Source organism: Acartia tonsa, chromosome 8 (genome assembly GCF_053477335.1).
Source record: "Acartia tonsa isolate MP-2025a chromosome 8, ASM5347733v1, whole genome shotgun sequence".
In the NCBI taxonomy this organism is placed as follows: domain Eukaryota; kingdom Metazoa; phylum Arthropoda; class Copepoda; order Calanoida; family Acartiidae; genus Acartia; species Acartia tonsa.
The window spans coordinates 24,956,349-25,028,437 of NC_137267.1; the positions used below are offsets into that span (position 1 = coordinate 24,956,349).

Below are 72,089 nucleotides of genomic sequence, written 5' to 3' on the forward strand. Positions count from 1 at the left end.
CCTAAAAATGTAAGTATGTCCATAAACATTATCCTGTATCAAGCAGTTTTTCAACAAATTTACATACAATTTTGCGTCGACTCTTATACTTTTATATTCTGATTATTCAGTTCAGACACTATACAGGTGTTAATGTCCGTTTGTCCTACCGTTTCAGTGCTTCGCTTTTATGGTTGTTGTCATCCTTGTTTAGAATTTTAATATCTTATTCTAGATTTGAGTAGGTATAACACATACCTACTCAAATCTTCGTACTTAAAAGATAAAAATTTAAATTTATCATCATAATTAATAAGTTAATTTTAGCTAGGAATTGATTAAATGTAAATATGATTTCCATGAAAGTAATCAATATTTTATTTCTGATTAAAGCTAAATTTGGAAAGCTTTAAACGAAGTGATATTAGACTGGTTCCTAAGAAATGGAATTAACATTCATAAAGAAACAAACAAAAATAGCAAAGAATCATCAGAGGATTAGAATTAATGTTCCCTAAATAGTTAAGCCCGATTAAAGGTTTAATAATGATGCTTTCCCTAATAGTGTATATCGAGCACTGAAACTACCTTATCCCTGCGGGGTCTATACCTGAGATGCCCTAACTCCGCGTGACCACCACAGCACGAAATACTGCCCCCCCACAACTATTTTCAATTTATTCCAAAATAAGGAAGGTTGAGACATTTGGGCACTTTAAAGAAAATCGCCAGAATATTATTCAATTTTTTTGGGGGGTTGATGTCATTTTTTTTTATCAACCAGTGAGCATTTACTTTTTCTTTTTGATTGAAGGTGCCCAAGAAGGAGAAGAAGCCCCATATCAAGGGAATCACATACAGGGAGTTTGATGTAAGTTTTATAGTAGCAGCGCTACTTTATAAGTCATGATTTGTTGGTCTTCCTGTCAATTGCCCATGGATTTTTAACTCATTGCCTCCAGCTGGGTGACTGCGGCTAAAAAAAATTAAATCATACAGCTGCTTCTGCAACTTAGTATATATATGCTGGCGGCAGTTTATTTGAAGCTTTACCTGCTGAAGATAGCTTCTGCAAATAACTGCTTGGATAGGAACAGTTGCAGCTTTGTTAAAGCTTCAATGACAAGGAGCGGGATATAGTGGGGCTGAGGAGAGACTTAAGCTGTAGGCTAAATGCGGCTTTAGCTGTTTATCATAACATATAAGTACAACATAGCATTTCAAGACTTAAATTGGTTACTAAGGTATTTCATAATGAATAGACCTTCGTTAAAAGGAATAAGATTATATTAGAAAAGGAAGGATTAAGATTTCAAGTTTTTGTGAAAAGTTTAATTAATTTGAAGTGTAGAAGCGTGGTAGAGAATTAAGCTTAATCGTAATCAAGAACGAAAACTTTCATAACATTAAAAATACTAAAATATCTTCATTTGTGATAAATATCATTTCTTTATGTTACATGTTACTTTGAAAAATTTTCTCATTCAAAATACTACTTTCAAATAACCAAAAGGAAGCTTCTAAAACGTGTTAACTTTTTTTACAAAATACATGTAGAATAATGATGAAATTTGTGTTTTAGCATGTAAAAGATTTTGAGGACCTTGTGCGAACAGTTGTCACTCTTTGCAATGCCGACGAACAAGAACGATTAAGGTGAGCTCTCTACATAGTTGCGCAACTGCAAAGAAAATGTTAAAATATGTAGAAAACAATTATTGTGCGAATTATTTTAGAAACTTTTTAAAAAATTTTAAAAAAATTGATGTTAAAAAAGCTAAAAATCAACATGTTTAAAATGGACGTACGGACATTCTGGTAAAGATTATAGAGTTGTTACGCTTTCTAAATCGTACCTAACTACTACACGAATCACCATTCAAAGATTGAAATCGATGGGACAGTTAAAACATGCCTAAATTAACGAAAAAAGCTATCCGTTCCAGACGGATGGACGGAAGGCCAGACGGACGGAAGGAAGGACGGATGGACAGACCGACACTAATTATAGAAAAGCTTCGGCTTTAAAAATGAAAATAAAGGGAGTGGATGGTTTCAGTGCTCGCTAGGTACTTTTAGAGGAAGTCTCTTTTATCTTTTCTTAGTTAAGGTAAAATCATTTGATATAAGTGAAAGGTTTTGCCTTTGAATTCTTGATTTATGTTCGTATTGTTTAGTTCCAAGGACATTTTTAACAAAGTTTTACAAAAGAAAATTTGCCTGAATTGCTTAACCACCATTTTATATGCTATAATAAAAAGATGTCAAACTGTGTGTCTATTTGAGTCTCCATTAAGATTTCGTAGACGGCAATACCGACGCGACCGTTTAAGAATTTACAGAGGGGTTAAGTATTGGCCCAAAGCAGGTTTTTAACTTTTTATCATTTAAACCAACCACCATGTTTGGTATGCATTGAGAAAATGATTAAGATAAGCCCCTTGATGCTAGGGATACAGCGTTTGGTGGAATGAAAAATATTGTTAACCATTGTCTTTAGAAACTGCCTTTGATTGATTAGCCATAGTTTCTTAGGGTTTGGGCCTAAGTAGTCATAGAGTAGGATGAGACACTTTTGTCTGGCCACTAGGGCTATCGAGCTCCACGTTCAAGCACATTTTGACTTGACCCGCTGTCTCATGAGAGCTACTAATTATTACCTCACCCTCGCCGAGTATGGCAGGTGTCCTAAATTAAGTCACCGTAATGAATGACGCTCTCCGCAGAGGAGATTGAGATAAGGGTAGTACTGATATTATGTACTTGACTATTGGGTATCCAAACTTACTCAATAATCCCCTTATAACACAACCAGGGGAAGTTGCGTGATTATTATTGCGAATGAGAAATTCGAGTCAACACACGGAGAATTGAACTCGAACTCTCACCACCGTAGCTCAGTGTGTTACCACTGAGCCCCGGCGCCCCTTAGAAACTGCCTTATATGTATATTGTATATGCATGTGTGTTTCAAATGCACTGAAACTGCATTTACTAAAGTTCTATAATTCCGACATAGATATTTATTTTTACTGAAAATTATTCTCTGTTGATAGTATTCTAATATTTTAATTTTGATGATAAATAAAACAATAATTAATTTGCCTAATTTTATTTACATGTAAAGCTGTAGTTTTAATCTTTAAGTTATTTGGCTTTTTTCTTACTGAAAAGTTTTTTTTTAGTTTCGGTTGGAAAAGGGCTTGATTAAGCCTTTATTGGCACTTCGATTTCTCTTGGATGGATGGTTATACCTTCCCAAAAATAGATATAACCCTTCAGTGTACCTAACATAAGCTTCATCGTAGAGAAGAACCATATCGGTTCAGCAATTAGAAAGATCCTTCGCTACACAAAGAGACAAAAAGACATCCTGTTACTTTTATATAGGAATTAAAGTGTGTTACCTTTTTATATGTTTCATTATTATTTGTCCACAACTTGGTCAAAAATGCTTACAAATCCGACCTTTTGACCGAAGATACTCAAATGGTTCCTTTACAAGCCCAAATCAATCAGTTTTAAGATATCTTTATATTTCAAAGAAAATTGATGAAAATACCAAAAAAAAGGCTAATTTGGGTGTTACCTTTTATATGCATAGATACCATAAAATCAACAGAAAAAATACTTATTTTGACTTTTCTCTCATTTTTAAAGTTTGATTCTGTTAAATTGGCTATTTTTGAAGGGATTTATGCATTGATTATACTGAAACATAATATTGGGTAGAAATTAATGTATTTCAATAAAGGTACTAAGAAAGAGAGGGAATGTCTGATTGAGCCAATAGGAGAATCGCATCGGAATTTACATTGGATCTCATTGGTTGAAATTATGTACACATTTTCCTACGAAGGCATGTTTTTTTTCATTTCATACATACATAAAAGTCAGCTGTTAACAGTATATTTTCTTAGTAGAAAGCTTTGCGGAATCAGAATTAATTGCCCAAAAATTTCGTTTACAATTTGAAAGCTTGAAACAAAGTTGGATTCTTAAAAAAAAAGTTAGGCTGGCAACTCGCTGGTGAGGCAAAATTATTTTTGTGAAAAATCCTCCAAAATCGAATAAAAAAATTTACAAAAATGAAATAAAATCTTAAGAGGGTTATTAACATATGATTTTGTTTAATTTTTGTAGATTTTTAATGTGCTTTTGGATGATTTTTCACAAAAATAATTTTGCCTCACTATCGAATAGCGAGTCTATCATTTTTTAAGAATCCACATCAGCTTGAGTCGAAAGTAAACAATACTTTTGTCTGCTAGGAATGTTCTCTCTTAGATTTGACGAAAAAAGGGTTCAGAATATTCTTCTACTCTTCTATTTCTATTTGTATTTCAATGAAAGAAAATTTTGAAAATAAGAAACTCAACCTCTATCACTTCAGAGGACAGCTGCCAACCTCTAGTTGACAGGGTGTAGTTAAATACTTAATAATAATTAGACCAAGAAGTAAAACAAAAAGTTTTTTTAATATGGTAAAAAAATTATAATCTAAATCTTAATTTTGGGAATGATGATCTTAAAGACGCCTTTATTGATGGTAATGATGACCCAGATGGTATCCAAATACATGAGCATTATGACAACTTGTCTAATAAACTATGGTCCGATTTTCATATTTGTAGCATTCTCCAATCAAGAGAAATCCCAAAACATACAATCATGGTTTTTAAACTCTCCAATTCATAAGGTAAATACAGAAGTTTTTAAAAGATGGTTATATTTCTTGTTACAACGATTTATTGGAGGCTGCTACAAAGACAAAAATTGGACCATAGTTCAATAGATGAGTTGTCATAACGCTCATGTACTTTGATACCATCTGGGTCATCATCACTATCTGTAAGAGCGTGCTTAAGATCATCATCCCCAAAATTAAGATTTAGATTTTAATTTTTTACCACATTAAAAAACTTTTTGTTTTACTTTTTGGGCTAATTATTATCGCTAACATGTATTAAACTACATCCTGTCAACTGGAGGTTGGCAGCTGTCCTCTGAAGTGATAGAGGACGAAATTCTTATTTTCCAAATTTTCTTTCTTTGAAGAACATTAATTTCTACCCAATATTATGCTTTAGTATAATCAATGCATAGATCCCTTCAAGAATAACTAATTTAACAGAATCAAAATTTAAAAATGAGAGAAAAGTCAAAATAAGTATTTTTTCTATTGATTTTATAGTATCTTTGCATATAAAAGGTAACACCCAAATTTGCCTTTTTTTTGGTATTTTCATCAATTTTCCTTGAAATATAAAGATATCTTAAAACTGATTGATTTGGGCTTGTAAAGGAACCATTTGAGTATCTTTGGTCAGAAAAGGTCTGATTTGTGAGCATTTTTGACCAAGTTGTGGCCAAATAATAATGAAACATATAAAAAGGTAACACACTTTATAATCAAAATTAGATATATTTGAATTATTTGTTTTCTGCTTAGGAAACGTTTAATACCTACTTTCCTACTTCTAACAGATTAAACTTTCTTGCAATGTTACTAAAAAAACTTGGCAATTATAACATTAGATAAATCCTTTTTCTCACTGTTTGTCCGGTGTCGGTAACGCGTGTTTAAAATCTTTGTTGCTAATTAGGTTAGGGTAATATTGATTCTCAGTGAAAAAAATTTATTTGGTGAGTCTCAACTTCTCCAGGATATAAAATTAATTTTTATACGTGTAAAAAATTAAAATGGTTTACAATACAAAATAAGATATTGTATTGTCTATTTGTTTTCAATATTAATTACTATTTCTTCTATTCGTGTTATGACCGTATTCAGTTTTGTTATCATTAAAATGCTTCACAATGAAAAATTGACTGTTTTTTAAAAACAATTTAGATTATAGCTGGCAATACAATTTAAAAGATTGGCTATGGATTTACTTTTTACAACAAGTTTCACATAAAATTCTACATATTTACAAATTAAAAAGAACATAAATCAAGCCAAATAATTTTAAAGAGTTCATTTGTGGTTTAGATGTAATATGAAGTAAACTGCGGCCTGTTAGAAAATTAATCTTTACAAATTTCCAATTTGTTTAACTGAGAAAGTTTTTAGTAAAAGTTTGGTTGAAGAAATTTAATACTAGCGGAAAACATTGCTGGGAATAGAGAAGGCTTTTCGATGAAATAAAAACAAAAATAAATTTTGAACAAGGATTTCAACATTCATGATTAGTTTAGCATATCATAGAGCAAGAACAAATTATGCAAATTTATGACCAGACATAGTGAGGCAATTAGTATCAGAATGTTAAACAGATATTTTAGAAACCTATTTCAAATAGCTGTAAAAAAAGAAAGTTTCCTTTTAAAAGTATTATCCGTGCAAGCCGAACGGACAGAAAATATGACATATGAAGAAAATGCTCATTGATCATGAAATCTTTATAAGGAAATTTATTCAGCTAAATAAATCACGTTTACCTTGTGTCCAAATTAGTTTATCTTAATTTTCATATCTCTGTCCTTCTGTTCTTAAAATCAGAAAAGAAAATACGAACCATTTACTTTCCTTTTTTTTATTTAGCATTTTACAACACAAAGATGACAATATTCTTAAAGGCGATGATCTTTAAATCAAACTTCTCAGGACAGATGATAATTAGAATTGTATAGTGGGAATGCTTTCATATGGAATACCCAGAAAATTCGATTTTAATCTACTGTAAAAATGTTGAAAATTAACAACGAATAATATATTGGAGTCAGCGGCCGCTGCTATATATGAGGTTGCGGTTGGTTGTTACTGCTGAGGGTAACTTTTACCGGATGTGTTACTTGCTGAAGTATTACTTAGTGTTGGCTGCGGCTGACTTAGGCTGACAGAGGTATAGGATGGCTGCTGCTGAGAACTGCTAAATTATAATTTTATGGCTGCGGCTTGGGGTGACTGTGGCTAAAAGTAGATGCAGCTACGGATGGCTTTTGCATAGTCCGGCTGATTGTTCCTCTAAGCTGCTTAGTGTCGTTGAATCCTAATAGCAGCAGAAACTTCAGCTGTTTATTTCAGTGGCTTCAGCCAATAAAAAGCTGCTTTGCTAAGGATGCTTGCTTATGATATTTATATATTTTAGAGAGATGGAAGATTGGCTAGTAAAGAAGGAAGGAACATGGGTTCTAGCAGAATCTTTCAATAACTTTCTTGGTAGAGTTCTAAATGACGAGGTATGAAAAATGTATATTTCTTTCTTTCTATTTACTCTATTTACTATCTTTCTTACCTTCTATATATTTATATTTGAACCATTAAAAATGTCTATTTACCTTTTTATTCAATTAACTAATAATCACTCAGTAAATCTTTCTATCTTAATAGAAAAAAAAGAAGCAAAAAATGATCACGCAAAAAAAAATTTATGAAACTTACTTTAAATCATCTTTCTTTTAATATCTACTTTCCATCTTCATAGATATCTTTCTATTTTATAGACCATCAAATTCAATTATTTTAATTAACTATATTATTTTGTCTATCTAATTAACTTTAACATCCCTCAATTAATACTATTAATCTAATTTCTTTTCTATCTAACAAGTTTAGACAAAAATAAAGCATTTGATACTATTCCAACAGAAATACTTAACATTTATATTTAACATCAATTTTGAATTTATTTAAAAAGAATTTACAGGCTTTTTATTGTCTAGTCCTGGCCAAGTGAGAGTAGAATAGCCATGTTGCGCCTGCTGGCCTACGGAGCTGGAGAAGACGATATTGTTCTGATCCTTCACATGGATAGGAAAGATCACCTGGTGATGAATTATGCCCAGAAGTTTGATCGTCTTCCCATCAAGGAACAAGAATCCCTGGCCCTTATGGTAACTATTTTATTTACTTTTCAAATTGCTAAAAAGCTCGATTGAATCATTTAACAAAAAAATGATTGATTTACAATTAGTTTTGCTTTTAACATTTTCAAATGTAAAAGGTAGATCTTAAAAATGGTGCATTATTTTCTACTTATTTACAACTGGAAATGCTAAAAAGTAGTGTGATTGATCTACATTTAGTTTTGTAAAACAGACCTTTAGTGGACAGAAGTTGATCAAATTTTCTTTAATTTTTTAACCTATTTGGAACTTATTTTCTGATGTATGGTCTGTGAGAAGCAATAAATTTGAAAATATACACCTAGAGGACAAAATTAAAACCATTTTCTTTTTTTTCTTCAGCTTTTCAACTTGATTGGGGGTGAAGTTAGTGACTGTTTACTATGAGATGCACAGTAAAACAAAGACATCTAGTGGACAAAATCTTAAATAAACTTTGTTTAGTTTTGTAACCTGTTTGAGACTGGAAGTGCTAGTGAGTGGTTGTTGTATATATCTGAATGGAATGGACCAGGAGGTGGCCTCCCTCTATCAAATATTAGAGTCACTACCAAGGTAACTTGAATTGTATTCCAAATAAACATGTACTATTTAATAGAATAACAGGATTTGTGTTATTCTGTAAGATCTTGCAAATGGCTATATAGTTTGGTCAATAATTCTTATAACAACTTATTATTATTGTAGGATATATCCTATTTGTCGTGGCTTACATTTAGCAAAGCAAACATAGTTTCATCGTTGCCTTTTATAATGAGGACAGATATGAGAAGAGGGATCGCCATATTTGGGTCAGATTTAGACTTACAGCTGATTTTAAAAATTGTAATAGGTTGATTTCCCTAAGGCATACAGGCGGCTGCCGCGCGGCTGCCTAGCCTTATCTTTACCGCGCTGGTTCTAACAATAAAGTTAATATTTCAGGAATTATATTTATTCCCATCCTTTTATCTAATATTAAACTTTGTTTAATCTTTTGGGAAATATATATAACCTTTTAAACTTTCTATTTGGTTATCTTAACCCAGGGAAGGAAAGGACATAAAATAGGAATTCTTTACTTTTAAATGAGAATATGATTTTTTTTCTTGAAATAATGTGCAAGTTTTCAAATTATTAACAATTTTATATATTTCAGACGGAAAATCAAAAATTGAATCTGTACAAGTATTCAAATTGTCTTGCGTTATACAAGATTTTATGTGTATGGTTGAATTTCATAAAATATTCAGCAATCAGTTTTTATCTAAATGAAATATCTCCTTAATAATAGCTCATAATTTGATCATGTGTCACATGATCAAATCATCAAAACTGCAAATAACTGTTCATTCCATTTTGCTTTACTTTCATCTTTGAACACATAAAAATATTGCTATAGAATCTTTTTAAGAATGTGAAATACTGGTTGATTTGTGATGATATGCGGAAGTGAATGCACACCTTCCATTTCAGGTTGCTGTGAACTCTCTGTTGGGCGACACCCCCACCCTGGTGGACTATGGCACCGCCCTCATGTCAAATCTCGCAACGAAGGAGGTAAAGGCCGTGGTACGTTATCATTTTATCTATCTATTAAGCTTAATTAACCCGTACCATTTTTTTTTATTTTTAAAAATCTAATATAGTGTACCATAATATATATATATATGAAAATGCACGCAATTTTCGCTTTAAAAAAAACTTGTTTGCTTTCTCTATATAAATACAGTGATAGGAAAATGGCAGCTAAATCAAACTTTTTCCAATTCTTATGCTTACAGTCAAAGCAATTATTGTTTTTTTTTATAAAAAATAATTTTGCTGCCACTTCTTTTCGTTCCTTGCTTTAATTTTAAATTTAAGCTTCTACTAAAGACAAGAGATGCTTTGTTTTAAAAAAATTTTATTTTGATGTTTCTAAACCGCCCTTCAAAAAAAAGATGTTATTTTTCTACTTCCAAATTAACTGAAGATTTTTAATTTTTGTGTGGTTTTGAACATTTTTGAATGATGTCTTCCTGTCTATCTGTCTCTGCAAAGATAATATTTGGCGCATCTTTTTATCTTATTTTAAAACCTTTTATGGGTAGAAGTATTAAAATTAAATCATTGGGGGTGCACAGAGATTCAACCAGGGTGTGAAACCATTAACCATATTTTGGACTTGAACATCTTTGAGAAATTGTCATATCCATTTAAACTTTGGATGATGATTCCTGTAACAGTTAGGTACGAGTTTGAAAGCAAAGCATCAAAAAGTCCGTGTGTCCTTTTAAAACACGTTGATTCGTATTTTTTACAAACCCCTTTTTTATATGATTATCATAATAATTTAAAACAATTATTCCTAAGTTGACAATATACACTATTTTAAGCGCAGCATCTTCATAATAATTTATAAAAATGAAAATATGTAATGCAATAAGTGTATATACTACATTTTACATTTGAATTAATATTCTGCTTATCATGTTTTTACTTCGCTTTTATTGGATGTTGTAATTCTTGTAATATAAACTAGGATGACAACATCCATAAAAGCGAAGCTCTGAAACGGTACGACAGACGAACATTAACTCTTGTAGAGTGTCAGAACTGAATATACAAAATATGAATATATAAGTTTTGACAACATTATACGTAACTTTGTAACAAAACTTCTTAAATATAGAATTCTGTTTAAGGACATACTAACATTTATAGGACTTGATTATAGAGATGCTTCGATCAAAATATTGTACCTTATTGTAATAGGAATCAGTAATAAAAAAATCAGACCAATAGAAATAAAATGGACGTACGGACATTCTGGTAACGATTATAGAGTTGCTACGCTTTCTAAATCGTACCGAACTACTACAGTAATCAACATGCAAAGTTTGAAATCGATAGGACAATCCTAACATGCCAAAATTAACGAAAAAAGCTATCCTATAATTAAGAATTAAGACTGGCTGACCTTAATTATAGAAAAGCTTCGCTTTTAAAATTAAAGTAATAAAACAATATTTAGAAATAATAAAACAATCCAAAAAATTTAAATTTTATAAACTTTTCTCTTTTAAAGTATGAATATCATATTTTTAAACATTTTTGAAATAAAATGAAAAATGAATGTATTTGAAAAAGTTTCATTTTAGAATTCTAGTTCTTTAAACTTTTAAAACCCATTATATTTATAATAACAAATAATGTTTTGTTATATATTTTTATCAATGAAATTTACTTTTGTTGTTGTCAGTCCGTATTACCCGTACGTTAAAGTATTTTTGTTCTATTTACAAACGCATATATACGCATTACGCATAAAAATTATGCATTAAAAGTAATTTTGCTTTTAACATTTTCACCAGTGAATTTCTTTCTAATTAATTGTTTATTAGTTTTTTTTACGTTACTGATGGATTCTAATGTACTTGTTTTTATAGGTTTTTGATGATGTCTGTTCTGAGTTGGCTATGGCTATCCTACAATTTTTCCAGGTATATTTCACTATCAATTGGTGTAATTGTAGAATATATGTGGATATTATTATGAAAAATTATCGTCAATTTCTATGGCTATTTCCCCTGTAATTTATTGGTCAATTCGTACATCCAACATAAGCTAATAACAAAGCTGGAATATGGCTTTTTTTCATTTTACTATTGGTGGAAAGCTGTCTATAATGCGATAAATAACTATTCTAATATCAGGAAAGACTGACTAACTGCAATTTTAGAAAAGTAAAGAAAAAATTCCAACATCGCATCAATACATTACCAGATAGGAGGGGAAATGCACTTGCAGAGAGACTATACATCTTAAAATTCATTTATTTTTTACCCAAAGTAAAAGAATGCAAAAAATGTAATATAAACATAAAATATTACTTGAAAAATTTTCCATTGTAAAAATAATTGACAATTTAAAGTTGAAAGGAGAATGGTTGGTTCACAAATTTATGTGAAACACTTACCAATTTTCATTATAATTTTAGTAACTTTTGGAGTTATAATAATCTACTCTAAATTGTTTGCCACTGTCCTTCTGTATGTCTCTACTAGTGTGATTTTAGGGGTTTGTCGATTTTTATGTCTAATAATGCTGATTTACAAGCATTCATAAAAATAGATATTTAAAAGTGCAGACAATTTATTTTTCTAACATTTCTTTAGGACTTTTTCGTACTTGCTTTGTTATAATGAAGTCATATATTTTCTCTAAAAAAATAACATTTATTTACAGAAAAAACAATACATTTTGTTTAAACAATGATTTACATGATAAAACTATAATTTAGAATAAGCCCTCAGAGGAACAGGTTTACAGATGTATGAAGGCACTCAGAAAATTCTGTACAATAGGTAAAATTTTGTAAATCAGTTCTTGTCTCAGTCTCTTGTAAATCAGTAAACAGTTAGGGAGTTGAATCCATTTTTATAGAAACAGAAATATAATCTATGATTACGTTTTTGACCCTCTAAAAACGAAATCTTCCATTCCATTTTCCCCTCTCTTGGTAACGATATCATCAACGCCGAAATGATTTTTGTAATCTACCATTCCAATTTTGCCTCTCTTGGTAATGATATCATCAATGGCGATACGATTTTTGAAATGTACCATTCCACTTTCAAGAGAGGCGAAACTGGAATGGTGTTTTACACTTTTAACATTAACATAATTGAAATCAAACTTACTATTTTTAAATTATGTTAATCGTAGGAATGTTTAAAATACTATTAATAATTAAAATTTTTATGTAAAATAAAAATAATAACTAGAATATACCATTACTATTATGTTGATTTAAATAAGGAAATCAATGTTTATGAATATGCTGATATGTAAACATAAATGTACTATTCCAGTTTCGCCTCTATTGAAAGTGGAATGGTACATTTGAAAAATAGTATCGGCCTTGATGATATCATCACCAAGAGAGGGGAAAGTGGAATGGTAGATTACGTTTTTAGAGGGTCAAAACCGTAATCATAGATTATATTTCTGCTTCTATAAAAATGGATTCAACTCCCAAACTGGTAAATGCAGTTACTTTCACACAAAGTACCTATAATAAATAGAGGGTTGGTTGTCTTTTTTTATTACCCAATTTAACCTAACCTGGCCTGACCTAAATTAGGAAACAAACAAACGATAACCCGCCCTTTTATCTTACTTACAATTTATTTTTAAAAGGGTAGGGGTTATTGTTGATCAATTTTGTATTAATTAGAGCTTTGAGTTAAATCCAATGCCACTGTAAACATTGGCAAGTATGTCTATTGGGAGCATAGCATTTTAAGGTTACAATATACATATAAGTGTTCAAGTGCAGGAACCTGATTTGACTTGATCTGATAATTATTTCAGGAGGACGTGATGTGCCGCAGCTGGTAAAAATGATCGGTCCTGACCCAGCTAAATTCTCCGGAATGTCTCAAAGGTACTTTAATTAACTAGCTTTACTTTTAAACCGTAAGTTTAAAAACTAGCTGTACTAGACTGTGTAGGGAATTGAAAAATAATTAGGGGTTGGAAAAGAGTTGAAATTGTTAATGTACATACCTAATAATGATAAATAAAACTACCCCTTCTGTAAGTCAAAATTATTGGTTTAAAAGTTAAGACATAATATGACCTACCATAATTGTAATGTCGAGATCCCATTTTCAAAAAATAAATCACTAAAACTTTTAAAAAATATTTTTTTTCAGAATTGACGAAGAGCTAGAACCCTTGTCCGCTAAATTAGCTTCAGTTTCAATGTTCTAAAATAAATAATAACAACTTATTTAAGTATTTTATGATTCCACAAACAAAAAATACTAAAATAGGGCTACCAACGTCTAAAGTTATCATCCTGTAAAATGCTATATAAAGGTTGTACTAAAGAATTTTTTGTGTGAAATTATAAAATAAAATTATTTAACATTTACTGTATTAAAATAAAGTAATATTAATATACAAAAAACATTATAATTATGAACTATAAAATTGATTTTTTATGTGATTATTATTATCTTTTATTTATTTAATTTCTCTAAAATTTAAAAAGCAGATTTAGATATTTTCTTAGAAAGGGAGGGGTTGATTATTATTGTATAGATCTCGTAATCAAGGTGTTTAGAACATATTTAAAACATCCTATAGATAGCCTATGTAGCCCTTTAGAAAGAGGTGTTTTTTTTAAATACAGAAAATATCAGGTTTTTGAAAGTGTCAAATGTAAAGTTTCTCCAATATACCTTGAATTTTGAGATATTATCAATTATCACTTCTCCTTTTTTAAAAAATTTATAGCATAAATGATTTTTACCATTAATTTTTTTATATAGGTACATAACTTTTTTTCTAGTCATTTTGTTTGATTAAAAACTGGATGTAAAAAATATTTTTGTAAAATGATGTTGCTGACCTATTCTATAAATATTTATGTAAATATATTATATCATCCATGACCTAACTTATTTTGATAAAAATTATTAATAAACTTTACTGTGTCAAAATAGTTTTGTTATTTTTATGCTACTATTACCTTATCCTACATTTTAGATGGTTGAATAACAGAATGTTATGTAGTTGTGTACATTTTAACGGATTTTTAAATTAAAATTCGTGGATTTTTGCTACCATAATTAAGTTTTCAAACAATATATTTCTCTGGAAACAACCTGTAATATTATCACACTGAACAGAAGCGATTTCATTCGAAGAAATTCAGAGATTTAAAGGGATAAGACAATAGCCGATTAATTAGTGTACATCCCCAATGAAAATACACAAAATTACCCCTTCTGTAGAATACAGTTGGTGGTTGAAACGTTTGGTCTCTCAACTTATTTCATAACCTTCCAATTAAAATTCAATAAAAGTCCCCAATAAGAAAATGTTATCATAAAATTTTGGGGACTATTGTAATAAACAGCCCAATGTCCCCTTCCTCCCTGGAAGATATTGGATTAGGGGTATAAAGGAGGAAATATTCTCCTTAAGAAATATCCCAATTGTACTATAGAATTCACTAACTATAGACAGAAATCTATGTCTGCAAAAAATTCCTTTTAGATTATAGTGTCTGATTTTCCATCTAGGATAATAAATCTATTATTTTTATGATGGCGATGGGAGTGTTTAATTGTTTTATTGCGCTTTAAAGTCATCAAAATTGGACCTTCTTTATCATTCAGACTTGATCCAAAAAAAGACCATATGAATACAGGGATATAAAGGGATAACAAAATTTTGGGTAAATTTACGAACAGCCCAATGATTATAAACAAGATTAATCCTTCTAATAGATTTAAATCTATTAGTTCTAAATTAACCGATCAAATTTAAGTAGAAGTACCCAAAGTTTTCGAGTCAACTAATAGGTAAATGTGGTTATAAAAAGGGTGTAATTGACATCCCATTATCCCCTCCCTCCCTATCCATATAGAAATAACTAAATTGTGCATGCCTACGTAGTTATGGTCATCAGAATCATATATATTATTCATGGTCATATTTATTAATAATTAATGATGTGTTCTTTAAATTTACATTTTGCTTTCCTTGGAGACGATTCTAACACAATTTTAATTGATACAGGGATGTATAATTGCAAGGTTTTACGGTGGGGGGGGGGGGGGGGGGGGAATTGGTATTTACCCCTACCCCCAAATTTTTTGGGTAAACACATTAAGTTAACATCCCCCCCCCCCTCCACAAAAAATGAATCTGGTGGAGGGGGGAAATATCTTTTAAAAATCTTAAGGCATATAATTTACTTGGTCCGTTTGTCTATAAGTCATTCTACAAGACAAAAAAATAGCTTAAAACCAACTCAGGACTAGAAGGTATATTCCCTGAAGAGCAGAACCCAATCGGTTTATTGGTTACCGAGATCTTAAGTTTCCGACGGACAGACATCGTTTTACTTTGTATTATAGATATATTTACCCTTATTTTTTTTACAGAAAACTTGTTCATTATTTTGATATTAATAGTGCAGTGGAAAGCAGACTGCCCGTGGTTTGAGAACATTAATAAATAACCATAAATATGATACAAAAAATATTGTGAATATAAAAATGATGTTAAAATTAAGTTTTGTATCTTTTATAGCCTTATTATGCCTCAAATATACAAATGGGTAAGTTCATTTTTTTGTAGCGCACAAATCTATCAAATCGTAAAATACAATCTTAATAATTTTACATTTCCGTAAAATATCATTAAACTACACCAAGACATTTATAAAGCTTCCCTGAAAAGTACCACCCAATCGGACCTACAATTTCACAGATTTATAGCTTCTGACAAAAAGTTCTACTACTTTGTCCTAACGGATATACCTGACTATCTATCTATCCTTATATAAAACTAACTTAATTTGTTTCCGTGTGTCTGTCCCGAAGGATCTTGCTAACCGCTGAACCGATATGGTTCTTCTTTAAGTGTAACTTTTCTTACGTCCTTGGAAGGTTTATAAGGAGGAGGGAACCACCACCCTCCCAAGAGAAATCGTCTTCAAAAAAAGATGAAACCCTAAATTTTTTTATTAACTTTTAACTTTTTAAAAATAAAATTGAAAACCTCTAGTGTCCCTAGAGGCCTCTAAAGGCGTAGCCACTAGTTTTTCTATGTAGGATCAAGTGCTATACCTGTGGCCTGGAGGAATACGATCCAAACCTGGACAAGGTAGGTAAAATTAACTTACCTTGCGTGGTAAGGAAACTGCAAAGTTAACATGCCTGGACTAGATTACCTTCTTGACCAGCTCTGACACTATCTAAAACAAGTCAACATTTCTCAGTAAACGCTTCTGGTATTAGTTGTTTAACAACAAACTCTTTATTTGCACTTCCTTTGTCTTAAAATGGTATTGTCTTTGCATGGTAATGGTTTGCATCTGTTATTGAGCCAAGGCATTCCTTCTAGTTATAGTAATGATATCATGTGCTTAAGATAGCAACAGTAGATTTTTAAAGTCTCTGTCATGAATTGTTGTGGTCTTTAGTAAGAGAAGGGGTGGTAATGACATTAAATTTCCTGTCGAGCTATGGCACTTTTGTGTCTAAAGATGAAACGACATGTAGCTTTATTTTTTCCCCTTACAAATTATAATTCAAGATAATTCTCTTGACTTTCTTTGTTGATATCCTTCATTACTCTACTTCGCTACTGGTCATTCTTGTTGTATTTTTCACGCATTTTTTGCTCATTATTCAATTTCTTCATCTTTTTTCTTTAAAAAGATAAATTTGTAAATTCTCTTGTTGCAAAATGAACTTTCCTTTTTTCTTCACATAATTCTTAGAGATGAAAAACTTAGAGCAGGAAGGATGATTAAATAAAAAGTTTTTTTAATCCTAGGTTTCAAAATTACAAATTGCATAAAATTTAGAAACCAATTTATTCTTGTTTGGTTATGTGTTTATTTTGAGCTTTTGTGCTTAGAACGAGGTCAAGTAGGAAAAAAATAGGCTAGTCTCCCTCCCCCAAAGCAATGAATAAGAAAACATTAGATCAATTGTTCTTTTCAAATATCTCTCTGACAAAAAATAGCTATGGGATAAGCAAATTAGAATTGTCCAATCGATATTAATCTTTGCAAGATGAATTCTGAAACAGTTTAGTACAATTTAAAAGCAAAGTACTCCATATCCTTTACCAGAGAGTCTGTCATAAAAATTATATTTTAAAATTTTTTTCTTTAAACTAATCTTTTTTGCATAATTTAGTTATCCTATTAGCTTACTTTTTTATGGTGATTCTTAGTACGAATAAGCACAATGTCATGTACTAAGAATGCCTTATATTAAGTGTTTAAACGTAAGAATGGTCACATTAGGTACCCTGGAATTAAGCAATTTTAAGATATTTTCTGGATTTTTAGACTTCTTCATGCTTGAGATTAAAGCCTATTTTACTAGGTGTCGCATTTGTGCATATTGTCATCCACGTTATTTTAGTTGCAAAACCTTACTATATATTTTCTCCCATTTTAAGTTGTTCATCTAGAATTAATGTTACTTGTTTTACTTTTCGAGTACATTCTACATTTAAAAACCTATCTGCAAACCTGGCAGAGTATTCCAGATAAAGCGAATTTTTTTTGAACTAAACAAAGCATTTTATATCACCTAAATACTAAAATATCCTATTGTAGTACATCCTATAATGAAATATAAGCATTCCAGGTATTCACTTATTAACTTTAATTTCAAAACTAATATTTATGGTGAATGTGATCGCTTACATTTTAAAAACCCAATTTCAGCGTGGTACGTACAACACAACAGTTGTACCTGGTGTGAAGACTGGCTACAAAATGTACAACCATACTTGTTTTGAGATGGATACACAGACGGGACAAAATGTTCCCTTTATGTTCACCAGGTAGGTAACCGTAATATCATGAAAAGTATAATGCAAAACTTTTCTTTACTATTTTTAGCTCTAGCCCTCTTTCGCATTACCGACAGTCGCTTTAGAGGAATAGCCTTAAACCATATACTTCTTAATTTAAACATAAAATAGCTTAAAACTACCAGTGATCTGCAGCTGCGCATCAGCCGCCTGTAAGACTCAGAAAAATCAACATATTACAATTTTTAAAAAATAAGCTGGAAGTCTAAACCTGACCCAAATATGGCAATCCCCATTTAAAAAAAACAAACAATTCAAATCATCAAAACGGATTCGAATTTGATTTTTCTTCGCGGCCGCCGAGTCCTGGTAGTTATTGAGATCTAAACTTTAAACAAAAAACTTCACTACTTTATATTATGGGATAATTATCAATAATTTTGACATTTTTGGATATTTCAGGGATCTTTTACTGGATTCTATGCCGACAGTAGAAGAGGCAGACGAAGTTGTCACCTTTGTAAAAACTCTCAATCCGAAATGGAATTTAGAACAGGTAGACAGGCATAAAGACAGACAGATACCCTGACAGACATAAATACAAATAGATATTCTGACAAACAGATTCCCTTACAGACATAAAGACAAACATATACCCTTACACACATAAAGACAGACAGATACCCTGACAGACATAAAAACAAATAGATACCCTGACAGACATAAAGACAGACAGATATCCTGACATACATAAAGACAAACAGATACCCTGACAGACATAAAGACAAACAGATACCCTGACAGACATAAAGACAGACAGATATCCTGATATACATGAAGACAAACAGATACCCTGACAGACATAAAGACAAACAGATACCCTGACAGACATAAAGGCAGACAGATACCCTCACATACAAAAAGACAGACAGATACCCTGACAGACATAAAGACATACAGATTCCCTTACAGACATAAAGACAAACAGATACCATCACAGACAAAAAGATTCCCTTACAGACATAAAGATACTCTGACAGACAGATAACCTCACATACACAAAGACAGACAGATACCCTCACCGACATAAAGATACTCTGACAGACAGATACCTTCACATACACAAAGACAGACAGGTATCCTGACAGTCAAAAAGACAGCCAGATACCCTTACGGCCAGAAGGTTCATGAGCCAGTCCTATATTCTACATAGTCCACCTTTGATTATTACCACTTTTAGGGATTTCTGATCTATGAGTCGGACTATGAAAGTATACAAGGAAAGGTTGCCAATCTTTTGGATTTATAGTTTTTAAGTTCATATATTCATTATTTCATCAAAATGTGTCGATTTTTTATACCATATCATCCGTCTAATACTTATATAAAATATATCAAAATATATACATGTGTGTCGAATGATCTTGCTAACTGCTTAACCGATATAGTTCTCATTTACCTGGTAGCCTTTCATAGGTCCTGGAAAGATTTGATAACTATTTTGGGGGAGAGTACCAACCCTCCCAAGAGAAATCACCCATATAATAAAAAGTTGTTTTAAAACTTTTTCTGTTGAACGCATTATTTGTTTTGGTTAAAAAGGGGAATAATAAAATTCAAAAGTTGGCAACTTTGATCTTTTGAAACAGGTGCTCTGACCAATGCAAGGAAACCAGCAATCCCTGACTGGAAAAATTGGGAGGTAAGCTTCGTTTATTACATTTGTAATAAAAGTTGGTTAAAGTCCGTCGGAAGCTTAATGAGACTTTAAGAGTTGTTCTATTATGTTTTTATTTGTTATACCAAGCTGTTCATTTATTATATATATATATTTTTTTGGAGGGGGGTGGGTTTCTGAGGTTTTGGGGGGTACACCCAGTTAATCAATCCCCATAGAAGTTCATGTTTATTTGATATTATTCTATTTGTATGAATCTACACTTAGAATCGAGCAGTTGAATATTTTGACATTGAAATGTGGATCAGAGATTGTGGACCAAATGTTAAACATTGCTATCAAGCTGAGGTAAGCCAGTCACCCAGGTTGTTCAAAAAAAGACAAAAAATAATATATTTTCTAGTATAGCCTCTAAACTAATTAATATCTTCTGGATTATAAGGGGTTCTAAGCCAAACTGAAAAATCATGCATTGCATTACAGGCAATTTTCTACAATAAAATGAAAATAAAAATACCAGATTTGTTAGAGCAGGCCATTGGGCTAACAAAACTGTTTTTAATCTTTTAATTTTTCATTTTCATATTCGCGGAAAGCTGTCTATAATACGATACTATAAAATGTATTATGCTCTAGGGAGATTATGACTCACAGTTGCCAACATTCCGAGGATGTGCTGGAACTGATTATGATTATGACAACCAGTGCTTTCATGAAAGCCAGGTAACAAAAATGGGCACGGTAAAATGTTCCTGGGAACGATTACCTCCAAAAAGCTACTAGCTGCCAAACAGCTGAACTAACATGTTATTTCTGAACATTGTTATGAGCTGCATAAGAAGGCCTAAAGTAATCTAGATAGCAAAGATCCAATAATGCACAAGGAAAGCTTGAATTCGACTATCTACAGCTGACCCATAAAGCAAATAAAGGATGTAATAATTACACTTTCCCACCAAATCTATAACTTTTTAATAATAACATGGCCGGATTGTTCTTATACTATTTTCCTTGGTTGATTAGAGATCTATATCTTCTATATTTATTCCTATAGTTTCCATATAGAAAGATAGTTTTATAAAAAGCTTTTTTGTCATTTCAAATAAACCTCCATTTTATTAAAAAGGTTGTTTTTAATCCCTGCATACATTTGTAAATCATTCCTTCGTAACACTTTTTTATTTACTAGCGGCTTCGCCCCTAGCCTCTAGGGGCTTTGCCTCAAGAGGTTTGATCAAACCAATTTTTCATATTTTAGATTTAAAGGAAAATTTTAAAAAAATTGGGGGGAAGGAAGAAATTTTTTTTTGGGGTGGGGGGATTATCGACCCCACTATTTAAATTTTAGTTTTAAAAAATAAATTTTTTTTTGGGGGGGGTGGGGGTGTCATACCCCCCAAGAAAATAGTTATAAACCTTCCTGGGACCTATGAGAAGCTACCCTGTAAAGGAGAACCCGATCGGTTCAGCGGTTAGCGAGATTCTTCGCTACAAACAAACAGACAGACAAACAAAAAGACAGACAGACATCGTTCTACTTTGTATTATAGATACCCCAAATCAAAATATAAAAAACTAATCTTGCACCTAAATGTGTTTAGGATATCTACAAAAAGCAATATAACTTACTATTCAATTATCTTTATAGGCTGTAACAGTGTCCCTTATGCCTAAAAGATCGGTTGATGTTGGAGTAACTTTGTGCTACTGTGGGACAGGTAACAATATTATAGATCTTAATAACCACTGGACCGATTGGGCTCTACTTTTCAGGGTAGAGTCATATAGGTCATTACTCTGTTTTACATACTGAATTATGTATTGAGGGGAGGAACATTAGACAGTAAATTATACTTGTACCCAAAGTTTAAAATACTATTATTTGCTTTGTTGGCCGGCCTATAAGTTTTGGGTACTTCAATCAAATCGTAATTGGTGGGTTTAATATTTTCAAAATATAAATTTCATCTACAGAAGTAGTACGTTTTTTTTTTATAAAGGACAACGGTTTTGATAGTATTATTTGATGGTTTATTAATATATTTTAATATTTGTTTTAGAACTATGTAACACAGAATTAAGCGGTGCAAGTGAACAATTAATTTCAATCTTCATCTTTTCAGGTATAGGTTATACATAAAAGTATCTCCTTGGTTATTTTGAACTTATTTTCGAAAGGGGGCTCTGTCCTCGCTAAGCTCTTTGAGAGAAAGTACAAGATCATTTGTCTTGGTGTTTTCGGAAAAAGATATTTCATACATCTAACATCTAGCAGCCTAGAAAATCTTATTTCTATCATAAAATTAGCAACATCATAAAAGACGGATTTTTTTTCTTTCTTTCATAACAGCCGAGAAAATAACATTTCTTCTAATTTTATAAAACCACATACTACTTAATATGGATGAAAAGGTTACTAAAAAAGTAGATTTTATTGAACTTGGGAATCTTCACTAGAAAATGTATTACAACAGACTGAATATAAATATCTTCTAACAAGGATGACAACATACATAAAAGCGATGCACTAAAACGGTAGGACAAACGGACATTAACACTTGTATAGTGTCAGAACTGAATAATTAGAATATAAATGTATAAGAAACGAAGCAAAATTGTAAGTAAATTTTTTTAAAAACTTCCTGATATAGGATAATGTTTATGGAAATATGTACTTAAATTTTTAGGACTTTATTTTAGAGTTGCTTCGCTTATAATATTATACTTTCTTGTCTAAGGAATCAATTTACCAAAAATCAGATCAATCGGATGATTAGATCACATAAAAATTTGTTGATCAAACGGTAAAAAAATCAACATGTTGAAATGGACGTACGGACATTCTGGTAATAATTATATAGTTGCTACGCTTTCTAAATCGTACCTAACTTTTAAAGGAATCGCCATGCTAAGTTTGAAATCGATAGGACAATTCTAATATGCCCAAATTAATGAAAAAAAGCTATCCGTCTGTGACGGACCGACCCTAATTATAGAAAAGCTTCGCTTTTAAAAACATTTCTAATATTATCCTTTTTAATTCTTATTTCAGGTGTTCTCATTTTGAATTGGATAATTTAGACGACGACATATGAGAAATACTTTCATTATGTCCAAATTAATTATTTTTATCAGCAATAAATCATTTATATTGGTATAATGTGCATTTTTTACTTCCTTAAAATAAAAGCCAGGCTTTTCAATATTTAGATTATTATGTTATTATGTTCATACGTCTTTACGAGAGGGACAATCTTACCATGCAATGAGCTCTGTTTGTAACTTTTTAGTGTTTCTAAAATATTATTAACATGCTGTCGCGCCCCTAGAGGCCTCTGTGCCCGCTCCCCCTTATTTTTATTTTATTTTCAAGAAGAAGAAATGACCTTTTTTGGGTACGGACACTCCCCCCAAAAGTAGTTAAAAACCTTCACAGGACCTCTTAGAAACTATATTTTAAAGAAGAACCATATTGGTTCAGCGGTTAGCGAGATCCTTCTGTACAGACAAACAGAGATCATGTTACTTTCATATAAGGAAAAGTACAAACTGTTATTTTGGAGAAGTCTCACTAAACAAAGTTAACGTTGGTTTGACTTTAGAAAAGTGTTTGATATGTGCTAACTATCTATAATACAAAGTAGAACGATGTCTGTCCGTCCGTCTGTCTGTCCCTTAAGATCTCGGTAACCACTGAACCGATCGGATTCTACTCTTCAGGGAATATACCTACTAGTATTTAATACTTCATTAGAAAAAAAAACTTTTAGATGATGTGATAAATAATTTCATGGGTTGTCTAACATTAAGAATATTATTGTCTTTTTATTAAAAAATGTATATAATCCATAAAATTTTAAGCTCCCTACCCTAAAAAATTTGTTAAGACATTCTCGGGACCTATGAGAAGCAGAACCATATCGGTTCAGCGGTAAATGAGATCCTCCGGGATTGACACACACAGACCCTATTAATTTTATAGTAAGAGCAGCTACGCCCCTAGAGTTTCGGGAGATGCCCAAGACTTAAATCTAAAATTTTAACATCCCAAAACCACCTATGTGCAGTTTTCCTAGATCTCAATGAGTTCAGTAGTTATCAAAATAGGAAGCTACAGACAAAATAACCTTGCTACTTTATTTACAACTCCCCTAGAATCCTCTAGGGACATAGAAAAGAAAAGGAAGGGTGAGGGGGATTTTTTTCTAGGGGCGATTTCTACTGTGAGGGTTGTGGTACTTCTCCCAAAATAGATATAAACTTTGCCAGGACCTGAGAAGATACATTAGAAAGGAGAACAATATCAGCGGTTATCGAGATCCTTCGGTACACATAGATAGACATACACAGATCCTGTGACTTTCTTATAAAATAACAAAACTATGCTTCTTCATAATGAATAAAAAATACATACCATCTAAATCTAATTTGTCTTAATCTACAACTAAAAGTGGTGAAAATATAGAAATACAATTTCAAATAATAGAGAATTATAAAAAGTAAAATAACAAAATGCAAAAAAAGTTTTTAAATAAAAAAAATTCCAACTTTGGACATATTAATAATGATAGGGTCTCGCAGGGTTGAGTAATGTCTTATTTTAAAAATAAGAAGTAAGGGTTGAGTGAAAGAACCATTTTTCTGCTTCTTAGGCGATTTCATCAAAAATAGATTCAACACCATCTTCCATAGAAGTAGAAAGAGGATTAACGGTAGAGTCATTTTCATCTTTGAAATCCATTTCATCCTTGATTATAATATCAGATTCAACTTTAAGAGCTTCATTTTCATCTTTCTCTTTAAATTGTTCAGAACTTATGTCAGAATAATTTCTAAAGGACATTCATTTAGAATGATGTGAAAATTGTGTGTTTAGATTAGTTTGTGATGAAAAGGTTTTTTTTACATATATCACAAGAGAATTCAATAGCAGATTCAATCTCTTCCTTGATTATAAAATCAGGTTCATCTATAAGGGCTTCATTTTCATCAATCTCCTTAGATTTTCCCGAACTAATGACAAGACCAGTAGTGTCTGAAGGATATTCATATAGAATGATGTGCATCTTTCTATGAGTGTTAAGATTAGTTTGTGATGAAAAGGTCTTTTTACATATATCACTAGAGAATTCACTAGCAGAATCAATCAAATAAATTATGTTTGTTTCTGTTTCTTTCTTTTGACATCCTCCATTCATATATAAGTGCATTTTCGAGTGGGCTTTCAAGTTTGCTTCAGAGGAAAATGATTTTTTACAAATATCACATGTATACAATTACATATACCTCTTGTGGTCTATGATGTGTTGCATCAAACTTGTTTTATCAAGAAAATATTTATCACAAATGTCACTGGCCAATTTGTGCTCTTTTCTTTTGTGTTTTCCCAAAAAGTCTTTAGAAATAAAACTTTTTGACATATATTACAGAAGTATAAGTGTTTCAGAAATTTTCTCGTGTATTTTTTTGTGTGCTTTTAAGCTTAATATGTAAAACTGATTTTAACTATTTCTTTATTGTATGACAACAAGGATGAAGTAGCAAAACACAAAAAATCATTGATAAGAATACAGACAAGAAGATTTAAAGAGCATTTGTTGAAATAAATATATATTTTAAGTAGAAGAAGTCACAAATCCTTTTTCCTGTATGTTGTGTGATGACAGTCAAAGTAAATTACACACTGGATGATTGAAACAACGAGAATTTTTTTTTTTTATATTATAATACACATAAAAATTTATTGTACCATAAAAACCAAAGATATAAAGAACTATGTTAAAAATAAAAAATAAATTCTTGGCCTTTCATCTACAAATATAAAAATCTCTTACAAATATGGAAAACTTTGAGTTATAGTCTCTTTCATGGCAACGCCTCTTAAGGGGCATTTCGTCAAATTTTCACAGTAGCTTTTAATAGGTTATTATAGGTTAAGTTAGGTCAGGTGATTTCCCCGCAGGGTTAGGCAATTGGCCCCGCAGGAGCTATAAATAGGGGAAAAGCTATTGTGAAAAACACAACGAAACGCCCCTTAAGAGGCAATGTCACGAAAGGGACTATACCCAAAATTTGATTTTGATACCCTTATCTACAAAAATTACGATTGCCCCAAATGCCCCATTCGGTTCGCACGCCACTGTTTTTTGGTTCAAATTTTTTTATTAAATATATCCCTGTTATGCTAAAAATCGTAGACGATTATATTGTGTATAGGTTCTATAAAATATTTTTTGTATTTTTCTTCCCCAAAGTGAGAAATTTATGTTTTAAAAACGTCTATTAGCACCATAAGTCTATAACCAAAGTAAAAATATAAAAAAATCTATCTCCTATATATCTAATTAAGGAAACTGAATAGATATTGCCATATTAAATAGCCGTTTTATTGCTGTAAGGTTTCTATAACCTCGATTTTTAATTTTCATCCTAAATCAAGAAAATTATTTGTTAAACAACGCTTCCTTAAGCACCCATATTCTTATAGGAATATTGGTGCTAAAAAGAAAATCTATTAATTTTTCTATAAAAAAACAAAACAAATAGGATTACAAATATGTAAGTGGTTAATGTTATTGTGTTAGGCTAAAGCTTCTAAATAGATCCTACAAGAACCATAATAGCTTCTTATACCCTTTAAAAACAGTTTATCAGTTGTTAATAAAAGAGAAATTATATTAGCTGAATAATATAAATCACATAAACTTTAGAAATGAATTAATGTATATATATGTCTTTGTTGGCATGACCGACAGACTGACGGACCAAAAAAAAACTATGCTGTCGATGCTCTTTGGTAAAAAGGTATATCTAATTAACAAAAAAATAATCTTCTACCTATCCTCAATAGAAACAATAAAAAACACATTTCCCCTACGGAGGTATAGATAATGTAGGTCATAGAGTAGCTTTGCTACGAAATTCATGAATAATCAGCATATACAAAACAAAACGATATAAATAATAATATGTAAAAGTGAAAAATAACTATTTTTTTGTTTACATACGTAAGTCTGCTTGTGAAATAGGAAAAAAACAATTACTTGGACAAAAAGTTATTATATATTTCTTCCCGTAGATATTGTAAAAAAAAACGTTTACAACTTAATAAACTTTTATAACAGAAAATAGTATCTTCTATTTAAACATTATCTTTTTTAAAATTTGTATTCATTTAGTTACTATGAACTGTAAATAAAAAGAGAAAAATTATTCTATTAAAGGGAAATTTTGTCTGGTATATTTTTTTGTATAGAATTTAGTCAGCGGTATTTCCCTACACGCATGCGCAAGAGGTCACAAAACTTTGCAGACAACTTTTATTGAGGAGACATGTTTTGTAAACAAATACCATCGGCGATTTTAATTTATTAAAATTCTGGCTTTTTAAAAAAACAAGCAAAATTATTTAGATAGTATTTTTAATGGAATAGTCGAGGTACCCTCCCTAAAAATAGTTAAAAACTTTCACTTTAATATAGGAGAACCATATATATCATTCACTTCAGCTAAACTCTTGCCGGCCAGAGATATTGGGCCGGATTATTACAATTTATTATAAACTATTCTTTCCAGGCTGAAATATGAGATAACTGAAAATGGAACCGCCGTTTACATACGAATCAAATCCCGTAGGTAAGATAATTTATTTATTTGGTGATGCATAACATTTTATTAATGCCAAAATTTCACTTACAAAACATATAAAGTAGATAAAAACATATTATTGTATAACACTGTTTGCATGCGATAAAGGACTAGAGCCCATGAAAGGGTTGTTTGAAAGCAGTTACTGTAGAAATACGTGGGGTTTACAAGTGACCATATATACTAAAATATTTATACTTAGGTATATTTAACTAGTTCTCATGCATGAGACACATTTCATTATTAATTTTTCTAGCTAGCCAAATTAGACATTTTTGAATCAAATCAAATCAAAATATTTATTTCAAACAACATATTAAAACACAATTATATGATACGAATATTTACATAAGTATATTGTTTATATAGTTTTATTTTATTATATTTTATTTATTTTAATACACCAAAATATCAAATACCTTGCCTAGTAGCAGGACCTAACGCAAAACACAATGTGTAATTTTTTTTAGTATAAAGTGGATTTTTAAACAATAACATTGTGATCATGCGGTAAAAAGAGATCAAGCCCTATTAAGTATATAATACAATAAAATAAAAATGAGATGAAAGTTAAATATCATAAGGAAAAAAAATTGGTATTTCTTTAAAAAAAAAATGAAAAGTAAATGGAGCGTGTAGTTTAAAAAAAGAAAGAAAGAAAAAAAATGAATGGAAATGTACGGCGTTGTAGTATGTTTAAAACCTGGCAATTTTTGCATTCTAATATTTTTTGATAATAAAATTATAGAATAATGGCAGCATTCCAACCAACAATAGTTCAAATTGCATTTAAATGGCAAATATGGCAAAGAAGTCTGTTGCAGTCTGTTTCAATATTTTCAATCAATGTTTTTTTCAAGTGTTGTTTAAATGAATTAAAATTTGGCTTATTTTTTAGATCTTTCAAAATTTCTGCATAAGGGGGGGGGGGGAAGTTTGTACAGTTATAGGAAATGAAATTCAGTACTAAAGTTTGGGAGGGCCGTGTGGGTTTGTTTTTAGAGTTATCAACCTAATTCTTTTTGTGAGCTCTCTTATATGACTGGATATACACATAAAACTTTGAAAATTGAATTTTGGGACTTTCCCTCTAGGGGCTAGTGGAGCAAAAGACCCCCCCAAACACTAAAAATTTAAGTTCTGAGCTTATTTTTAGAGATATTGAGATGATTTTTTTTCAGAAACCTTTTTAACAAAACCAAACTAAGTAATCATTGGAGATTTCATTTTGGGACTTTCCTTCTAGGGACTTGTGGAGCTACAGACCCCCAAAAACACTAAAAATATGCGTTCTGAGCTTATTTTTAAAGATATCAACCTGATTTTTTTAAATAATACTTTTTTAACATAACTAGATCAACGAACCATTACAGATTTCATTTTGGGACTTTCCTTCTAGGGGCTTGTGGAGCAACAGACCCCCAAAAACACTAAAAATATGCATTCTGAGCTTATTTTTAAAGATATCAACCTGATTTTTTAAAATAATACTTTTTTAACATAACTAGATCAACGAACCTTACAGATTTCATTTTGGGACTTTCCTTCTAGGGGCTTGTGGAGCAAAAGACCCCCCAAAAACACTAAAAATATGCGTTCTGAGCTTATTTTTAAAGATATCAACCTGATTTTTTTTAAATAATACTTTTTTAACATAACTAGATCAACGAACCATTACAGATTTCATTTTGGGACTTTCCTTCTAGGGGCTAGTGGAGCAAAAGACCCCCCCAAACACTAAAAATTTAAGTTCTGAGCTTATTTTTAGAGATATTGAGATGATTTTTTTTTCAGAAACCTTTTTTAACATAACCAAACTAAGTAATCATTGCAGATTTCATTTTAGAACTTTCCTTCTAGGGGCTTGTGGAGCAACAGACCCCCCAAAACACTAAAAATATGCGTTCTGAGCTTATTTTTAAAGATATCAACCTGATTTTTTTAAATTATACTTTTTTAACATAATTGAATCAACGAACCATTACAGATTTCATTTTGGGACTTTCCTTCTAGGGGCTTGTGGAGCAACAGACCCCCAAAAACACTAAAAATATGCGTTCTGAGCTTATTTTTAAAGATATCAACCTGATTTTTTTTAAATAATACTTTTTTAACATAACTAGATCAACGAACCATTACAGATTTCATTTTGGAACTTTCCTTCTAGGGGCTAGTGGAGCAAAAGACCCCCCCAAAACACTAAAAATTTAAGTTCTGAGCTCACGGGTAGGCTAAAAAAATTCCAGGTTTTTGAAAATACCCATTTAAGCGGATTGCACAGCCTTAAAGTCACATGTCTTGGTATACTGGAAAAGGTAAAAATCAAATTTTCTATTGGGGGCTTTTTGAGAAAATCCGCAAAATATTTTTTTTTCATTTTCACCTAAAATCCTCTAAAAATAAGGTAAAAAATGTTAGGGTAGGCTTTTTAAAACTGTTATTGCTCAGCCCATAATTATCCTAAAAAATGTTAGACATACCAATGAAAAGCTTATCTCCTCTAATTTTCAAAATGGCAAACATTTTTAACGTGCATTGTATTGTTTTGTGTCTATGTTACTAAATGTAAAAAGTATCATCAATTACATTAACATGTATATGTGCATGGTTTGATTGTGCACCCCCCCCCCCCTCCATTCCTCTAGCTAAAAACCTAAATTGATTGAAAGGCCAAGACTCCAGGGATCTAAAGGGATAAGACAATGCCTAAAAAATTTATTTACATCTCCAATGATGATTACCTCTTATGTATATTAATATTTGTGGTTGAAATGTTTGAACACTCAACTTAATCTACCGAATAAAAAAAAAACCTTATTTTATTTGTGGACTAGTGTAATAAACAACCAAATGTCCCCCCCCCTCCCCTCCAAAATCCAGAGAGGGGACATTGTACATTAAATTACACTGGTACCCAATGTTTTATAACCACTTTATCTTACTCATAGGCTTAAGAACTTTGGGTCTTTTAATCGAATTTTGATTGGTTGGTTCCAAACTATCAGCGTTAAAATTTTTCTATTATAAATTTAATCTACATAGGGGTTAATTATGGGGATTTACATTAATATAAATTTCATTGTCTTATCCCTTAAGATCACTGAAAAGTCCTAACTGTGCATGAAAATGAGCTGCGCCTGTTTACGGACCAAGGCATTCCCCCTGTACTATTGCTATTATTAAGCCAGACATAGCAGCAGTGGATATTAGGTTGGGTCAATTTTGGACATTTTTAAAAGCGAAGCTTTTCTATAATTAGGGTCGGTCCGTCCGTCCGTCCGTCCGTCACGAATAGCTATTTTTGTTAATTTAGACATGTTAGAATTGTCCTATCGATTTCAAATTTTGCATGGTGATTCATTTAGTAGTTAGGTACGATTTTAGAAAGCGTAGCAACTCTACAATCATTACCAAAATGTCCGTACGTCCATTTTAAACATGTTGATTTTTTACAGATGTTTTCATCCTAGTCTTTATTTAAAAATCACATAGGTGCAGTTCATTGACCTTACTGGTAAATTTTCTAAACAGGCCATAGAAGATTTGCACTCTTCTCGCTAACTGTTGATCAGATCAGGTTCTCCTTTAGCGGGTAGCTTCTCATAGGTCATGGGAAGGTTTATAACTCTTTTGGAGGAGGGTACAACCACCCCCCAAGAGAAATTGCCCCTAGAAATATAGCCTAACCTTTGCAAAAATACCTAAACAAATTTTCCCTGTCATAATATCCACTGTTGCTATGCCTGGCGCTTGACAATAATAGCAATAGTACAGGGGGAATGCCTTGGTCCGTAAACAGGCGCAGCTCATTTTCATGCACAATTAGGAATTTTTAGTCATATTAAGGGATAAGACAATGAAATTTAGATTAATGTAAATCCCCATAATTAACCCCTATGTAGATTAAATTTATAATAGAAAAATTTTAACGCTGATAGTTTGGAATCAACCAATCAAAATTCAATTAAAAGACCCAAAGTTCTTAAGCCTATGAATAAGATAAAGTGGTTATAAAACATTGGGTACCAGTGTAATTTAATGTACAATGTCCCCTCTCTGGATTTTGGAGGGGAGGGGGGGGGGGACATTTGGTTGTTTATTACACTAGTCCACAAATAAAATAAGGTTTTTTTTTTATTCGGTAGATTAAGTTGAGTGTTCAAACATTTCAACCACAAATATTAATATACATAAGAGGTAATCATCATTGGAGATGTACATCAATTTTTCAGGTATTGTCTTATCCCTTTAGATCCCTGGAGTCTTGGCCTTTCAATCAATTTAGACCAGTCATGGAGGGATGGAGGTTGGTAAACAATATTCACTCTGGTACCCAAGCTTTTTTATTCTGGTACCCAAAGTTTTTTATCTTGGAACCCAAGGTTTTTTGTTCTTGTACCCAAGGTTTTTAGCTAGAGGAATGGGGGAGAGGGGGTTCACAATCAAACCATGCACATATACATGTTAATGTAATTGATGATACTTTTTACATTTAGTAACATAGATACAAAACAATACAATTCACGTTGAAAATGTTTGCCATTTTGAAAGCTAGAGGAGATAAGCTTTCTATTGGTATGTCTAACATTTTTTTAGGATAACTATGGGCTGAGCAATAACAGTTTTAAAAAGCCTACCCTAACATTTTTTACCTTATTTTTAGAGGATTTTAGGTGAAAATGAAAAAAAAATATTTTGCGGATTTTCTCAAAAAGCCCCCAATAGAAAATTTGATTTTTACCTTTTCTAGTATACCAAGACATGTAACTTTAAGGCTGTGCAATCCGCTTAAATGGGTATTTTCAAAAACCTGGAATTTTTTTAGCCTACCCGTGAGCTTATTTTTAGAGATATTGAGATGATTTTTTTTTCAGAAACCTTTTTTAACATAACCAAACTAAGTAATCATTGGAGATTTCATTTTGGGACTTTCCTTCTAGGGGCTTGTGGAGCAACAGACCCCCAAAAACACTAAAAATATGCGTTCTGAGCTTATTTTTAAAGATATCAACCTGATTTTTTTTAAATAATACTTTTTTAACATAACCGAATTAACGAACCATTACAGATTTCATTTTGGGACTTTCCTTCTAGGAGCTAGTGGAGCAAAATACTCCAAAAACACTAAAAATATGAGTTCTGAGCTTATTTTTAAAAATGTCAATCTGATTTTTTTAAAGAAAACTTTTTTAACATAACCGAATTCAGGAACCATTACAAATTTCATTTTTGGAGTTTCCTTCTAGGGGCTAGTGGAGCAAAAGACCCCCAAAACACTAAAAATATGAATTCTGAGCTTATTTTTAAAGATATCAACTTCCTTTTTTTTAGAACACTTTTTTAACATAACCGAACTTGGTAACTTTTACAGATTTCATTTTGGGACTTTCCTTCTATAAGCTAGTGGAGCAAAAGACCCTAAAAACAATAAAAATATAAAATAACTTCTAGAAGGATAGTCCCTAAATGAAATCTGTAAAAGGTACCAAGTTCGGTTATGTTAAAAAAGTGTTCTTAAAAAAAATCAGGTTGATATTTTAAAAATAAGGTTAGAACACATATTTTCAGTGTTTTGGGGGTCTTTTGCTCCACTAGACCCTAGAAAGAAAGTCCGAAAATGAAATCTGTAATGCTTTCTTAGTTCGGTTATGTTAAAGAAGTATTATTTTAAAAAATCAGGTTGATGTCTTCAAAAATAAGCTCAGAACTAATATTTTTAGTGTTTTGTGGTTCTTTTGCTCCATAAGCCCCTAGAAGGAAAGTCCCAAAATGAAATCTGTAATGGTTCGTTGATTCGGTTATGTTAAAAAAGTATTATTTAAAAAAAATCAGGTTGATATCTTTAAAAATAAGCTCAGAACGCATATTTTTAGTGTTTTTGGGGGTCTGTTGCTCCACAAGCCCCTAGAAGGAAAGTCCCAAAATGAAATCTGTAATGGTTCGTTGATTCAATTATGTTAAAAAAGTATAATTTAAAAAAATCAGGTTGATATCTTTAAAAATAAGCTCAGAACGCATATTTTTAGTGTTTTTGGGGGTCTGTTGCTCCACAAGCCCCTAGAAGGAAAGTCCCAAAATGAAATCTGCAATGATTACTTAGTTTGGTTGTGTTAAAAAAGTTTTCTGAAAAAAAACATCTCAATATCTCTAAAAATAAGCTCAGAACCTAAATGTTTAGTGTTTGTGGGTCTTTTGCTCCACTAGCCCCAAGAAGGGAAGTCCCAAAATGAAATCTCTAATGATTACTTAGTTTGGTTATGTTAAAAAAGGTTTCTGAAAAAAAAATCATCTCAATATCTCTAAAAATAAGCTCAGAACTTAAATTTTTAGTGTTTGGGGGGGTCTTTTGCTCCACTAGCCCCTAGAAGGAAAGTCCCAAAATGAAATCTGTAATGGTTCGTTGATCTAGTTATGTTAAAAAAGTTTTATTTAAAAAAATCAGGTTGATATCTTTAAAAATAAGCTCAGAACGCATATTTTTAGTGTTTTTGGGGGTCTGTTGCTCCACAAGCCCCTAGAAGGAAAGTCCCAAAATGAAATCTCCAATGATTACTTAGTTTGTTTTGTTAAAAAAGGTTTCTGAAAAAAAATCATCTCAATATCTCTAATATAAGCTCAGAACTTAAATTTTTAGTGTTTGGGGGGGTCTTTTGCTCCACTATCCCCTAGAGGGAAAGTCCCAAAATTCAATTTTCAAAGTTTTATGTGTAGATCCAGTCATATATGAGAGCTCACAAAAAGAATTAGGTTGATAACTCTAAAAACAAACCCACACGGCCCTCCCAAACTTTAGTACTGAATTTCATTTCCTATAACTGTACAAACTCCCCCCCCCCTTATTTCATGTTTTTGGTAGAGAAATAAAAGGCAATCTAGAAATTAGGGCAAGTCTGGAAAATGGTATAGCAAAGTCAGCTTGAGTTCTTAAAGCATAAGGAACATTTCTGTCTCGATTCAAAGTCCAACAATTATCTATCCTGAATGATTTAGGCTGCAAATCTTTTAGATAAAGATACATAATGTTTTATTTAAAATAGTCTATAAGGGCAGGAAATGGCAAAATACCCCATCTTTTAAACATTTAAATATTTTAATCATTTGAGACTCACTCGTTATACTTTCACTTGGCTTATATTTTTATGCCTTTTTGAAAAAAGGCATCTAGTGTTCACTTTTTCCACCAATTGAAAATAAATTTGAATATTTCTGTTGCGTTACATAGGTAATATATAGGTACCTATTATAGTTTAGATTTTTTAGGATGCCTCCAGGAACGTATGCAAAAGTTAGGTAAACCAGTGCCTGAGTATGTTGCTAAACATGAACTAGGCAGAGCGCACAGCAAAGAATTCGTGTTTCAGGTATGAAACTTAAAAGACATTGATAAAAAAGGCATATCTTCAAATTTTACTTTTACTCAAAGTTTTATTAACACGTTTTCTCAAAAGTTGGCTTTAATTCATTTGGGTACTTAATTAAATCTATATTGGTTGAATTGCTTTACATCGCAGTGAATAAACTTTTCAACCATTAAATTTAGTCTACAGGAGGGGTAAATTTGTACATCGTCCATTGTCTCATCTTTAAAGATATCTTTAAAAAAAGATAGTTCCATGATTGAAGTGTCTTAAAATGAAACCTTTAATTATTAGAACAAAAATATCTCAAGTAGGTATTTTGATGTGTTTTATATGCATAGATTAAATCACTTTTAAATTCTGTATAATAAATAGGTACGTCTGCATGACGGTCTCAAATCCCAAGGATCAGGCAACACAAAGAAAATAGCCAAACAGAATGCAGCCCGTCACATGCTCGATGTTCTGGACGGGCGGGCCAAGGCTATAAATGATGATGTTCTGGAGTCCATTGATATGGGACTCAAGGCTCTGAGAGGAGGAGGGGATAAAGATGCGGGAAACAGCAAACACACAAATAAAAAAAGTGATTCCTCAATAAAGAAAGAAAAAGGTAGATATATTAATACTTTATAAATGATTATATCAATAATTCAAAACTTACTTTTGTTAAAGTATTTTCATTTTCTCTCAAATGAATGCAAACAATTTGAAAGATACCTATTAAAATCAGTTTTATTTACTTGGCTATGAAATAAAAGGTGTTCACACTTTTTACTTTTTAGTCAAAGTTTTTCCTATCTATGCTATTGAATATAAAAGATTTTGATGATAAATCCTTTTAGAAAGAATTTTTTAAAATTTGATTTTGTGTTTAGATAAGAAAGAAAGTCGGACACCTAACATATATCCATACAATAAGTTTCAACCAGTCAAGCCAAAACAGGAACCGGGCATCAGAAAAAGTTTAGAACAGGTATTTAATAAATATTATTTATTGTTTATAAAAACTTATTAACGTATTCAACAGCTGCTATGTCATACAGCTGACAATTGTATTGGGAATACTGTGACCGAGAAATAGATACAAATTACTACAAGGACTTTTGGACAAAAATTGCATCTTTTCAAGTTGGCTATCTTCTTGGGATAGGTTTGAATATAATTATACAATTCAATTTCTTTTCTTAATTTATCTTTTTTTTGTAGAATCGTGGACTTAATGATGAAATACAAGATATAAAGACTGAGAACAGATGGATATCAGAAATAGTTTTGGAAGGGGTTTTCAAAGAAATAGAAAAAATTGAGCGTAAGAAAAATCCATTGGTGAGTTGTTTTATATTATTTAAAAACTATAAATCTTTTGAAAATTCCAAAGCAATCCTAACATAACAGTTATAGGATGTCCGTAACTTTGCATCAAAAGATCTCGCCAGTTAACCTTTATGGAAATATTGATAAAGGTTCAGTCAGATCAGATCTTAATCATACTAGCGGCTTCGCCCCTAGCCTCTAGGGGCTTTGCCCCAAGAGGTGATCAAAATATTTTGACGAAATTCGTAAAAGGACCAAGGAAATCTTCAGCGAAAAAAGAAAACAAAAGGACCAAGGAAATCTTCAGCAAAAAAAAATGGGTTTGTTTTTTTTTGGGGTGGGGTGTCCCACCCCCTAAGAAAATAACATAAAACCACCACAGGACCAGTGGGTATATTCCCTGAAAAGTAGAATCCGATTGGTTCAGTGGTTACCGAGATCTTAAGGGACGGACAGACAGACGGATAGACATAATTCTACTTTGTATTATAAATATTAAAATTACGTTTTAGCGCTCGTCTTGATGTTAAATTGCTATAATATTTGACAAATCTTTTTTCTATGTAGCCTGAGCAAATTTGTAAGCTGTGTAACCTTGTTTTCTTTGATGAGAAATTGTACCAGAAACATAAGAAGGGAGACAATCATGAAAGAGTCCATCAGGTATATCTGACTTTATTGATTTTTAACATCATAAAATATTTTTATGATAGACAGATTCACCCAAAAATGTATTAATGGAAAAAGATTATTTGGTTTGTCTGTCCTTAAATACGAATTATGTTGTCAGTTTTTTGTTTAACATATTTCTATAAAGAGTTGAATTACCTACAAAGGAATAAATTTTTATGAAATCTAATCTAGTTTTTTTTTTAATAGGGTGAATTTCCTGGTAAAGGTGGCTACCATTGTTTTCTGTGCTGGGTCAACTTTCTGCAGCCTGAATCACTACTTAATCATTTAGCCAGGTTTTAAAAATATTTGTTTTTCTTCAAATGTTTGAGCAAGAATAGGTACAAAGAATCGCAACAAATCTACGAGCTATGTTCTCCCGTCAAACGTTGACCAAAAATTGACACGCTTTTTGTTGTGATAAACTTTGTATAATGATCTAATACAAATGAATTCCTTAAATTTATCCCACCATCCCATTATGTTTTAATCTGGTATCAGGGGTGTATCTGTATATTCTGCACAAGATTCATTATTTTTCCCCTTTTGCAAATTTTTAAATTTTTTTCCCCTCCTAGTTTTTTTAAGCAAGGAAGGGAATAAATTAAATGGAAAAATATTTTCAGAACTCTTTATTTTATCCATATTATGCCCCCTTCCACATATTTTTTAGTTTTTTCCACCAAAGAGGGGAGAAAAATAGAAAAAAATGCTTTCAGTCCTCTTAATTTTTACATTTTTTCCCCCAACCATTCTAGTATTAAAAATGTTGCGTTTTTAGCATTTATTAAAAATTCGAGTATTAATTCCCCCGTCATCATCATCATCATTGCCTTTTAGTTCTCGGCAGAACATAGGCCATGCACAATGGTTTCCAATCTTCCTTTTTTTGGGCACGTTTTGAGGCATTGCTGAAAGATGGAATTTTCTTTTCTTTCAGTTCACTTAAGAGTTCCCTCCTCCAGGTTGTTTTTGGTCTACCTGGTTTCCTCTTTCCTACGTGGGGGTTCCAAGTCAAGGCTTGATTGGTTATATCATCATGCCCTTTCCTTAGAGTGTGCCCCAGCCATCTCCATTTTCTCTGTTTTATTGTCAGTTTAATGTCTGACATATCACTGCGCTCTAGAAGCTCAGCATTTGTGATCTTATTTGGCCAAAAGATCTTGTGGATTCTCCTTAGACATTTATTGACATATGTCTGTAGCTTGGAGACCACTGCTGTGTTTAGGAACCAAGTTTCAGCCCCATACAGCAAAACAGAGAGAACATTTGACTTGAACAGTCTTAACTTGGTCTTTATGGAGATGTTGTTGGAATTCCAAATTTTGTTCAGGCTGGCAAAGGCTGTCCTAGATTTGTTAATTCTAGCTTTAACATCTGTTAAAGTGCCTCCAGCTTCATCAATTTTACTTCCAAGATACTCAAAACAATCTACATCCTCAAGAATTTGGTCTCCAATAGTAATTGGTTCTTGGGAATTTGCATTTAATCTGAGTATTTTGGTTTTAGGAACATTTATTTCTAGTCCAACTTTCTTGGAAGTTTCAGCTATCCTGTTAGTCCTTCTTTGCATTTGACTTCTATTGCTTGTTAACAAAGCGATATCATCAGCAAAGTCCAGATCTCCTAAATATTTGGGATTGCCAAATAGCTCCCAACGAATGCCATCATTACTTTCACAGTTCTTCATGATCCAGTCAATGGCAAGGAGGAAAAGGAAGGGAGAAAGAAGGCATCCTTGTCTGACGCCTGTTACAATCTCAAAAAAGGTTGATAGTTTACCTTTATACATTACATTTCCACCTCCTTTATGATAGATAGCTTTAATGATATTGATTATCTTTTCTGGAATGCCATAGTGTTGGCAGATTTTCCAGAGAGATCTTCTGTCTAAAGAATCAAATGCTTTTTTGTAGTCAATGAAGTTTACAAAAAGCTCAGAGTTCCATTCCTTGGATTGCTCTATGATGATTCTTAGATAGGTTATCTGATCAATAGTGGAACGGTTTGGTCTAAATCCAGCCTGATTAGGTCTTAGCTTTTCATTAACCTTCTTCTTTATTCTATTAAGAAGAATCTTACTAAGGATACGGCCAGGTACTGAAAGGAGCATTATCCCTCTGTAGTTTCCACATTGGGTCAAGTCTCCTTTTTTGGCTAGTATTGAGATATGTCCATTCTTCCAGTCCTCTGGGCATAACTCATCATTCCATATCTTTGTGATCAGAGGTAGGAATGCCTCAGCAGATGTATCTAGGTCTGCTTTTATGACCTCAGCTGGGATGTTATCAGGTCCAGCGGCCTTGTTATTTTTCAAACTTTTAATGGCCTCCTTGATTTCCAATAGATTTGGCGCTCGACAGTCAATGTCAAGTGCATCTGAGGGTGGAATCTCAGTTTCTTCCTCTGGAACTGGAAGATTCAGCAGTTCAGTGAAGTGCTCTGCCCATCTATTTAGAATATCTTCATCAGTTTTAAGGAGTGAACCATCCTTGTCCCTGATGTGTGATCCTGATTTGTGTACTTTACCTGCAATGCTCTTAGTAATCTCATAGACATCTTTCATTCTATTTTGATTAGCAGCATTTTCTGCTTGCATAGCAAGGTTTTCCAAGTGTTCTTTTTTGTCAATTCTTACACTTTTTTGGATTTCCCTGCTGAGCATCTTATACAGGTCTTTATCTTCTGGAGAGTTTCTGGAGAGTGTCTTTTGTCTTACCTCTCTTCTTTGATCCATGAGATCAATGGATCTTTGAGTGATCCACGGCTTTTGGTTAGCCTTTTTAAAACCTAATTTTTCTTGGCTAGTATCATTATAAACTTTTTTGATACCTTGCCAAATATCTTCAACTCCATCATCCTCTTGAAGAGTCAACAACTCAAATCTGTTCTTTAGAGTGAGCTTAAACTCTTGTAGCTTTTCAGAGTTTTGAAGGGTTGTTAAATTATACTTTTTCCTCGGGTTAGGCTTTGTGTCCTGCTTTTTAAATCTAAGCCGAACTTTAGAAGATAGAAGATAATGGTCTGAATTAACATCAGGTCCTCTTTCAACCCTGACATCAAGGAGGGAACCTTTAAAACGTCTAGATATACAGATGTGATCTATCTGATTAAAGGTTCTTTGATCTGGTGATCTCCAGGTGGCAGTATGAATCTTCTTGTGTTTAAAGATGGTTCCACCAATGACAAGTTTGTTTTCAGTACAAAAACTTACAAGTCTATCACCATTGTCATTTTCCTTGCCATTACTTAAGCCTAGGCCATATCTGCCCATGACTTCTTCTAAATTCTCATTATTACTCCCCACTTGAGCATTGAAATCACCTAGGAGCATGGTCAGGTCCTTTTCTTTATGACCATTCTTAAATACAGAGTCAAGCTGGTCATAAAATTCGTTTTTGCCCTCTGTATCTGCTTTTGTAGGAGCATATGCTACTATTATTCTCAGATTGATGTTTTTATCTGAGGATTTGAAGTAAGCCTCCATGATTCTTGGACCATGAGGTTGACAACTGATCGTGGCCTGCTCTGCTTGCTTGGTCAGCATAAGAGCCACCCCTTGGTTATGTCCTAGATCCTCATTCATATGGCCTTAGTAAAGTATTTTCAAGCCAGAATGATGTTTAAACTCTCCATTATTTGTCCACCTTGATTCGGTGATAGCCAGGATATCAACCTTGGCTTTAAGCATTTCTCGGCAAATGTTTTCTGTCTGGCCTGACTGAAACATTGTCCGAACATTCCAGGTGCAAATTTTAGCTGGTCTGCGGGAATTCAGAATCATCCGCCTGACTGGTCCTTTAGCGGTTTCCCAGCTAATCATCATATTGTTGTTTCCAACCTCTACTTCGTTCCCGAGCCCAAAGTTAAATTGGTCTTTACTTTGTGCAGATTGAACGTGAGCAGGTTTTTTTCTAGGGAAGGATTGTTAGCCCCACCCAAACCCCCTGAACTGGGGGAAGTGACCAGAATTCAGTCTGGCATCTACCCTAGGACCTTTCCAGCACAGTAGGACTCTTCTGGTGTAGCTCCTAGGATCATTGATGCACGGTGCAGGATGGACGGCGTGCACGTAACTGGTCTCCCATCCCAATTCCCCCGTCATGCTATTCTTTAATATTTATCTCTTATTTTACACTAAATGTTTTTTATCTTATGTAAAATAAATATTTTTTTTTTGGGAACATTATTGATATTTTATTTTATTTAGACCAAATCATCATGAAAGAGCGCAGAAAAGCGGTGTACTTAAGGTATGAATATCCTATTACATAAGGTAGTAAAGTTTTTTTTTTCTGTAGCTAAAGATCTCAAAAACTACTGAACCGATTAGGTTCTTTTCTTTTTAAGCTTCACATAGGTCCTGTGAATGTGATAGGCTATTTTATTTTTTGATTTAAGTCTTGGGATGGTATTGTGGTATTTCACTATATCCACTCTTTCCCTTATATTACAAATACAGAGCCTCTAGATGCTAAGGACGTAGCCGCTAGTCTGTTAAAGATTAGTAAAAAGTTTATTTTAAAAGTTTTCATATTAACTATAATAAAATATTAAATTAAAATATATTCAGCAAAGATATTTTTAATAACAAACCTACCTTTACTTATTGAAGTTATTTATACTTAAGATTTGGATGGAGCCGCAGCCAATAGTTCCAACCTGGGATACAATCAATATGATGAAAGATTTAAGGAATAAAAAACACATTGAAAATTTTCTTTAACATAGAAGATACTTACCTACTAAGTTATATTTATTAGAAAAGACGATGCACGGATATCAAAACCTGTTCATTAATCTTATTATAATTCTTTACCTACTCTTAATGCTTACCAGCTACTGAAGGTAGAATTACTGAAGGATATTTCAATTAGTACCTAACAAATAAAAATTGTTGCTTTATCTCATAGTGCCTAAAGAGCACTGCCCCCCCCCCCCCCCCCCCTCCATTAATAAATAAGAAATTCAAATGGTGGTGGTCCGAACCAAACTGGGGCATAACCCTGAGGTACTAGCCAGTACACAATGTAACCTAACCTAACTTTACCTAAAGTTAACTACAAATGAGAAACTAACCCCCTCCCCCTCTTATCTTCAATTTATTCAAAGAAGAATGGGTGTGTGTATCGGTGCTAGACACAAGGCACTTTAAGGAAAATTGCCGGAAAAATTTTAACACAAAGGAAAAGAACTACCTACCAATTGTTTTTTAAATGGAAATAAAATCAAAATGTTTTTTTTTGTTGTGTAGGAGTCTTGAAGAGGAAGAAAGAAGGGAAAGAAGGGGGCGAAAGAGGTCTTGGTAGGTTAATTTTATTTTTTAATTAAACTATTCAATTTGACTTACTTTAAAGTCCCTTTTTGATCACTAATGAAAAATTTTACTGTAGATACTTATAGCATTGGTAGTTTGACAATTTGATTCTGACTAAGGCTTATAATGAAAACTTTCTGTAACGAATTTGAACGATCTAGCTGTAAGCGAGATCTTTTTATAAAGACAACATGCAAGTTTTAAAATGTAAATGTAAGTTTATGTTGTTTAGGTCACGCGAAAGAAGTCCACAGAAAACACGCGTTAGGGGACGATCGCCAGGTATTATTTTGTTAAATCTTTTTTAAAGCTTTTCGGTGCTCTTACACAAAGTACTCTCGTAAGAATTGATACTTTGTATAGGGGATTTATTTTGAATTTAATTGAAAAAAAGAGTTGAGGGGTAGTTTTTTAGTTCTTTTTTTTTGGGTCAGGTCACATTGGGTAGGTACTGGGTAGTAGAAAGAAATATTCCTACTATTTTCACGTTCAGTTACCTACTAATTTGAAATTAAGAAATTCTTCTTATTTGTTAAATACCTACCTACCTATTCTTTAATTGAAGAATATTTTAAAGTAAATAATACTAACAATGTAATGTTATACCTATCAATCTTACTTGGCACAAAGAAAAAAAGCTTTAATTCTAATGTTCTTATTAAGATGAAGAAATCAAGTCTGGTGTTACCGGTGATTGGCGCAAGGCCAGGGAGAAAACAACAGTCGAATTGGAACGTATTAGTGAGAGGGAAAGACGAGAGCGGGAAGAGAAAGAGCGAATAGCGCGTCGGCGTCGGGAAGCACGGGAACGTGAAAGACGTGAATGGGAGCGTCGCGAACGGGAGGAGAGGATTCGTCGTGAAAATCAGCGGCGTAGGTGGGAGGATGAAGAGCGTTACTGGAAAGAGCGGGAAGAGGCGGAGTGGCGTGACTGGCAACGCCGCCGCCGCGAGGAGGAGGAACGGTGGGAAAGAGAATGGAAGATTCAAGAAGAGCGCGAGTGGATGGAGCGCAAGGCGAGGGAGTGGAGGGAGAGAGAGCGCGCGTCCAGCAGCCGGAGCTTGGAAAGAGATGCGCGGGATAGAGTTTTGACAAGTGGTAGCAGGGAAAGAGTACCTCTTGGCGATCGGGATGTTAGGTAAATATATTTTGATAAAAATACACAATTAAGACTAAATACACACCAAGGGAAATGTACATGAACTTAAATTATGATCTAAATATTTTTTATTAATACCTACAAAACGTAATTTTTCTCTTAAAATCTATATTCTAAAAAAGAATTTTTTTTAGGAGAAAATTAAAGAAAAAGAAGGGTAAACATGATCTCGAGGACGGTGAATGTATAACTGATGATGAATTTATGGACGCCAAACCAAGGTACAGCTCAGGGGCGTCAAAGCTTTTTTATTTGGGGGGGATAACAATTTTTCAAGGGGGGGAGGTAAAATGGCGCGCGAAGCGTGCCGCAAATTTTTTCACCTCCCCCCCGGGGGTATAATTCGTTTGGGGGGAGGGGGTAATTACTAATAATCCCACCTGAAATCTGTTGCAGGGGTAAATATTGTTTATCCCCTCCCCCAAAAAAAAAATTCCGGAGCTCCAGGCCTCCAGGTGGTCTCTGTACAGGTAAAAATGAAAAAAAAAATTTTTTTTTTTAAAGTTACAGGTCAACTTATAAAACAAAATATGCATCTTTTTGAATATTATTCACATATTTGAAGAAAAAATATGCATATTTTGTTTTATAAGTTGATTTTAACTTAAAATTTTTTTTTTTCATTTTTACCTGTAGAGAGACCACCTGGAGGCCTGGAGCTCCGGAACCTGGAGGCCTATCCAAAAATCTTAAATCTGGGGGAAATTCGTCATATAAGAATGATTTTATCCTTAATAACCTATCCTCTCAGTCCAAAGATAAAGCCTATACTCACCGTTTACGCAAATGTGTCAGAACTCCCCCCCCCCCTTGATAAGTTATTTTTTTTTTATAGAAAACACAAAAAGTCAGAGAGAAGTAAAGAACGTCCATCAAAAGACAAGAAAAAGTCCAGAGACATTGAAAAATCTAAGAAAACAGAAAAATTAAGAAAGCTTGAAAAATCCCGTAGAGATGAAAAATCCGGGAAAGCTGAAAAGTCCCGGAAACGGGAAATGTCCCAAAAACTGGAGGAACTAAAGAAAATAGAGAAGCTACGCATGTTGGATAGAAAATTAAGCAAAAAGGCTGATCACAACAAATCAAGGTATAGAATAGAAAAAAGGGTTATTAATTCTAAAAGTAGCTTATTTGTTTACCTGATAAATACCTCTTACAACAACGTAAAGCAACGCTTTTATAGAAGGTCCCAAGGAACTATCACACCAACTATTGCAGACAATTAACATTTAATTGTACAAATTTTGTCTGAAAGTCCTAACTGTATTATATGGTGATGAGTCAGTTGGGCCTTTTTTGGACGAAGGCTTTTTCCCCTAACATCCTTTAACGTCATTTGTTTTGACGCGGTATGGGGCTAAGATTTGAACTTAGACACGATAACGACGAGCGGATGCGTTACTTGTTACGTTATAGTCCCCGGTTACTGCTTATTTGTTTACAATAATGTTATTTTGTTCTTCTCGTCTTTTCAAAAATGCGTATAAATGATTCATAAAAATCTGTAACTTAAGTATTTCCTAATCTATATCTCTTCTTTTTCTAAAACTAGTGGCTATGCTCTAGAGGCCTCTAGGGGTACTTGAGGAGGGGGGAGTTAATTTTGATAACCCAATTTTCTAGGGCGATTTCTCTTGGGAGGGTGGTGGTACCCTCCCCCAAAATAGTTATAAACATTCCCAGGACCTATGAGAAGCTACCTTGTAAGGAGAAACATATCGGTTGAGCAGTTAGCGAGATCCTTCGCTACATACAAAAAAAACCTTACTACTTTATAGAATTCTAAAATATATAATGTTTTTTAGAAAAAGTGGAAAAACAGGGAACAAGGAGCTAGATTTAAGGGAATTGCTTAAGAAAAAGAGAGCACTAGAAAGGTAAGAATAAAAATAAAATAGTAAGGGTTTCAGCAGTTTCCCAAAATTGTATTATAACAACAAAAAAAATATTCCCTATCCCAATATTTTGAATTAAATTGAGATTTAGGATGTTACGTGTGTTAGTCATTTACTTTAGGTTAGGTTAAGGGTTAAGCATAGAAAAAATACCCCTCCCCCCCCCCTTCCAATTTATCAATATGTTTTAAAATAAGGGAGGGGGTTCTTTGTTTCCTATGCACTTTGAGATTATTAAACTTTTGTTATAATGTAAAATATTCATGCTGCTTAATCTGTCACTAGCGTCCCTTAGAGCCATCTAAGGCACTCGATGGAAAGGGGGATTGGGAGTCGACCCTCTACTCTTTATTTGAGTTTTAAAAAGTCAAAGTAACAAGATTTTTATAAAGTGGTGTTATTAGTTTCTTTTGGTGATTCCTTGGTTATAGGTTTCTATCCTCCAAAATAATTATAAACAACCTTTTGTGTTTGGACCAATAAGAAGCTTTACTACACAGATTACAACACACGCATTTATTTAAATATTTAGCAAGTGTTTTTAAAATATACCCAATCATATCTTTTGATTGAATATTGTTTTCAAAAGTTTCTGCTAGAATTACTATAATTGTCAATTTATTATCTTGTATTATTCAGATTAGAGAAAGAGGACTCAAGCAGTGATAATTCTGAAAGTTCTGACTCTGACAAAAGTTCTGAGTCAGATTCAAGTTCAGACTCTTCAAGTGATAGCAGCACCAGGTTGAAAATTTTAATTTTATTTATAAAGCCATATTTTAATTCTTATTCTGTGTTAGGTTAAGTAAGGTTTAAATATAACAAAAATATCAGTGCTCAAACACTGCCTGTTTAGTATCCAACAGGGTCTAGAGGCCAGGTTTAAGAAATTAAAGGGGGGGGGGGGGAGGATTGACTTCATATGTAGCTCTTAACTATGTACATTAAATTACATAGGTACCTACTATTTGTGATGTGTCAGTGATAGTATAAGTAAAAATTTAAGATATGTTTTCTATTTGTTTTATGAGGTTTGTACGTCTACAAATGAAGAGACAAATAGCGTTTATTAATTCTTGAAAATAAAAATAATTTCTATTTTAGTTCCTCGTCGCCTGAGAAGCGAAAGAAAAAGAAACATATTTCAGGCATGGATAAATATTTCAGTATATTTTAAGCAAGAACAATTTTAATACGTGTCACTACAATTTTAATTTAACAATAGTAAGGTAAAAATGGAGGATAAACATTATACAGCTCCATGACAATTTTATTGTTCATTTTATTGCCTGTAAATTAAGAAATTTTCTTTAAAAAAAGGGTGATAAAATCCATAAATAGCGAAGCAAAAAAATTCTTATGGGAATATTGACAAGTAGATTTAAGACGCTCTTGTTTAAATTCAAAACAAATTTATCGTAGAAACAATAACGAAATCTTTTAGTTTCACACATATGATGTTTTTATATTTGTTAATATTTTTATTCTGTTAGATGACTGATAGACCGACGGACAAAGTAAGTTACATACTGGATGCTCATTGGTATAGGGAAGGTTAAAAAAATTTAAGCCGTTTTTATTGAATTGCAGATGAGAAAATCACATTTCCCTCCATAGCGTTACAGACTTTGGTACGAATTGTTAGTCAAAGTGAATTATTGATTAGCTTCGCTACTAAAAATGTACTATAGTAAAGGGAATCTAAAACAAAGTCATAATACTATATTTCGTATTATCTGAGAGAATGTATTTCGGTAAAAAACGTACACCCTAGTTAAAGAGCATATGCGCTAAAATGGTCCATATGCAGACTTATATCTTTATCCTATGTGCCAGGAAAACGCGGGAAGACCAACCTGCTAGTGGAAATGAAAGGCGCCATCCTGGGAGTTCTTGACAAGGAAATCAGCAGCCTCGGCAGAAAATAGTATTTCATTGTTTATTACAGGGGTAAGCAATAAATTTATAAGTACCTACCTAGAATTTTACAAACAAGTTAAATAGCTGAAAAATCAAACTTTATTGACCAAACTAATAAGTACATTTGCCTTAAATTTTTTTTTATCTTTCCTTTTGTACACTTGGTCTTTTAAAACCTTGCAATGTGAAATCATATGTATTAAATTTTTATTTAAAAATAACCTAAATTTAAACTTGCTAGGTAGATTTTTCAGTTGGCATTATATTTTGTATTATAAATCATAAAAGATTTATTTAAACTTTTAAAAGTAATATCATGTTTTAACAAATGGTAATATAAGGTTTAAAATTTAAAATCTATCAAATTAAAACTTTATATATTTATTTTTTTAAATGTGTTTAATGTTAATAATTGTTGTAATATTGTTTTCAGAAAAAAATGTAAAGAAAAGAAGTGATACCATATCAGGCAAATATCTCATACAGTCATTTTCAACAGAAACACATATACAGCAATTTAAGGTAAATCCACTTTAAAAAAAAAACAATATGAAAATTATCTAAAACAAGTTCAATACTGATTATAAAAAATGTAGAAACTATGTTTCATTTCAAACACGAGAACAAAAATGGATTAACTTGCCTAAAGTATTGCGTAACTATTAAGCCCCTTTGAGATAAGAATTTTCTTTAACCTAGAAAGTTTGTAGAAGCTTCAAAAATTAATATCGGATAAAAGATTTACGATTTGTTTTTGTTAATAATTCCCAATGATCAACAATAGATATTGAATTCCTTCACTTATTAGCCAAAATTATGCTAAATTTTTTAGTTAAAAAAGACTCATTTAAAATTTTTTTTTTTTTTAGAATAAATATTGTTTGTTTAGATGGGTAAGACCTGTATATCGTGTAGGGAATCAGGAAAAGGAACCCTGTTCCATAGATTCCCAAGGGATCCTGTTACCCATGCTCAATGGCTCTATTTCATCAATCAAGAGAGTGTTAATCCAGAGAATGCCAGAATGTGCTCAAGTCATTTTACGTAAGTTTTATATTTATAGATTTTTACCAGATAAAATGGCCGTAAATAACTGATTCCTTGATTGCATGACTCTTGTCTAAAAGTTATAATTTTGAAATATTGCAATAAACCGGTAAACGTTTAATTAATTTTACTATTAAAAAACCTCGTTTCTTTTGGCCTTAACTTTTCTTATTAGTTGCACTGCACAGCTACTCTATGATTATTGTCTGTCAATCCTGGATCAGTCTTACATTCTTAAAGATAATTAAATTTTCTCAGCAACCGTGAGAGATAATAAATGTATATTGTATAATCGCTTTTACAAATGCTTTTTCTATTTTTAAACTATGTTGCCAATTGGTTAATAAAACTTTAAATCACCCTACCTATGTTTTGAAAGCTTATTCTTGAGTAAATTGTGTTTTTGGGTATGTATAATTTACGTGCTGCGCTGCTCCACTCAAGAACAATAATATCCTGGTTATATTGTTGATATTTTATTTCAGACCTGATGACTATAAGCAGGATAGTAAGAGATTAAAAGAGTATGCTGTACCCTCCATCATTGTCCCAACAAGAGATAGATTAAAACCAGGTATTTGTGTACTTCACAAAACGGGTTTAGATTTTACTATGATGATTAGTAAATCCATTAGTAGGGAACCACAGAAATAAGACGGAAAAACATTCTGACATAATTGTGTGTCTGTTTAAATGTGTAGCCATTGTTTCTTAGTGTTTATTATACCTAAGTAGTCATGGAGAAGGACGAGACACTTTTGTATAGCCACTAGGGCTATCAAGCTCCAAGTTCAAAGGGGGAGGGGGGAGTTTTGACATATTTGCGTAAACCTGGTGTATAGGCTTTATCTTTGGACTGAGAGGATAGGTCATAAAAGATAAAATCATTCTCATATGATGAATTTTCCCAAGTTTTAAGATTTTTTGGATAGGCCTCCTGGTTTAGGAGCTGCAGGCCTCCAATTTATCTATGGACAGGTAAAAAGAAATTGAAAAAAAAAAAAATTTAGAGGTTAACTTATAGAACTAAATATGCATCCTTTTGAATGTTATTTACATATTTGAAGAATAAAGAAGCATATTTTTCTTTTTAAGTTGGCCTCTATCTCTTAAGGAAATATTTGAATTCTATTTTTTACCTGTCCAGAGACCACCTGTGGAGGCCTGCAGCTCCTGAATCTGGAGACCTATCCAAAAAATCTTAAAACTTGGGAAAATTCATCATATAAGAATGATTTTATCTTTGATAACCTATCCTCTCAGTCCAAAGATAAAGCCTATACACCAGGTTTACGCAAATGTGTCACCCCCCCCCCCCCCATTTACATAATTATGCTTGCTTATGAATGTCATGAAACTAGTGGCTAAAAGAAATTATGTTAATGTGACTGTCCTAAATATTCATGGATTTCTATTTTTAGGTCGGAACACTGATTCAGAAACTCGAGGTTTAGAAATTGAGCAACCAAAAATAATAGAAACATCCGAAATATCAATCTTTTGTGATATCTGCAAGAAAGATTATGTCTTCAAAAGTTATGACACTAAGATATTTTCTCGAGAGAAAATCTTGTTAACCCACATAAAGGTACATCATTCGGGCCAATTTGGAAAACATAAATGTCAGGTGTGTGACATGGCCTTTTTATCCAATGCAAAATTGCGCCAACACAAGATGAAAGACCATGGAATTTTACCCCATAAATATCCATGTGATTACTGCGATAAAAGTTTTATAAGCATTAAGTTTGCAGAGATACACCAAAAGGAGGTCCATGGCATTTTATCCAACAGTTATGGGTGTGATATTTGTTATGAGACCTTTCTGAGCGCTGCAATTTTAGAAGAACATAGACAGACCATACATGATATTTATGCGGATTCAGAACAACATTCATGCGATTTGTGCTTCTTAATTTTTCCAGACACTGAAACTCTAGAAGAGCACAAAAAACTTCACACAGATGTTCAAATGTTAGCTTGCGACGTTTGTGGACTAAGTTTTCAAACAGTATTAGAACTTATTGCACATAAAAATTCCCATGAGTATGAAAACTTTACTGAAGTTAATGAACAAAAACATTCCAATGGCTATGAAAATTATTATCCTTGTCAAAATTGTGGAAAGGTTTTCTTACTGAAGGCTCAGTTGAAACAACACACCTCAACTCATATCAGAGACAAGCCTTATGCTTGTAACTTATGCGGACAACCATTTTACAAGGTCAAAACTTTGATCAAACATGTGAGAACTCACCAAGATAAGAAGCCATATACTTGCAACATATGTGGACGATCTTTTTGCGAGAAAGGAGCTTTGAGGATTCACAAAAGGCAGCAAGATTGTGAAGAACCTAAAGAGAATATTGTAGGCCATGAGAAAGCTAATGCTAAAGAAGAGATGATTACTGAACCCGCAGATGTTGATTATGATCCTTCTCAATTCCTCGAAACTCAAATTGATGCAGAGATGAAAACTGAACAGTGAACAAATATCTCAAGACATTTTAAAATAGTTCTTTGTGTATATATTTTGTGTACAATGTACAATCTTGTATTCTTCACCTACTTTATTAAGAATAAGGCAGCAATTGTAGAAATCTCGTAATTAAAAAAGGAAAAAATAGGCTTTAAAACACTTTTTTTCCCAAATGAGAGGAGAAAACCTGAAAAATATTTTAAGTAGGTAGGTACTTTTTATTTCTTAATTTTCTTACCCCGATCCGAATATTTTTCTAGTCTTCTCCCCAAGACTAATGTTTTCAACAAGTACTCTTCATTTTTCACCCTCCTACGTATTTTTTGTTCCCCCTTCCCTTTAGCAGGTAATCCCTTGTAGAATGTACAACACCCCTGAATTAAAACGTAGAAAATCGACCTCCAAGAATGAGATAGAAGATAAAACAAACATTGGTTCCCTACTTCTGAAGTATGTTTTTGGTCTTCCAATTTTCAAGAAAAAACTTACCCATAGAATTAAACAGTGACGAGCACAGATCGGTTTAGGTGGAGTGGTTGCAAATTACCTTAATTTTTCTATTTATGCACTTTTAAAACATGTTTTAAAATAAAAAAAATAAAAAATATTATATAAACGTTATTGTATAGCTTGAAATATTGCAAATATAAAATCAGTGTTATAATTGATTGATTGATTATTAATAATTATGATATTGTAATGTTTTTCTGTACACAATGCTTATTTTGGTGCAAATTTCGCATTTGAAATTGAAAATTCAAAAACGTTAAAAATTGAACTCTATAGTTCTTTTGTATGATGTGTATTGTGTATTGCATGTATTTGTAATTTTCTTGAATGCCTAATTAAAATTATCTTGTAAATGTCTTTAGTGTATTTCTTGGCATTTTGTTAGATTACCTAATAAATTTTGTAGGATACAATTATTAGAGATTTATATATTGTTTTGGTAAACTTTTAATTCTTCATAAGCTAAGTGGTTGGACGCACACTTGCAGTTCTGTGGGTAGATATATTTAGAGTCTGTTCACAGCAACATAAAGATGTTATTAAAATCTCCTCTACGTCTTACTTTAAGGTTCCATATAATTTTTTGGGGAGGGGGGATGGGTTTAAGTAGGACACATGCCATACTTAGATTAGGATTTCTAAGTATTATTAAGCTCTGATAAGGAATTTCTTCTCATCTTTAGACTGTCTGTTTTTGTGTATTGCTGTATACTCTTTCAAATGTCAACTCATCTTGCTTCATTGTTAAATTAAACTTTTTCTCTTTAATTTTTACTATGTCTGTCTTTATTTCTATCTTTTTCACTACAATATATCAGGGATCTAAAGGAACAAGAAAATGGCCTATAAATTGATATACACCCCCAATCAGGATACACAAAACTTTCACTTCTGTAGATTAAAATTAGTGGTTGAAACATTTGAACACTCAACTTAATGAATCAACCAATCAAAATTCAGTGAAGTCCCCAATGTTCTTCAGCCAACGAAAAAGAAAACATTATAAATCTTTGGGGAATAGTCTAATGATTAGCCCATTGTACCCTCCGTCTCTTCTCTGACAATACATATATGTTCTAATGTAAAGTTTCGCTTCAACTGGACGTAATTGTCCTTATTTCTGAATACAACAGCCACGTAAACTGGGTGGAGGGCCACCTGTCAAGAGTCAAGTTTTGCCAATGCATTTCAAACTAAACTTTAAACAAATTCAATTTCACTTAGAAAATTGTTGGTGGGTTGGGTTGAGAGGGGGAGGGTGGGGTTAGACTTTTATTTAACAATAGCTGTGTGTGGATGGGGGATTTCAAGAAGGAGGGCGCACACCTGCCTTCAAATAAAAAAGTTTTTTTAGGAATACCTATTCATTTTTTTAAATAGAAATTTTGACCAATTTGAGAACTGAAAAAATTAATTACCATTTTCGGAAAGCCTTTTATTTATTGCTCATAACGTTTTGATAATGTATTATTATGTGCCTTTTAAAAGAAATAAAGTAAAATTAGAAGGAGTTTTGATCTAATGAAATATACATAATGGGTTTGAGAATACTAAAGGTTTTGCTTTATACACAGCTCCTAAAGAACTCAAGGAAATATGGATATGACGATTATATTAGACACCCCCCCCCCTTGTTCTTATGCCTTTTTGAAGCTTATAGAAATATTGGTTGTAGATAAACAGGGTAATTTTTTAAGTTGGGTGTTGGGTTCTAATCAAATGCTCTTTTAAAGTCAAAATGTTCTTAATTATAACCAAATATATATAGATGAAATGGTCCATAATTAAGAACAGTTTGACATAACAAGAGCATTTGACCATACCCCAACATCCAACTTTACGGAATTACGCTAAAAAAATTACCCTCTTTGTACAGTACACCGATGACCTCAACTTCCTTGGAATAACTGGACCTTTGTTCATCCCAGGTGTGGATGGGACTTTTAAAAGTATGAGTGTTTGGGTGGGTGTGCTGTGTGTGATCGTGGGTGTATTTGCGAGTGGGTAAGTGTGGGTGTGGGTGTAGGTTGGGTAAGTTTGAACAGTTGGTATTTATTGGAAATAAACTAAGTTTTGAGTGGATATACTAGGGTATATAGGAGTCACTGATAGAGATAGATATTGCATACAAAATTTATTCTTGACAATGATTACAACACCCATTATCAGCGAAACGCGAATGAGATTGAACAATATGATTTCAAGAATTTTTTTTATTATTCTGTCTTATGACAGCTTAGAAATCATTTTATCCCTCTAGAAATTTCCACTCCACACAAGAGGATGTGCCGGAAAATGCGAGTTATATGATAGATAGTTATTTTAAAAGTCAATCTTTTGTAGGAAGCATCTCAGATTAGGTAGATTCAGAGCAGAACAGATAGCCACGGATAGCCTTCGAGGACGGGATACACTACGATATCTTGTTAGTGTATCTCTGAACCAAACCTTGCTTAATGATGTGCACACACAGTATTATGGTCAAACATCCTTTAGACTACCAACTCTGATTTATGACCTTTGTCTGGAAGTCCTAACTCTGCATGATAATGAGTTGCAACTGTTTTGGTCCAAGGCATTACCCATACTCTTTACTATTTATGTCGCGCACCTGACATAGCAGCAGAAGGAACCAAATTCAACGTCTTTAGTTATTACGCGGTGTCGTGCAGAGATTTGAACCTACCACCTTCCAAGCAACAAGCGGATGTGCTACGCCACAGTCGCGGTTAGAGCAGAATAGATTGTCTATAAAAACTACACTATAAATCTTCAAATAAATTTTCCGAATAATTGTAATTGTCCAAGCATTGTTGGTATATGTTTATTGAGGTGCAACTAAAGAGGTCTCTTTTTTTGACAATAAGTTTTTAATTACTGTTTTTCTTTACTCTCGACTATGATATTATTATTTTAACAAGGATGGGTTCGAGTCTCAGACTAAAAACGCTATCCATTTGATGGGGTAGGAATCGAGGCTACAGATATAGCCTAATATCATGAACGGGTCTATTTGAAGCTTCCCTAAAGTCGAAAACTTATAAACACAGGTTATTTCTTTAACTTTTTATTGATGGAAGACAATTGTTTCACTATTAAATAGATCATCAGTTCCAATTAAGTTGTATAAAATAAGAGTTAAAAAAATATATATGTCCTTGCATTTTGAATCCCTTTAATAGGATATATTGTTTAAAAATCCAGCGTAGGGAGAACTATTGGCCAATATACAGGCGCATCTAATTGGTTCGTGTAAGTTAGGACGTATTTTTATGAAACTACAAATAAAGGGTTAGTTGTCTTTCTACAGATAAAAATTAAAGTGCATAGATAAATCATTATATGGTGGTAATGAATTTGTGCTCCTTAGCTCAATTTTAACTTAACCACAGCAGTTTTTAAATATTTTTTATTGCCATGTTTAGCGAATAAGTGACTTGATAAGCTGCTTCCTCACAGGCCTTTGTTTCTTATGGGGATTGGTAGGGCTCTAGAATAAAACAATTTCAAGACAAATCTCATTTGGATAAACATACAATTGATTACCCATTTTCCCCCTTTTTTCCGAAGTTGTACGACAGATAACCCAACCATTACAAAAGCTATTTTCAGCTACACCGGTCAAAGGGAAAGGCTGACTTTGTTTAATAAAACGTAAGAATAGCTTAATTTATGAAAACAAAGCGATTCATACATTATACATTCAAAATTTTAATTTCTAAAATTTAGATTTTTTTAGTTTGAAGCTTTTCTAGCTAGCAGTAAAATTTGAGATTGGACGAGGGTGATTCCTACAAAATCGGAAACTAAAATTCAGCTGGTCCTGATTTAATCGTTTAAAGGACATTCTCAGTAGGTCAGCTGAATTTGAGTTGCCGATTGTACTACATCGTTTTCCATCCTATCTCAATATTTACTACTAGTTAAAAAAAGCTTCAAACTTACAAAAAAATCTAAATTTGAAAAATTTAAATTTTGAATGTATAACTTCGGAAATTAGGGAAGAGATAGGCAATCAATTTTCAGTTGATCCATAGTAGACTTGCATTTTTTTAGATCATTTGCATAAAAATTGCCTTGTTTTAAAGAAAATATGTATAAAAAAGAAGCAGCTTTTCCTAATCTTTTTCTGCTGACAACGAAAGTTGAATTAAAAAATAAGTATTAAATTAATTTGTCAAAAATTTAGAATTATCTAGATCTAGTTGTCCTTGTTATATTATCAAACATTGAATATCGGAAAACTGGTTTCTCTAAATTTAAATACATTATGGTTTACAGAAGATTTTTCACTGGTATTGAATGCTAATACGATGTTATATTCATATAATATATTATTTTAGACTCCGTTTCAGAGGAGCATGTTTATACAAAATATCGCATTTTACATTTTTAAAATTATTTTTTTTATCATTGATCGAGTAGGTAATCTTCCTGTTAAGTAAAAAGTAATGTAACAGATAAAACCTCTTTAATTTGCGACCCTTTTCTATAACTCTAGATAAGCTTGATATAAATTGCGTCTGTAAATTGGCCAAGGCATACCCCATACTATTACTATTGATGACTCGCGCTAGAGCTAGACATAGCTACAGTAGGTTAAATACTTTTTTTGATGACACTTGTATGCCGCGGTGATATCCAGATGTAACATCCTTTGAGTATATGTAAACAACATCTATAAAAGCAAAGAACAAACGTACACTTGTGGAGTGTCAGAACTGAAAAAGCAGAATATAAATGTATTGGTCTAAAAAAATGCAAGTAAATTTGTTGTAAAACTGCTTAATTCCAGGATACTGTTTAAGGACATAATTTCATTTTTAGGACTATGGTCAGGTTAAAAGGTTAAAAAAAATTTGAAATGGACTTTCTGGTGACGATTATAGAGTTACTACACTTCAAAAATCGAACCTTACTGTTATAGGTATCATCCTGCAAAGTTTAAAATCGTCCAGACAATTCTAGCATGTTTAAATAAACAAAAAGATATCCTTGAAATGAATTTATATTTTTCCATAGGCTATAATTTAGGATAATACTTTTTTTTTTTTTGAATGAACACCTTAAGGTACGCGGACGAACACAAATTTGAGAGAAGGGTCCGAAATTTCATTTTCAATTCGATATCGATTTTCTCAGGGCAAGCTTATTGATAAAAATACTCAGAAAATTACTTTAAAATTCAATAGGAGGTATCTTATGTTTGTAAGTGTCTTAGAAGATCTCACAAACAACTAAACTGACTAATTTCTGCTCTTCGTGGAAGCATTACTTTAGTTTAGGTTTAATTGGGTACTGGGAAGCCTCACAGGTATAGGCCATGCATGGGTTAGTCATAGAAAGAAAAAAACTGCTAACCTCCCTTATTACATTTTTAAAATAAAGGGGGGGAGGGGTGATATCAGTACACAACCGACCACTTGCACGCTATTACCCGTAATTTGTTTTGTGGATCTTGTCTTTTCATTCTTGTTATTCTTAAATAATAGTTTTATCATATTAATCTATCTTATGTTTGTGAAAGCCATGCTCCTAAAGGGACAAAATTGTCTTACTTTTTTTTTCTTTAAAAATCAAAATAAAAAAGTTTCTACTAAAGGTTGTACTATTGAGACCATATTTAGAGGTGGAAAAGTATTTTTAGAGCAAGATTTAAACATTGTAGACTATAAATTAATACAAATATGTATATAAATGAAAGTGTTTAAAAATATACCGAAAAAAATTATGCTCTGAAAAACATTGAACATCTATAAAGAAAATGTTCTTGGTTTGTCTTTAAATTTTGATTTGTAGATTCTACCCTCTTTCTGCCAACAGATACAACAGAGTCGTTATTTATATGATCCGCTCCTTTTGAATGTTGTCAACCTTGTTATTCGCTGTAACCTTTTCAAGTTATCTCAACAGAATACTTGTCCCCGACCCATACCCAAGTTGAGAGGCCAGTTCAATTCATTTTCAACTTTTAGTTTTCAATATTTTATAGTGGACACAACATTGATAGACCTACTTTTCAAGGATGTTATTATCCATGAAGCAGAGACCAACAAATATAAATAGAAATTCATTAAAAAAATATTAGGAGTTGCTATGCTTCCTAGATTATGTCTAATCGCCCAAGGTATGAATGAGTATGAAGTCATAGGGTTATTTGAATAAATATCCTCATTACGATAACACGTATTTCAGCAATGACTACTTTTATGAATGTCATAAAGTCGATGCGAATAATAAACTATTTTTTGGAAATTGCTTGTCGATGCTTTGTCAGCTACGACCATATTTTCATCAAGGCATATACATTGAAAATTGCATATCGTTAGGATATGAATATTTGTTACAGGATTACTCTAATATACTTCTGTATTTTTTCCCCCAATATAACGAGAAATGGATTTGCCCCTCTACCAAATATTTTTTTTGCGCGCCAATTAGTGTCAATTTGGGTCAAATCTATAAATATATAGATAAAAAGTTAAAAACAATCAAGATATTTAAGAAAAAGGGGAAATTTTCTCATCAATTGATAGTGGACCTAGAAACAAGTTTTAAAAACAAAAAACAAACGCATTTCTATGGCTTGTAGAGAAAAATTGTCCACAAGGGCTAGGTCTCGAGTTGTAGTACCCTGGAGAGGTGAGTAGATTCAAAATTCAAGAACACAGTAAAAGTGCCGGACTGACTATGACGTAACAAAAAAATTAGCCAATGAGAGACCACTATAAATTTTACCATTGGTCAATAATGGCCTCTCATTGGCTAATTTTTTTTGTTACGTCATAATCAGTCCGACACTTTTACTGTGTTCAAAATTCTTGTGTTTTCTTATTGTCATTGCTTGAACATGAATTGGTTCAATTTTTGACCAAAACTGTAGGGCTTATATTGAAAAAAGTGAAGCGATTGTTTTTTTTTTAACACTCCTTAGTTTGTGCATAATAAGTTATTCTTGTTTAGGCTAATACAAATAGGGGTAAGCGATTGATAGAAGCTTGTTACTTTGAAGGGAGAAAAAATTAGCAAGAACTAAATACATAAAGCTAAAGTTAATTGATTATTATGCTATATAAATATCCAATACACACACGCACACACCAATACTAGACCGTGTAATTCAAAATGAAAAGTATCAAAGGAAAAAAGGTTAAGGTTAAAATTATAATTTGCATCGTATACATTTTTTTGTCCGGCAAAATGGTTCAAATGCTATACTAAAGTCAAAGTTACATTAATTGGTGAAATAAAAAAAAATTAAATGCTAATCTTTGTTTTTTAAAACTATTAAGATAAATTAACCATATTTCTTATTTCATAAACATGAAATTCAGCACTTGGATAAACAACATATATTACGCTAGGTTTTGAATGATAATAGCAAGTAATGAGATGATGACGGATCTTAAGTGATAAGACAATGGGCGATAAATTAAATGTACATCCCCAATGAAGTTTAAGATTATCCATTCCTTAGATGAATCATATTGGTTGTTAAGTTTGGGAACTGTTAATTTGAACCAACCAATCAAAAATTATTCATTAATCAAAAACATAACTTTTGATATAAGTATATAAGTTTAAAGTCTGTCTCTAGAATCAATGCTATTTAACAATGAAATTCAGAATTATTCGCTTTAAAGATTCAATGTTTGGGCGTAAAATAGTTTTTTTTTTTCTCGTATTTATTCGAATCCGGTGGATAGGAACCGGTTCTCATCCATACGAAAAAACTATGTCTAGCATCGTATTATATCCAGCTTGCTACGAATATAAAAATGTACAATCATAAGATTAAAACCATTTTTTTAGCCCGTGCCTTTGGCACCTCGGGGCTAAAACAACTGGTTTTAATCTTATAATTGTACATTCTATATCCGCGGAAAGCTGTTTATAATACGAAGCGAGAAATAACTATTCTGAATGTAAATTGAAGTCCCATAAGTTTTAAGAAACTACTATTAGCACTATGTAAGTTTTATATTCTTTTCGGAGGATAGGTTGCCCTGACTAAAGAAAAATTTATGGAGGTGTATTACCCCTTCCTTCTCTAGGAAAAAACAACGAGAGTTGTAGTAACTAGAAAAAGTAAAAATAATATCATAAATTGTTTAATTTTTAAAAATCTTCTGAGCAAACTGTACATTAAATAGGCGATGTCTGGTGAAATATTTTGTATGTATATCAGGTATCAGAATGTAGCAGGCCTCAGGAACTTGGGCGACTTCGCCATCTTGTCCAAGGCAGGGACCAAACTTGTGCTACGCACTTGTCCACAGACCCATCTGCTTTGTTACCACTGTTCTTGGCTAGCAAACCTAAATAGTATATGTTAGCCTTCTCTTATTGTGACATGATGTCCCATGTCCGCCTATAATATATGTTTCTCTAAACTTGTGGTTTTAAACTCTAAATTTTCCTGTTTTTTTTATAAATTTCAATATGTGCTTGAGACTCAAGGTATGGAAGTCTTTGGTCCGTATGGTGTTGTTACCAAATAGCTCCAGCCTGAGCTTGTTGTATCTGGGGCAATAGCCGATGAGGTGTTCGATGGTTTCCTCATGGAATCCGCACTGTTGACAGCCTGGGTTGTCTGCCAGGTTCATTCTAAATAAGTGTTTATTAGTGTTAGCGTGGCCAGTCAGGATCTGGCATGCATACATGACAAAAGTCCTGTTTTTGTTCTGGATGAGTTTCCAGACATTGTTTCTGGCTTCTTTCAGAAACATTCTTGTTTGTCTGCAGAATCTTGGGTCAGCAGGACTCATCCACTTCTGTTGATGAGCCCTGTCGGCCCATTCTTTGATTATACCATTGATGTATGATATAGGAATGGGTGCATGTGGTTCTGGATAGATTACCTGTTTGTTGTTCATTGCGGAGCCAAGCTTGGCTAGGCGATCCGCAATTTCATTACCTTTGTGACCTACATGTGCTGGGATCCAGATAAGTTCCACCATATTTTTCTTACCTAGTCTGTTTAGTGCCTGTTTGGCTCTCGCCACGCAGGTGCTGTCCACTATATACTTACTTGCAGCTTTGATAGCTGCCTGGCTGTCAATATGTACTTTAATATTTTTACCTATGGGGTTGATTTCTAGTAGATGTTGTGCCGCAGCTTCCATTGCCAGGATTTCCGCTTGGAACACTGTGGCAATCTTACCTAGGTGCCTGTATCCCTGTTGTTTGATATTGATACCTTTGGTTGTGTAGCCAAAACCACTACCTGATTTGGTTTTTGACCCGTCTGTGTAGACATGAATGGTGCTGTCATTTGATGGAGTGAGCTTAAACTGATATTTGTTCAGCTCATCTTTTGTTTTTATGATACTAATAAAATTACACTCACCCCTTTGCTTGTTGATGAGCTTGTCTGTTGGCAGTGATAGTTCTGGGAGTTCTTTTGCCAATTTTAGAACTCTGTTGGTGTGGTTTTCAGGTTTTGTGACCTCTCCTTCCTTGTGTGACCAGTTACCATTCCTCGTCAACCTTAGGTAACTTTTCAGTGATAGAGCCTTAATATGAATTTCTATAGGATGTAGATCTAAAATAATTTCCATGGCCTGTGTGGCTGTGGTTTTCATTGCATTAAGAGAGGCAAGGCACCCCCTGCGCTGGACCTTTTCTAGTTTTTTAATGTGTGTGGTTTTGTAGGCACTGTTTAGCCAAACTAGACATCCATATGTAAGGATGGGTCTGACCAGACTAGTGTACATCCACCTACACACTTTGGGTCTGAGCCCCCAATTTTTCCCAAGCATTTTACGACATTGGTTCATTACAATATTGGCTTTCCTGGTGATGTTATCTACATGTTTGGTCCAGGTGAGTTTGGAGTCTAGAGTGACCCCCAAGTACTTAAAGGTTTTAACAACTTCAACTAACTCACCATTTACCTTGACTATGGGGTTTCTGATGTTGCGTTTTCGGGTGAAAACCATGATTTTGGTTTTTGAGGCGCTGAAACTAAGGCCACAGTCTGTGGCCCAGGTTTCCATTACCTTAGCATCCTGGTTTAGGCGATCCTCTATGGTTGATATATCTATACCTGTGACTAAGTCCACTAAGTCATCAGCAAAGGCATTTATCATGCTGGGGTGTACATCTGGGAACCTATCTAAGAGATCATCTGGTTCTAAATTCCAGAAGATGATGGACATAATGCCACCTTGTGGTGTCCCCCTGGTGGGGATCTTTGTGACACACTCACCGTTTAGCGTGGCTTCGGCTATTCTGTTGGTGAGCAGGTGTTCTGACCATTTTATAATAGCTGGATCTATACCTTTCCTTACCAAGTTGTTGATAATGCTACTTATGCTGGCTTTAGAGAAGGCTGCATCAATGTCTAGAAAGAGGGCACCTGTGATCTCTTTCTTTTCGAGTGATTTTTCAACCTTGTGTACTAACCTATGGAGAGCATCTTCTGTAGATATACTTTCCCTGTAACTGAACAAGTTCTTATGAAGCTTGTTGTACTTAAAGGTGGTCCTGTTGAGATACCAGAAGATGAGCCTTTCAAGCCCTTTCAGGAGAAAGGATGTCAGGCTGATGGGTCTGAGATTTTTTGGGTTACTATAATCTAGTTTACCAGCCTTTGGTATGAAAACTACTTTAGTTCTCAACCAGCTTTTAGGTACTTTACCTTGTGTAATACTTAGCTTGTAGATATGTGTGACTAGGTCCAGAATGGCATCTGAGCCATGTTGTAGCATGGCTGGGTAAATGCCATCTGGGCCCGGGGATTTATATGGACTGAAACTTTTAAAGCATGCCTTAACTGATTGTCTGTTCACAATGTTGTCAATATCTAGATTACTTACCCCAAAGTCTCTAGGGACATACTGTTCCTCCTCTGGTACACTGGGGAAATGTGTGTCTAATAATACCTTTAAAGTTTCTTCTGGAGAGCAGGTGAAATCACCTTCTTGATTTTTTACTGTACCTAGTTCAATCTTGTTGCCCTGGGCTAGAACTTTTTGTATTCTGCTTGCCGTGGTGAGGTCTGAAAGTTCGTCACAATGACGTTTCCATCCCTCAATTTTAGCTGTTTTGATGTCAGATTTATACTTACTTTTTAACCTGTCATATGCCTCTTTAGTCTCAGCTGTATTATACCTGCGATTTTTGACGTTAGCTCTGTGTAGCTTACGTTGTGTTTGACTAAGATTACCATTCCACCAAGGTGGTCTTCTTTTACCTTTGAAGAATCTCAGCTTGCAGCTAGAGTTATAGGAGTTGATAATAGCATTTTCTAATCTATCCGTTAGTATGTCTATGTTTTCACTACTTGTATCAATACCTGAAATTTCTTTGTTCAAATTTTGACCAAAGAGAGACCAGTCTGTCTTTTTTACATTTCTGTACGAGTTGTCCATATTTGGGTCAGCTATGTTTTTACTTACAATGAGGTCAAATTCAATTTTACGGTGATCTGACATTGTTTCATCACTAGATACCTGCCAGTTTACTACTTTGTCTAAGACTTTGGTGTCACCTATTGTGATATCAATTACCTCTTGTCTCCTACAATCGGAAAAAGTGTAATCATTACCTTTGTTTAGAATGTGTAAGTTTGTGGAGGACAGCCATTCCATGAGCTCTACGCCCCTTCGGTTGTCATTTGAGCTGCCAAAAGCTGTACTATGGCAGTTAGAATCGCTACCAATTAGTAGGGACCATCCTTTGGTCCTGCAGAAAGTTGTAAGCTCTCTCAGCAGTTCCGGGGGTGGTGGTGGTGCTCCCGGTCCCTGGTGATATTCCATGTATACACTAGAAATGACTAAAGTGGTCCCATCCTCCAAATGCATGCCCACTGAGCACATATCCGGAGAACAGAACTGATTTATCTGCCAGCAATTAATATTTTTTGATACTAAGATCCCTGCCCTGTTCTTAGTATTAGGCTTACCACAAAAAAGCTTATGTTTTTTTGAGAAACCAGTAATTTTAAAACTTTTATGATTAAAATTTGGCTCTTGTATCAGAGAGACAAATCCTGCATAGGTAAAGTCAATGTTGTTACTATTTAAGCCTAAACTTAAGTAATTGTCATGTACTGCTGTAGCTGCGATTGCTTTATGTAAGTTGATTTGACTAAATTTTAGTCTAGTTTGAGTAGGTGGCGTCATTATTTATAAAAATTATTTAAGGGGGAAAAATTTATATAAATATACTAAATAGAAAAATACTTAGATTTTCTCCTGCATGGAGGCTCCCTCCTGGAGGGGTGGGAAACCTTCCTTCTTCCTCTCACTCCAATCCTCCAGAGCTTTACCCCAGACGTCAGAGTATGTGTAAATGCTGGTCTTCAGCTGGCTGCCTTGGTCAAGGATGTTGTCTAGGGCGTCCTCGGCTACTTCCACGACAATGCTAAAAAATTTAGCACCCTCTGGAAGCTCCTCATCCTTGTTCAAACATCCCTTGACCACCTTCAGATGTTTTTCCCTTAAAAATGGATTATATAACCTGAGAAAGCTTTCCATTAAGGGCCTTTCTTTCCAGGCCAACCTCTTGAGGTTCTTGACGGAGAGGCACACGAACGGCATCTCCCCTGGGCCGTATGCCGCATACTTGTACCCCAGCCGTTCCCTGCCCTCGGGCACTCCGGCTTGCCGGATTGTCCTGAGCAGGAAATCAACTGTGGCTTGGTTGCGGCACTTGACCCAGAAGCCATGGTTCCTGCGCCCCCTCCCCAAGATGTCCTTTCCCATGTCAATGGCCTCGAGATTTTTGTCGAGGCCCTCACTCATTAGGGCCATCTCCAGCTCCGCCTCAATGGTGTCCCAGTCATCTTGGTCCAGCGTGTGGAGGTCAGCATCGGCGCCGGCATCATCATTGTCTGGCACCGCCCTGACATCCACCTGCAGGCCCTCGACTCTGGTCGCCTTGGAGAAGGACATCTCGTCCCTTTTGGCCCTTCTCTTTTCTGCCCTGATTTTGTGGGCTCTGTTCTTGCCCTGATTGCTGGCTACAGCTGCACCACTGACAACCTGTTTTTCCCCTTTCTTTGTTTTCCCCCCCTTGCCCCTCTTCCTTTTCTTTTCCACTTGCCACCCCTCCCCTTCCCCTTTGTCAGTGTTGCAGCCGTCTCCATCATTCAGAGTTTCTGAAAATGTATCCAGAAACTGGCCAAAATCGTCCGTACTTCTGTCGGGGGAAATGATGGTTTTATCCATCAAATTCCCATTGTCATTCCCTGGGGGTGGCGTCGAGACAGCGGCAGCCCCCACGGAGATACCTGCGCCGGATGGGTTTCCTGCTCTGGATGGCGTAAAAACAGCGGCATCCTTCATCGCAGTAGTACCACGTCCGTCTGGTGTAGTCGGCGCTGAGAGCGCCGAAGTTGACATTCTCCTGGGAGAAGCAAATCTCCTATTCGGAAATTTGCTTGTCCCAGGGACTGATACGCCGGAAATATTAAAATTACCGACCGTTTTTGTTGATGATTCGAGGCTTCCTGTAGTCCTTTGGGGGGTCCCAACCAGTCCCTCTTCCATTGGGATGGCCCCCCCGGCAGTAGCTTCAGGGATGAGTTGGCCACCGGCTCCAGACTCATCTCTCTTCCCCATTTCGAGTTGGGGGACATTTTCAATCTTGTTGGACATATTCATATTGGACATTTTAAATAAGCTAATATTCTGAAAAAGAATATTAGTTATTTTTGAATGGCCTAGAGAAAATTTACACCTAAAGGATTTCACTGCGGCCAGAGTTACGTCCTTACCTAAATTAATCTGCGGGGAATTTTTATGTACTGTTTTTTTTTGGTTTTGATTTAATTCACTTCTGATTAAAAATACAAAATAAAAGAAATAAAGTTTAAGAAAAGTTTGTGTGATCACAATGGTTTGGTGTGGACTGTGGGGGGATGTAAACAAAAGTCAGCTGATTTAATTTTAGTATTGTGATCAACCAATCAGAAGCAGCCTTATATTAGAAAAGACGACATTTTTAAGTTACCCTAGTTCTCGGTAAATTGTCAACACCCCATAATGATAATTATTTGTCATTTGGGGATGTAGCCATGGAAGAGAATATTTGATTATACCATATTGACTTGCCAAGGTGCCGAGTGCAGGTTCTTAGTTAAAAAGCCCCCTGGCCTCGTCACGGCGAACCTACCTATGGTTAAGGATTATTGATATTCAACAGAGTAATTATATGTCTGTCTATGCTTTGCCGCATTCGGTAGCTTCAATAAGAGCTTAACATCAGGAGGTTTGTATGTATAAAATATCAATATTTTCACAATTACCCTGCAGCCATAACTTCGAGAAACAACAAATTTTATTCAACGTAGCGTTCAGAGTTTATTCAGACGGCATTTTTCATCTTTATACATTACATTATAAAATACATTATTTATTTTTTTTACAAGTGGTTGCGTCCCTTCCATCTGTAGGCTCTAAATTCTCTATATGATTATGAAAGGGCGAAAAAAAGTCTAATACGATAACCAGAAATATTCTAAGAAAATAACCTAAAGCCATCACAGAACCAATGAGAAGCTACACTGTAAAGAAGAACGTAGCAAGATTCTGCAGACAAAAAAAACTTACTACTTGATTAAAACATATCAATCAAAATTAAGGATGAAAACGTCGATACGCACATAAAGCACATTAAAATGCTCCATAATGATGTAATAATTATCAAAGGTCTAGCTAAAGTAGCATCTGAGAAAATTTCATACCCTCATCAGCCGTGCAAGCAATCAGGCTGACAAAGTGAGGTAAGGAGAAGCTTTACTTAAAGGTAAATTATTGTCTAAAAAGTTTTAATATAGTAAACTTTTGAATTAAATTATACTTTTTTGCACTAAAGAAAAAACATTATTGCTATTAGCCTATTATTTTTGTGAAAGTAAATTATTTTAATAATCTAGGTTACTAAACAATCGAAATAAAACGAACGTTTGTATATTATTTCACAAAAATATGATAAAAATATGAAAAAGTATAAATTTATAAAGAAGAAAATTTAGGTTTGTTTGAAGTTTTAAAATGAAAATGTCTCAAATTTCATTTCAACGCACTATAGTCTAAAAATTTCGAAAACAGGACAAAAATTTCTATACAAATGCATGAGTATTATATTGTCTTGTGTCGTGGAAGGAGATATAAAAAAATAAGTTTGCCTCTAAATAAATATTTTTTGTGTATTGTGATGTTTGATTTTACTAGTGGCTGCGCTCAAGAAGAATTAAAAAGTGTCAAGAAAATGGCTTAGAACCTACATAGAAGGTATATTATACATCTCCGGCGAGGTTTACCCAATTGAACAAGCCATTTCAGAGATCTTTAGCTACAGCAAACAAAAAACTTTATTGTATAGGCTAATTGCTTCACCCCTAGCATCTAAGTCGAAAAAAAGCCTATAATCAACCCAAGATATTTATACAGCTTAATTGTATTTGTTGTTTAATATGTATACGGGTTTCTGTGAGTGTGTCTGAGTGTGTGTTTGTGAATGTGTGAGATTTTGAGTTATAAGAACAGATGATTAATTACAAAGGCTATAGACCATGATATCAGATTTTAGAGGTAAATTAGAGTATACACAGTTACAATAGAGTATAGATATACAGATACAATAGAGTATTAATAGACTGATAAAAAAGAAAGAGTATAGAATAAGTTTTAAGTATCGTAAGGAGACTATACTATAGTATCAGATTTTTGAGCTAAATTTGAGTATATGTACACCAATGAAATAAGGCATAAAGAGTAGTTTCTATGGTATCATATTCTAGAGATAAAAAAGAGTATATCAATCTATGTCATTTTAGTAGCAAATTTTTGGTCTACCTATCTTACTAATATGTATAATTTTAAACATTTTATTAGGTGAAACAGGTTTATAATTATCTCTATTATTCTTCTTTAGAGGTTGTCAGTAGGTTGATGAAATAGTAAATTAATCACTCATTTATTATACATTGATTAATTAGGTATCCTATACATAAAATATGTTCAATTTACGCCTCCAGCAACAATACAACTACAGTTTTAGCAGTGAGGCTTTTATATTTCCATAGTATGTCTGTCTGTCCGTCAGTATGTCTAAAGCGGCTGTTATTGAAAATAGATGTCTAAATATTATTGTGACCCATGATTATGATGATTATTCTGTATAACTAACTATTGCTGATATAAGATTTATATCAGGGAAATGCGATTTTCCCGGATTGTATTAAAGATAGATGATAAATTCACTGAGTGAAAAAGTCTTTGATACTTCTTAGTTATTTTTTATTGAAATATATTTCGGTGGACATTGCACCCTCTTCAGTCTAAATGACATAAATCATATTAATTTAATTTACATATTAAAAGATAGGTAAAAATAAAGAAATATGTAGAACTATAAAGGCAGAAAATGTTGCTAAAAAAAGAAGAAAATAATATGATCAACCTTGAGTTTAGTTGGATGTTAAAAGTAAACTGAAAGGAATTTTTTAGCAGGAGGCAATAATCAGCAGGGGGGGGGGGGATGTTTAAAAATACATTAATATACATAAATTTTAATATTTAACATTTTATATGAAAAAAAAACTATTTTCTTTTTTATTATATTATCATTATTGAAAGAGTATTTAGAATTAGGTTATGTTGCATAGATACTGTAGAATAAAATTAGTATTTAGAAGTTAAGCTGTTTATACATTAGGTCTTGTAAAATATTTTTTATTTTTATTTTTTTTTTTTTTGCTATTAGCTATCATTTAATATATCCATTATATTGACAAACAATTGGTATTTAAAAGTTAAACTGTTTATGCATTATTATTGATAATCAAAAAAAAACATTTAAAAAAAGTTTTTGTGGAAAAGGTTTTTTAATATTAATAACATATAAAGATAGATGTCTGAGGAATCCCTTGAGTACTGAGTAATTTGATGCAATATGTAATAAATTTTTATTCATTATATTGTTTTATATTTACGATCTGCGATGCTTAGTTATGTTTTCATACTTGTTTATTGTGTAATTAAAACAATATTGTTTCTTAGCCTCTATATTGATAGGCATGATATAATCAGGAACGTAGCTTTTCTATATTATGGTTTAGTCAGAACTTTAGAATTATATTCTATTTTATAAATTATTAGAGGCTGTGAATGATTCTTTAAAACAAATTATAGAAAATACGTATAACAAAAATTCTTTACAGGCAAATCTAAATTAAATTACCTACTGATATTCGTAATTCGCAGGTAGGGAGAGGACATCATGCTGGTATCATAGACGTCCAAGCTTTTTTTTTTTGGGGGGGGGGGTAAAATTTTGTTAAGGGGGGGGGTAATTCGTTTTTTTTTTTTTTTTTGGGGGGGGGGTGGTAAAATGGCGCGCGAAGCGCCCCGCAAATTTATTTACTCCTCCCAAAATTTTTACCCCGGGGGTAAAATTTGCTTGGGGGGGGGGGGGGGGTAAGTACCCCCCTGAAATCTGTTGGCAGGGGTAAATTTAGTTTACCCCCCCAAAATTTACCCCCCGGTTAAAATTTTTTTTTGGGGGGGGTAAGTTAAAATTTACTAAATATTTAGTATTAAAAATGCGCGCGAATGCGAAGGGTATTTACACCCCCAAAATTGTTTGGGGGGGTAAATACCCCCTCTGAAATGGTTGGGGGTGCCTACGGCACCCCCAGGGTAGGGGTAAATTTTAAATGGGGCGGGGGTAAAATGAAAAATTTTTTTGGGGTGCCTACGGCACCCCCAAAATCGTTTGGGGGGGCTAATCGTCCCATTACCCCCCCCCCCCTAGGACGTCTATGGCTGGTACCCAAAATTCGTTGACTTGCAAGCAGGGGCGTCCAAGCTTTTTTTTTGGGGGGGGGTAAAAAATTTTAGGGGGGAGGGTTATTCATGTTTGGGGGGGGTAAAATGGCGCGCGAAGCGCGCCGAAATTTTTTTTTACCCCCCCAAAATTTTTACCCCGGGGGTAAAATTTGATTGGGGGGGGTAATTACACCCCCTTAAGTCTGTTGGGGGGGGGGGTAAATACTCCCCCCAAATCTGTTGGGGGGGGTAATTACCCCCCCCAAACTAATTTACCCCGGGGGTAAAATTTTTGGGGGGGGTAATTTAATTATGTAAAAAAAGCACCTACCTAATCTATTAAGTTAATAAGTACTATCCTATAACATAAAGTAGTAAGTAAGGTTTATTTGACTATAGCTTCAGATTTCATTACTTTTAATACTGAGTTCTCCTTTTTAGGAAAGCTTCACATAGATCCCATGATGGTTCCACACTATTATAGGTCAATCCTTTCAGTGGTTTTAGGCTATTTTTCTCCTCCCTTTTTACCCTTTAGAAAACACGAGTTCTTAGATGCTAAGGGCGCCACTACTATTCAAATATATAGTAGTATCTCATTCTTTAGAACATAAAAATACAATAATTAACTCACTAACCAATGAACCAATATGATTATACTTTAAAGTGAAGCGTCTTATAGGTCCTGGTAAGTTTTATAACTAGTTTTGAGACACCCTGACATCCTCCCAAAAGAAATCGCCTATAGAAATTCTTTTTCATTATTTAATGAAATATTTAATTTAGTTAGGTATCTATTTTATGGAATCTTCAGTGCTTTACAATTACATCATAGATCCCCCCCCAAAAAAAAAATTTTCAGTAAAATTTTTTTTTTAAGAACATTCAATTTGGGGGGGTAAATAACCCCCCCCAAAAATTTTTTTTTAAAGAACATTTTTTGGGGGGGGGTAATTACCCCCCCCAAAATTGTTTGGGGGGGGTAAATACCCCCCCCCAAAATCCTTGGGGGTGCCTACGGCACCCCCAAGGTAGGGGTAATTTTTTTTGGGGGGGGGTATTGTTCAAAAAATTTTGGGGGTGCCAAATGGCCCATTACCCCCCCCCCCCCCTTGGACGCCTATGCTTGCAAGCTTTGGTATACATTTTAAAAATCTTGATTGTCTGGTTCAAATTAGCAGTGTTTAAATTTTTCAACCATTATTTTGTTTTGTATAATATGATACAGAAGGGGTAATTTTGTTTATCTTCATTGAAGATGTACAAAAAATTATTTTTCAATGTCCTCTCTCTTAAAATTCCTGGTAATTGAAGAGAATTAAGAAGAAATATTATTTATTTACTTGATTAATTTGAATCTTATCCCTACTTTCTTTAACCTTCAATTTAACCCGAGCTGGATCTTTAAATCATTTAAGTGGTGAGCTAGATCGGGGTAAGCCGAGCCGATCTGGCTCAACCCTCGGCTAACCCCGATCTGACTTGCCACTAAAATGATTTAAAGATCCAGCTCCGATTTATGAACTAAAATAATAAGGCATAATTTCAGTCTACAAAAAAAGTGATTTATTACTTAAAGTTTCATATCAATTTTAAGAGTAGCTTCACTATAACCAGGGATCTTAAGGGATAAGTGAACAAAGATAAATTGATATACATCCCCTATGATGATATACAGTATTACCCCCTCTGTAGATTGAAATTATCATAAAAAGTTCGGACACCACTAGTTTGTAACAAACGATTTAAAATTTAATTGAAGAACCCAAATTTTTTTTAGAAACTGTATATAGAACTTTAGGTACTAGTGTAATTTACAGTCTAATGTCCCTTCCCTCCCTGACTATAACTGAAGAAAATTACTTTATGAAAGATTTAATGGATAATATTATATGCAAGGAAATAGGGATAGAAAATATGAGCAAAAATTTCAGATAGGTTAGGAAAATGTATTTTTTTATGCACCATCTTTCAAGGCCTTATTTACAAAATCCTCTTGTTTAAAATGTCAAATGTTTGTAATAAAATGACAACCCTTCTTTCTCCTTAAATTGACCTCTAACAAATGCAGAATTTCACAAATAGACTTTGATATTAAGATTCTAGTTGCATCCCTGAATCCCTGGTTTCAACCAACAGTAAAATATTAATTCATTCTTTCCCCCAGCTTTCAAACATATCAGGATTAGATATCAATATTTTTTTTGGTACAAAAATTTGAAAGATGCACTTATTGAAAACAAAGTTTCGCATGAAGCTGTTTATAGTGCATTTTAAAAAAATACGCTATCCTGGCCTACCAAGGGTATATTAAAAGGTTAACTGGCCTGCCATTGGTAATTTAGTCTGTGTATTGGCCTATCATTTATATTGTGTGACTTTTTTTATATGGACACTATAAACAGCTTCGTTTGGCATAAAAAAGGTAAAATTATATTCAAGATAGACAGACATATAAAAGCGTACAAAAACATTTCTATTGAATATGAAATGTGTTTTATTCCTGTGAACGGCCATATAATTATTCACATCTGTTAAACTTGGCCATGTCTTAATTTACAAAATTACATTATTCTTACCTTCTCCTGTTACAGGGATATTGCACCTCAAGATAAACGTATCGTATTCCCCGTATTTGTTTATGCCATGGCCCTATCTGTGCATGCGTTGTACATGTTATGCAATGCAATAATGAAAACTTTAAATTCTTCAGTCATAGACAAAAATCAAATCATTATAAGATGTGTTTAATAAAGACGTAGCTACTTTATAAGTCAGTATGCCTGTCAATCCGACCTATGCTGTAGGAGTTTGTATGTAATTCTAAAAGGTATAAAAATATAGCACGGTATCTTTGTTAGCAGGTGAGAAATTATTTTATTGTAATAGCTTAAAAGTCATCCGTTAAACGTTATAGACGGAAGGACGGACAACAGAGTGATTAGATTTTCATTGGTAACTAATAGCAGCCAAATATAAATTTCTTTTAAATCGTTACAGTGTTTTCTACGACTAGACAGACATTTGGCAAAATCCTAAATAATTTCTTTGGCTAGGTTAGTTTTGGGTACAGAGAATTTGTAATTTTAGCCCTGGAAATTTTAGAATACTTTTCCTGTTGTCGACAAAGAGTATCTTCGCTACTGAAAATCTTAACATA

The 72,089-nt window shown here is 33.2% G+C and overlaps 5 protein-coding genes across 7 annotated transcripts in view; 4 read left to right on the forward strand and 1 right to left on the reverse strand.

The window, feature by feature from the left end:
* The window catches only part of LOC145326352 (uncharacterized), a 34,929-nt gene extending 20,626 nt beyond the window's left edge, over positions 1–14,303 (forward strand). Inside the window, exons 14-23 of the mRNA XM_080169661.1 lie at positions 794–850; positions 1,562–1,635; positions 7,074–7,164; positions 7,648–7,818; positions 8,275–8,385; positions 9,286–9,381; positions 11,241–11,294; positions 12,095–12,158; positions 13,168–13,240; positions 13,512–14,303. Of these exons, the coding sequence (XP_080025787.1) occupies positions 794–850; positions 1,562–1,635; positions 7,074–7,164; positions 7,648–7,818; positions 8,275–8,385; positions 9,286–9,381; positions 11,241–11,294; positions 12,095–12,158; positions 13,168–13,240; positions 13,512–13,569 (849 nt within the window). The 3' untranslated portion in view covers positions 13,570–14,303. The remainder of the gene's footprint in view (positions 1–793; positions 851–1,561; positions 1,636–7,073; positions 7,165–7,647; positions 7,819–8,274; positions 8,386–9,285; positions 9,382–11,240; positions 11,295–12,094; positions 12,159–13,167; positions 13,241–13,511) is intronic.
* A 1,486-nt stretch (positions 14,304–15,789) lies between these two features.
* Positions 15,790–22,985, forward strand: LOC145326353 (uncharacterized). Its single transcript, XM_080169662.1, has 11 exons — positions 15,790–15,931; positions 16,428–16,479; positions 18,062–18,180; positions 18,613–18,706; positions 19,391–19,428; positions 19,798–19,852; positions 20,096–20,176; positions 20,465–20,551; positions 21,477–21,546; positions 21,889–21,951; positions 22,881–22,985. Exons 1-11 carry the CDS (start codon positions 15,870–15,872, stop codon positions 22,907–22,909), a joined length of 750 nt encoding a protein of 249 aa, XP_080025788.1. The 5' UTR covers positions 15,790–15,869; the 3' UTR covers positions 22,910–22,985.
* Positions 22,986–27,170: 4,185 nt separating this feature from the next.
* LOC145326354 (uncharacterized) lies at positions 27,171–47,374 on the forward strand. The gene is made up of 18 exons (XM_080169663.1): positions 27,171–27,463; positions 34,736–34,836; positions 35,209–35,446; positions 35,712–35,809; positions 36,043–36,162; positions 36,718–36,813; positions 37,030–37,118; positions 41,033–41,075; positions 41,453–41,515; positions 42,075–42,127; positions 42,372–42,421; positions 42,803–43,277; positions 43,433–43,519; positions 44,134–44,385; positions 45,104–45,175; positions 45,833–45,937; positions 46,298–46,341; positions 47,030–47,374. Exons 1-18 carry the CDS (start codon positions 27,427–27,429, stop codon positions 47,119–47,121), a joined length of 2,115 nt encoding a protein of 704 aa, XP_080025789.1. The 5' UTR covers positions 27,171–27,426; the 3' UTR covers positions 47,122–47,374.
* Positions 47,375–47,500: 126 nt separating this feature from the next.
* LOC145326356 (uncharacterized) lies at positions 47,501–51,562 on the forward strand. Of its 3 annotated transcripts, none has more exons than XR_013881890.1 (5): positions 47,501–47,635; positions 48,003–48,157; positions 48,646–48,734; positions 49,582–50,704; positions 51,167–51,562. XR_013881890.1 is itself a non-coding variant. In XM_080169664.1 (4 exons), the coding sequence occupies exons 1-4, from the start codon at positions 47,507–47,509 to the stop codon at positions 50,646–50,648; spliced, it is 1,440 nt and encodes a 479-aa protein (XP_080025790.1). In that variant the 5' UTR covers positions 47,501–47,506; the 3' UTR covers positions 50,649–51,562. The 3 variants fall into 3 exon arrangements, 1 of the variants encoding a protein (XP_080025790.1); XR_013881891.1 differs by having other exon boundaries at positions 51,157–51,303; XM_080169664.1 differs by having other exon boundaries at positions 49,582–51,562.
* A 7,776-nt stretch (positions 51,563–59,338) lies between these two features.
* LOC145326357 (uncharacterized) lies at positions 59,339–60,844 on the reverse strand. The gene is made up of 2 exons (XM_080169665.1): positions 59,644–60,844; positions 59,339–59,467 (listed from the first exon to the last, which is right to left on the reverse strand). The coding sequence occupies exons 1-2, from the start codon at positions 60,731–60,733 to the stop codon at positions 59,358–59,360; spliced, it is 1,200 nt and encodes a 399-aa protein (XP_080025791.1). The 5' UTR covers positions 60,734–60,844; the 3' UTR covers positions 59,339–59,357.
* Positions 60,845–72,089: the final 11,245 nt, after the last annotated feature.

Bases quoted from the DNA above. Each gene is read 5' to 3' on its own strand.
- LOC145326356 (XM_080169664.1), top strand. From the start codon at position 47,507: ATGTGTTTAATGTTAATAATTGTTGTAATATTGTTTTCAGAAAAAAAT. The intron at 48,158-48,645 runs GTAAGTTTTATA...ATTTTATTTCAG, and splicing joins ATGTGCTCAAGTCATTTTAC to ACCTGATGACTATAAGCAGG. The intron at 48,735-49,581 runs GTATTTGTGTAC...TTCTATTTTTAG, and splicing joins AAGAGATAGATTAAAACCAG to GTCGGAACACTGATTCAGAA.
- LOC145326357 (XM_080169665.1), bottom strand. From the start codon at position 60,733: ATGAAAACCACAGCCACACAGGCCATGGAAATTATTTTAGATCTACAT. The intron at 59,468-59,643 runs GTAACAACACCA...TATACTATTTAG, and splicing joins GCTCAGGCTGGAGCTATTTG to GTTTGCTAGCCAAGAACAGT.
- LOC145326354 (XM_080169663.1), top strand. From the start codon at position 27,427: ATGGAACCGCCGTTTACATACGAATCAAATCCCGTAG. The intron at 42,128-42,371 runs GTAGGTTAATTT...TATGTTGTTTAG, and splicing joins AGGGGGCGAAAGAGGTCTTG to GTCACGCGAAAGAAGTCCAC. The intron at 43,520-44,133 runs GTACAGCTCAGG...TTTTTTTTATAG, and splicing joins TTTATGGACGCCAAACCAAG to AAAACACAAAAAGTCAGAGA.
- LOC145326353 (XM_080169662.1), top strand. From the start codon at position 15,870: ATGATGTTAAAATTAAGTTTTGTATCTTTTATAGCCTTATTATGCCTC. The intron at 18,707-19,390 runs GTAGACAGGCAT...TACCACTTTTAG, and splicing joins CGAAATGGAATTTAGAACAG to GGATTTCTGATCTATGAGTC. The intron at 21,952-22,880 runs GTATAGGTTATA...TTCTTATTTCAG, and splicing joins TTCAATCTTCATCTTTTCAG to GTGTTCTCATTTTGAATTGG.